The sequence below is a fragment of the Abramis brama genome, assembly GCF_963993115.1.
Source record: "Abramis brama genome assembly, chromosome: 4".
NCBI classification, from domain to species: domain Eukaryota; kingdom Metazoa; phylum Chordata; class Actinopteri; order Cypriniformes; family Leuciscidae; genus Abramis; species Abramis brama.
This window is the reverse complement of record NC_139966.1, coordinates 30,802,902-30,874,990: the sequence shown is the minus strand read 5'-3', so window position 1 is coordinate 30,874,990 and position 72,089 is coordinate 30,802,902. Positions and strand designations below refer to the sequence as shown.

At 39.3% G+C, this 72,089-nt stretch overlaps 2 protein-coding genes across 4 annotated transcripts; both read right to left on the bottom strand.

Annotated features, from left to right (window-relative positions):
• Positions 1-21,209: 21,209 nt before the first annotated feature.
• On the bottom strand, positions 21,210-37,342 carry LOC311081058 (uncharacterized protein). 2 transcript variants are annotated; one of them, XM_084111456.1, is made up of 3 exons: positions 37,276-37,342; positions 36,491-36,619; positions 21,210-22,540 (listed from the first exon to the last, which is right to left on the bottom strand). In XM_084111456.1, the coding sequence occupies exons 2-3, from the start codon at positions 36,573-36,575 to the stop codon at positions 21,531-21,533; spliced, it is 1,095 nt and encodes a 364-aa protein (XP_083967582.1). In that variant the 5' UTR covers positions 36,576-36,619; positions 37,276-37,342; the 3' UTR covers positions 21,210-21,530. The 2 variants fall into 2 exon arrangements, with proteins under 2 accessions (XP_083967582.1, XP_083967583.1); XM_084111457.1 differs by lacking the exon at positions 37,276-37,342 and adding an exon at positions 36,921-37,085.
• Positions 37,343-43,131: 5,789 nt separating this feature from the next.
• Positions 43,132-68,009, bottom strand: LOC311080503 (piggyBac transposable element-derived protein 3-like). Of its 2 annotated transcripts, XM_084110497.1 has the most exons (7): positions 67,942-67,994; positions 64,277-64,401; positions 53,626-53,681; positions 53,200-53,439; positions 52,772-52,899; positions 52,133-52,199; positions 50,626-52,030 (listed from the first exon to the last, which is right to left on the bottom strand). In XM_084110497.1, exons 5-7 carry the CDS (start codon positions 52,793-52,795, stop codon positions 51,531-51,533), a joined length of 591 nt encoding a protein of 196 aa, XP_083966623.1. In that variant the 5' UTR covers positions 52,796-52,899; positions 53,200-53,439; positions 53,626-53,681; positions 64,277-64,401; positions 67,942-67,994; the 3' UTR covers positions 50,626-51,530. The 2 variants fall into 2 exon arrangements, with proteins under 2 accessions (XP_083966622.1, XP_083966623.1); XM_084110496.1 differs by lacking the exons at positions 50,626-52,030; positions 52,133-52,199; positions 52,772-52,899; positions 53,200-53,439; positions 53,626-53,681 and adding an exon at positions 43,132-44,484 and having other exon boundaries at positions 67,942-68,009.
• Positions 68,010-72,089: the final 4,080 nt, after the last annotated feature.

Sequence of the window (72,089 nt, the reverse complement as noted above, 5' to 3'; positions counted from 1 at the left end):
TACTCTGTAAATACATTTTAAAAATGGACTCTTAGAAATTGCAAACAGGTTCAAATTAAATGATGACACCATCAACTAAAAGAAATAAATTTGTCTATTTTGTTACATTCCATTCAAGTAACCCCAAACATCACAATGAAATTGCACAGGCTTTTTACATGAATGGTAAAACAAAAAAGCAATTCTAAGGGGCAAAACTGTACAGTTACTGATAAGATTTACAATTTAGTCTTTGTTAAATTTGTGGGTTATAAAACATTACCTTAAGGGAAAACCAAACTCCTCTACTGCCTCTTCGAAAAATCTAAGTTGTTTCAGAGCGGTTATTGTCTGCAATGCGTAAATACATGATCTGGAAAAACAAATAATCACCCATTGTGGCAAACATTATCTTTTGAAAGAATATAAAATGTACAAAAGGATGCCAAATAATTTTCCTACAGTGACTGGTTTCCACTAGATTTATATGTTTATATATTTATAATAGAGGGATGTGACTGACAAATCACATTCTCTCATTCGATGATGGATAGTTTTACGAGAGACACCTAAAATTTTACTGATGGTTTTCTGGGGTAATCCAAGCTTCAGAAAGTGGATTGGTCTGTCTCTTGATAAATGGATTCTTAGATGTCCACATCCTTGTGGTCTTTCGATCTCCACTAAAGTTGCCACCTGCTGACCTTCATTGTGCTGCTGAATAAGTGAATCCAAGTCCATCAAACTTCTGACCAAGTCCTGTGAAATCCCAGTGTTTGCTGACATATGGCAGTAATCAAAGTCATTTCTTGACGGCAAACAAATTGCAAGTATTCAATGTCCAGAGGCAGGTGTTCCAGAGCACAAGTCACTCTGGAAAGTAGTCTTTGAAGGACGTTGCCTCACTGTGTCCTATAATGCATAAACATTTGGTCAATGCAATAAACCTTGTTCATAATGAAATATTAGTCTAATAATTGGTGAATACTGCACAGTATAGAATCTATATTCTTAGATTTTGAAAAAACTAAGTGTAGAGTAGATGGCTAATTATATGCCAACAATATTTTAAACTGTAGCATGCTACATCATGACATGACCATGTAATTTTGCAAGTTTAATTCAGTAAACATTCTTGGAAATAAATAAAGTTTTAATGAGACAGACAGACTCACATTTACACTCTCTCTCTGTCTCTCACACTCACACACACACACACACACACACACAAACACACAGTAGCGATACAGGAAACACTAAAGTTACATGTTTTCTTTTGGATATTATTACAATAATGCTGTGATTAGCATCACTCTGTTATGGTTTGTGGAGAGATGAACCCAATCGCAGACAGTATGCAATTAACACGGTTTTATTCAGACAAAACAGGGAAAACAAAACCCACGATGGGGCAAAACAAGGCTGGTGGGCAAAAACAAAGACTAACTACACTAGACTAAGACTTGACAGATAACTAGACAAATAACTAACAACAGCAACAAGATCAGGACTTTACAAGACAGAGTTCTTCACAAGGTACTCACGGGAAGGTCTACACACAGGTAATGTATCACAGGATACACACTGAGAATCACAATGAACCGGCACAAGACAGCAAACACAAGGGGATTAAATAGAGAGACTAATGATAAAACAACAGGTAAAGCAATAATGACAAAACGTGGATAACAAGGGGGCGGGGCAAGAGAACGAGACAACACAAGCACATTGCCCAAACAAAAGGCCATGTGCTTGCACACAAAACATGGGTCTGTCATGATCCTGCCTCAAGAATTAAAGAACGACAAGGACTAGATGGCAGAATCATGACACACTCACCTGTCTTGCCTCCTGATCGGCCATGTTGAAGACTGACTGTTGTTGGTGAGGTCTCAAGTTCGGTGTCTATTCCAGCCCTGTTTGTAAGCCAAAACATGATTGGTTGTAGCGAGAATGTGCTACGATTGGTCAGCTCAAATGTGGCCGTTATCTGATTGGCTTGAGTAAACGGTAGGTGGAGTCCACTTATTTGTGAATTTATCTCCATGTCGACGCTAATAGTGTTTCAAAATCCACAAATGCGTGAGGGGATTTACAAATGCACAGGAACCGATTCACAAATGCGTGAGGGGATTTACAAATGCACAGGAACCGATTCACAAATGCGTGAGGGGATTTACAAATGCACAGAAAGTGGTTCACAAATAAATGCCAGGTAGAGTTGTGTTTGTGACATAAAACACATTTGTAAATATTTTTTAATTTTATTTGCAAATCTCATTTTATTTATTTGTGAATTTGATATATTTTTGTGAATCTCTTTACATTTATTTGTGGATCATAATCTATTTATTTGGAATAATACAACAATTCTCACCCCATACTACTTCTACCCAACCTACTGTAGAATGTTGGCGATGTCGAGGACTTCACACACCAGGTACCTGTCCTTACTTCCCTTCTTCAGCTCAACTAATCCAGTCTTCAGGTCATCAGCCACACAGTAACAAACGGAATTTCTGTACTTCTAACAACTTTCCAAAAATTTTATTTAGATTTAATCACAGACAGTCCTCCACAAAATATACCTTCTCAACCAATCAATCTCAAGCCAAGCTCACCCAAGCAGCCTGGTCAACCTTCCAACAATTTAATGTCTTCTACAATTACAAAGAATTCTCAAACACCCCTAGATAAACCCAATTTCACCATTACATCTGGAAGTATATCATCTACTCCCACAAATCCTGCCAGTGTACCTCAACAGTTAATTGTGCCTGTCAGTGTTGGCTTGTGGAAGGGGAAAGCCCTTGTGGACACAGGTGCAAGCTATACCCTCATCCACGAGACTCTCTGGAAGAATATTGCTCAATCACCCCATGGTCTTCAACCCTGGACACTCTGACCTTTGTATCTAGCTAACGGTGAATCAGAGGTTCCTCTTGGATGGATGAATGTCTCAATTAACCTCCATGACAAAGTGTTCACCATACCAGCTGCAGTTCTAGCACCCAAAGCTCTGGCATATGCAGCAGTCCTGGGCCTGGATTGTATCTTCTTTAGTGGTTTATTAATGTAGATTAATTTATGCTATAATTCTGTGTTATCTCGCGGGCCGAGATATCTCCTCGCCACCGCGGGCGAAACATCCGCAATCTCCTTCCGCATATTTCTCTACACTGGTCTATCCAATAATTCTCGCCATAGAGAAATGGTCAATAAGGCAATGCCGCCCTCTTCACATGAAGGAAAGGGTCTTCCTTCTTCATCAGGCCACCGCAGCAGGCCCTAAGTAAGCCACGCCGCGGCCAGTCCACACTCTCAACGTCTGCCGGGTCAACTCAGTGAGTGCTCAGCTCAAACCTTCTCGTTTCTGTCCCTGGTTGAACTTTGCATCGCTTCAGTTGTTGAGTCACAAGCCAGTTATGCCATCTAGATACTAATTTTGATTGGGGGAATACACATTTTAAATCGTTTCTGTACAAATGATTTGCCGTCACATGTCAACAGTAGGTCGCACATTTCGTGCAGATTGCACACAGAATCATTAAGAACCTATCGTTAACACTGTCCTGCAATTTATCTACAAAAATCGCATAGAATCTTAAAGTTATAGCATAAATGTATTTTTATTTTTTAAGAAATTTAAACCCACAGCTTCACTATTGTTTTTTTTCTGATTCTGAACTAACAAAATCGGCAGGGAATGTGACCCATAGCCATAGAAATGACGAAAATAAACTGTCATGTTGAGGGTTCCTACACAGTTTAGAAAGTAATTTTGATTGAGAAATTTCCAGGTTAAAAAAAAAGAAAAAAGTTTGATACAAGCAGTGTGTTTCACGCCAAGAGTTTAGTGATCCTTAAGTGAAACACAATTAAATAAATTCAAGGTCCCCAAATTTATGCAAAGCTTTGTCTTTTACCATAAGCCGTCTCTTTTGAACTTCACTAAATGAATACGCGTGTGCCACTCAAACTAGCAATGGATAAATGAACAAACAATCATCTAAATCATACTGTACTTTGCTGTTTGATCATCCAACATCAAACAATGATTTCAGTTTCAATCTGATGTGTCAGAGGTGAATATACAAAAAAATAAATAAAAATAAACATTTTCAAATGTTTAATAATCGATCTCTCAGCCCCGCACAGTTTCTGCTGAGCTCTGGATTCCAATTGCACAGGTTAAAACCAAGGGTTCAGCCTCGTCCATTAAATTCTGTGCATTAACTTGGATACAGTTGATTTCCTGGCCTTACTGCACAAGGAAAAATCGATAGGACATTTCTGACCTCGTCCACCTTCCCACCTTGTTCTAAACGTGAACTGCTATCTTTGCTCGGCCACTTAAACTTCAGATGTGCATAATCCTGCAAGGATTTCATCTCTCACCTCCTTTTCCTCACGTCTTTGATTAACGCACAAGAAGACGAGCATCGGCCCGCCAAGCCCCACTCTCCTCCTCCCTTTGCTCAGCCACACACCGCAGGAGCTCAGTTTCTCCAGGTAAGTTTATCCACTGCCGCTGCAGTGATGTCTCTTCTGCTCCCGCAGGAGCTCAATTTTTCTGACAAATTTTTCTGGCAAATTTTTCTCCAATGTCGCAACAGTGATGTCTCCTCCGCTCCCACAGGAGCTCTGTTTCTCTGGCTAATTTTTCTCCACTGCCGCAGCAGTGATGTCTCTGCTCCCGCAGGAGCCGTTTCTCTGGCTATTTTCTCCACTGCTGCAGCAATGATGTCTCCTCTGCTCCCACAGGAGCTATGTTTCTCTAGCTAATCTTGTCTACTGCCACAGCAGTGATGTCTCCTATGCTCCCGCAGGAACTCTGTTTCTCTGGCTAATCCTCTCCACTGTCGCAGCAGTGATGTCTCCTCTGCTCCCACAGGAGCTCTGTTTCTCTAGCTAATTGTGTCTACTGCCATAGCAGTGATGTCTCCTATGCTCCCGCAGGAACTCTGTTTCTCTGGCTAATCCTCTCCACTGTCGCAGCAGTGATGTCTCCTCTGCTCCCACAGGAGCTATGTTTCTCTAGCTAATCTTGTCTACTGCCACAGCAGTGATGTCTCCTCTGCTCCCACAGGAGCTCTATTTCTCTGGCTAATTTTTTCTACTGCCGCAGCAGTGATGTCTCCTCTGCAATAGCTCTCTATTCAGAATTAATATTCCCGTAACTCACCTGTTAAAACCCCTACTCGATGCCTCTTTTTCTGTCTAGCCTCTTTCTCTGTCCAGCGAGCATTGGTCTCCCAGCGGACGTTGCACGCATCTATGTTTCCTCTTTCTCCGTCCAGCGAGGATTGGTCTCCCAGTGGACGTTGCATGCATGAGGGCAAACCTCCCTCCTGATGAAAGGGATTCAAAGATCTCAGCCCACCCGTCCCGACGCCAGACAACCCATAACACTAGACATTCTCACCAAATGTATTCACGCCCTCCGCACAGACTACCAGCCCCTCAATACCGCCCGCACACTCGACACTATGTTTATCCTTTTTTGTTTTCTTAGATGCTCGGAACTCGCTATCACTTCCAAATTTGACCCAAAAATCCAACCCACCATCTCAGATTTGTCAGTACTAGATGGTGAAACAATCTCATATTTGATTAAGCAAAGTAAGACCGACAAAACAAATCTAAGTTTTTAACCTCTCATCGCCAATCCAACCATACCAGTCCATACCTGAGAAGCTCTCAGGCTAAATCTCCTATGAACCCCCTGTTCATAGACAAATCCAATAAACCCGTGACATGCTTTTGGTTCCAGAAACACCTCAAATTGTTCTCCAACAGTCAGGCATTCCAGCAAAGAATTTCTCAAGTCACTCTTTCCGTATCGGGGCAACAACTTCAGCAGCCCAAAAAGGCCTCTCTTGGGAGATGGTCCTCAGATGCTTTCCAAAGCTATATCAGGACCAACCGGTTCCACATAAAAAAAAAACCCCTCATTGATTAAAACCCCCTGGGTTGTCCACCTGGGGTCTCTCTCATTCCGCCCAGCGTCCAGCAAGCATTTGGTCTCACAGCGGACGCAGTGAGAACTTTCCTGGTAGAGCACTTATGTTTTCTCTTCCGTCCAGCGAGCATTTGGTCTACCAGCGGACGCAGTGAGAAAACCTCCTGATTTCCTGCTGTCCGATCGAGGTACGCAATTCATGTCGTCTGTATTTAAGGAGGTCTGAGAAAAATGGAAGGTAACACCTAAACTGACTACTGCATACCATCCTCAGACCAATATGACTGAGAGAGTCAATCGCATCCTTAAATACATGATTGCTGCATACCTGGATGAAAATCACAACAAGTGGGATCAATATTTACCAGAGTTCAGATTTTCCATTAATTCTGCTGTCCAAGAGACCATAGGAATGACCCAAGCTGAACTGCAACTTGGAAGAAAGCTGCAGGGTCCAATGGACAAACTTCTCCACGGCACAAATCTCACTTCTGATGTGCCAGCATACAACATTGTTCATTGTCTAACCCAGCTTCAATCAAAAGCTATGGAAAACAGCAAAAAAGCTCATGTTCGACAAACAAGAAACTACAACAAACATAGACGGGAGCTAACATTTAAAGAACAAGACCGTGTGTGGATAAGGAACTTTCCACAATCTAACGCAAAGGCTAAATTCACTGCTAAACTAGCCGTGAAATGGAAAGGCCCTTATTGTGTAAGAAAACAACTGGGACCACTTAATTATTTTGTGGCACTGGAGACTACTGGGGAAGATGTCAGCATAACCCATGTCTGCAATATGAAACCGTGCTACCCGACAGCCGAAGAATTAGAGTCCCAAAGCAAAGAAAAACTCCTTAAGATATTCCAAGACACTGTTGATGAAGAAGAGGAGTTTCAAGGATTTTAACAACCATGGGTTGATTTTCCAGGGGAGGGGGAATGTGATGGTTTTGGGACGAACCGCACAGTTTAATTATGAAAAAAATGCAAGAGCCAATTGGGAGGAAGGTGTGGAGGATCATAAGCGGAAATAAATGAATAAATCCAGAAGTGAAAGGAGCAGAGATTCGCCGAACGGAGAATTGCCGATTTGCTTCCGAGATTGTCTGCTGAGCGTGTCTGTTCCTGCGTTTCCGATGCCACCTGCAGAGCATTGCTGGATCCACCCATGGGTATTTTCCCTCGAGGCATACTCAAGTTCAACTGACAAAGAGGGATTATTCGCCTTCGGATCTTCTCTCCGATGTCGATTGCAGAGCGTATTGATTCCTAAGCTGCCCACACACCTCAGGTACTCAATAACGACAAGCACTCCTCTGTCTGCAAACTCAAGCTTCCCTGTGTAGCTTTCCACCATTCTCACCACACACACACACACACACACACACACAAATATATTCACACATACTTGCCTCAAAAGCAAATTAGCTCAAAACAAATATTAAAAATCAAACATAACTTGTAAAAGTTAATTATGAATATTTGGATCAGTTAATAGAATAAATGTAATGTAGTAAAATTAATATTACAATCAATCAACCTGTTCATTCCGTGATTTGTGGTTAATAACTGTTTATTAATTCTAAGAAATGTTAATTTCTGGGTGAGGGAAATGTCTTTCTTCCTGTACAGTACTACTAAGAGCTTACAGTCAAAATCTAAATCATAAAATAAACTTTGTTGCAGGCAGAGAATCAGAACCAAATACATATTGTGCACAAATTTTAGTAACTAAATCACATACATGGGTAAATGGTAAGTGACATAATGAAACCGGGAGCAGGAAATGGAACTATGGAAAATATCCATTTAACTATGAAAAGAACCATCAGCTTATTATTTTCAGAGCACCTTATTAAATGGATACTTGCATGAAATTTGCTGTGAAAGCATTTCATGAAGTTCCTGTAGAAGGGTTTTGATGGTCCCCTGAGTCTCAATCGATTTCTTCTGTGTTGAATGAAGAAATGGTGATGAACTTGCATGGTTTGTTTGACACTGTTCGCATGGCTGGAGTGCAGATTGTGGCCTGCTGGCCCTGGGACGGAGAGAACGCTGTAACGAGTTAGCTCAAAGGGGAAATAATTAATAATAACTCATAACTTGTTATGATTAATTATGAATATTTGGGTCAGTTAATTGGATTAACTTGATGTAGCTTAATTAATATTACAATCAATTAATCAGTTCGTCCAACAAACTATTTTGATTATTAATTTATCCTAAGAAAAGCGTATCTTTCATGGCCACAGAAAAATAATTATTTCTTAGCATGTACAGCGCTTAGAGCATGTAACAGATCAAGATCGTAAAATAAACTTTGTTGCAAGCAGAGAATCAGAACCAAATACATATTGTGCACAAGTTTTATTAACTAAATCACAAACATAACTAAACTAAACAAACATGCATACATACATACATGCATAGGTAAAATAGTGAATGACAGAATGAAACCAGAAGCAGGAAATGGAACTATGGAAAAGATCTATCTATGAAAAGAACCATCAGCTTATCATTTTCAGAGCACCTCATTAAATGGATACTTGCATGGCCTCTGAAGTGGAAACAATTCTTGAAGTTCTTGGAAAAGGATGTTGATGGCTCCATGAGTGTCAAAAATTGAAGTTGCAATCGTTTTCTTCTCCGTTGGATGAACTTGCATGGTTAGTTCGACTCTGTTCTGGTTGAAAGTTCTCTCTCTCTCCATGAGCACATGGCTGGTTGTGAGTCAAGGCCTGCTGCCCTGGGGCCTGCTGAGGCCACGCAGGACAGCATAGCACCCTGAACATACAGAGAAGGCCAAGAGAGGGAAGGGCTTGTGTAGAGGCCATTTAAAGCCTGACAAAGGTCCCACCTTTCAGGGTTGGCTCAACCAATAAGAAAGGGGGGATTTCTAAGCGGGAGGACCTATAGGACCTATGGCCAAGGTCCTGACCACATGACCACATTTTTCACAGCAACATCTTATCTGATCGTCGCCCCGGCGACTGAAACCTTTCCTGCTCTCTTGTCTCTTTTGGATGGATGTTTCATTCCTAAGAGTGGGCTTTGAAGCTTATTTGTTAAATGTAACAAATAGTTATGTGTCTGATTGTCTCAGTTGTTACAACACGCAGAGCAACCAGTAGAAGGGAGGAATTCGGAAGAGTTTATGGTTGGAGTTGCGATGGACTTCTTCTGCATTGAATGAAGAAATTGTGCCAAATTCCTGATGCTGTCCTTGATTCTGTTCTGGTTGATAGAGTCCTCTCTCTCCTGAATGAGCACATGACTGGTTGTGAGTCAAAGCCAGCTGCCCTGTGGCCTGGTGAGGCCATGCAGGACAGTAACCCGAATGTAGCTAGAAGACCAAGAGAGGGAAGGGCTTGTGTAATGGCAATTTATGAGAAAGGTGCAACCTCTCAGGGTTGGCTCAACCAAAAAGAAAGGTGGAATTTCCAAGCGAGTAATTCCTCTATTGGGAGGATTTATGACTCTGTCTCAAGTGTGGTTAGATATGGGCCTTGCCGTTTGTGTCCATTCATACTCAGACAGATATAACAAATACACACTGCATTCTATGAGAAGGTTATGTAAACTACAGTGCGAGTCATTAACCCTCTAGGTGCCACGGTCGAGTTTACTCGACAAGATGCGGCACTGAATAAAACGGCCAATTTTGTCAAATAGGGTGTCAAATTTCGTTCGACCTCCCCTCAACTAGATGGCAGACATGTCATACTTCATCACCGACTCAAAAAAACGTCATGCTTCTATACCATATCTTCGAGCTAGAGCGCATTGAATCAGTGCGAACAAAAGTGGAGCTAGTGTGCGAGTGAGCCATTTTATCAGAGCAATATTGTCAACGTCAGCGAGTATTTGCATTAGATTATTATTATTATTATCTAATGGCATCAATAAAGCTTACCCGCAATGAAGTGTTGGGTCATCTATTCGCGGACCCTGATTCTGAATGGGAATATCTGCCTTCAGAAGATGACGGTGATTCTGAAAGTGAAACTATAGCCCTACACAAAGCACAAACGGTGAATCCTTTGCCCAATGTCAGTGGTGGGAACAATGTTTCCCGGGGTCGGAGTGTTCATCGCAAAGTTAGCAGGCGTGTTAGTGTTGTGGGGAACAAGGCGGGAGATTTTTACCGCGCTAGCCATGTAACTTTGTCTTCTGACCGTGTGCCTCTCCGCAATCGCGGCGACAGTATTGTGGTGGAGATTTTGTCTAATGCCACTGGGTATGTTAGACGAGGTCGAAGTATTCATAGGACAGTTAGGGGGCAACGTGGAGGCAGGGTGGTGAGTTGCAATGACAATGACAGTAGTCCGAGCTGTGCACACTCGGCGCGTGCGCGAGGCAGATCTGGCCGCGCCCGCGCTGCTCGTAGCAGGAGCAGTGGCGGTGTGAGTGACACGGGGCAGAGGGGCTATTATGCATAGTCTATCGCAAGCTGATGTGTGTCATATCAATAGCCTAATATATATGTGCCCCACATGGAATCAGAGTGCCTACTGTATGTAGTAAATGGAAAATCTCTACAGCAAAAGGCCAACCGCTACATGCATTGGGTTTGTTTCTACCATTTATTAGTAATGATTTACACAGTTTGTTTACTACTTACTATTTACCTGAGCATTCAGTATTGTGCAATATAGCATACAGAAGGTGAGGGACATTTTGAAATGTGCATGGGGAAAGAAGTGCTGCATTTTATCATTTAAACGTGATTTTTCATGAAAATTCTATAATCCAAGACGGCCGCCACCATATGACGTCATAATATGTAAATTAGATGGGAAAATGTAATCCCTACATAAACTTTGGGTCATCCTTAATATTTCTCTAATTTACAGAAAGTCTGTCTTTTATCACTTTTAAGATATAGCCTTTTGAAATTAAGATGTCAAAATTGAAAGTTTTAGGAAAAAACCTCTGGCGCCTAAAGGGTTAAATGAGGATTAATTAGATAGGAGACATGATATAGGTGCGGTTACAATCAACTAGTAGTTCTCTCATAAAGCATGCATCAAATAAATATAAATGCAAGAGACAGTATACAAGACATACAATTATCACACACGTCCTGTGATGCATTTTCAGGAAAAGTCTGTTTGCAGGAAATGCAGGAAAGTCTGTTTTAAGGGCTGTAGGTCTTTACTATGGCCTCAGTCTTGACCACATTTTTAACTGCAATAAAACCATCTTATCTGATCGTTGCCCTGACGACTGAGGCCTTTTCTGCTCTCTTGCCTCTTTTGGGGGGATATTTCATTCCTAAGAGTGGACTTTAAAGCTTATTTGTTAAATGTAATTTGTCTGATTGTCTCAGTCGTTACATTTTGCTTGTTTGTTTTCTTTTCTTTTTTGGTGGGAAACTGATAGTTTTGAACGGTTGATTTTTTTTTAAAGTGTTTTGATTATTGAAACCAAGTGTTTTTTTGTTTTGTTTTTTGTGATCTTTTATTGAGAAACAAACTCATTCCATTAACTAATAATTACTTTAAAAATACTACGCATCACATCAAAAGACTTTGTTTGACTTGTGTATTTGCATTTGATTCTCTGTGTGAATTTTTTTTTTCTGTTTTGATATTTGAATATTACAATTTGGTATTGAATCTTTTGTGTGTGATGTTTTTTTGTAAATGAATTTCATTACTTTTTCATTTTTATTACTCATTAATTTTGCGTAATTGGTGGTTTATTCTGGGTTATTTTATTAACATGAATTCTTTTTGTAGATTTAATACTGCCTGGCGCCTGAATTTGCAAAAGTTATTTTAAATAATTAATTTCCAATTAAATTCCTAAAGTTAAGGTCGCCACCATTACAATAATACAACTTACCAAAATTAAATGTAATGTAATCGCTCAATTAGTGTCTCAACTTCAGAATGAGGTCAATAAAACAGCTTGTGAACAATGTCACTTAACATTGCATTTACCTCAGGAATGTTATCCAGTGGTCACAGTTCACTAGTTAGAGGAGCTCATTTACTCATTTATATATGTATGTTTGAATTAATTTGCCATAAATACAAGCATTTATGAAAACTACCTTATGTGCAACTGAGCTGCATACAAACATTTCAGTTTTTTATATGAGTTTAATTATATCTGAAAATAAATAGCAGCTCTGTTGTTTTAACCTCTAATATTATAGTAATGTATCAAATGGTATAATTTGCAGAATAACTGATTAACGGTATATATTTTTTTCTGGAATCATACGCTATGTGAGTACAGCATGAAATATCTCGTCAATATTTTTGTACGTCTGAAATTACATATAATTAAAAAAAAGTATACACATTTAATTGCACTTTTTTCACACTTTTTTAGAGGATGTTAACATAAAATTTAAGTAAAAGTAAGTGAAGTATTTGGGGTCAGTTAGGGACCGTTTGGTATTTATGGAATGGGCCACCGGAGGAAAATAGGGGAGGGTCATGTATTTTTTTTCTTTGTTGAGGGGAGGGTCATCCAAAAAAAATTTAGTCTAGGGGGATGGTCACTCAACTTTTGTATTCATGAAAACAGCAAAATTGCAAAGTGGCTTGTTTGGTGCATATTTTCCATGTAGCTCTCTCAGTCTCGGCCCCCCATCGCTAGCAGATGGGTCTCACCCAACAAAAATCGCACCATCCCCAACACCCTTAATGCACAACACCTGACCATACCCCCACAATCACAGGTAGGCTTACTGTGAACAACGAGCTAGCTTTTGTGAACAACGAGCGCTTATTTCAAAATGGATCACAACAAACTGAGGACAAAAATAAGGACCGCTAGCTGGAAGCACAAAAACCTAAGAGTTTCACTCCAGACGTTGTCGGGTGAGGAAACATTAAAAAAAAATAGATTTTTTTATAGATAAATTTGACGATCCAAAATTATGGGGAGTCCAGAGAGTGTTGAAGGAGTTGCTGGTACCCTATGAAGACAAGCCATGTGGTGTACGGGACATGGATTTTGCCTTCGAACTGTTTGCGTCATTTTTCGAGAGACAAACAGTATCACAGAACAAAAGAGTAGGCCTAGTCCACAGAGCCTAGTCTACTGTACATAGTACAAAACATTTTAAGAGCCAGAGCTGTGGCTGATTCTGTGTTAACGTCCTACTCATCCAGGTTTGGTTAAAGTGAGAGAGATTGGAAGGGGACTGACAGGCTGAACCCCCAAAGGAATTGTAATATTTTATGTTTTCACTTTCATTTGTCGATTTCATGACACCAACATCCAGAAATGTTTATAGGGATGACGGATACAGCCTCAGTTTTCTGATATGATATGATCATAAGCAATGGGGTGAAGAATCAGTCATTTCTTTGAACAAATCCTTAAATGTATCCATGTATTTAAAGGGGTCATGTAATGGTACATGCACTTTTACAAGTTGATTGTACTGAAATGTGTGTTGGCAGTGCCTGTACACAACCATCATATAATGATAAAAATCCATCCAGTGTTTTTTTTTTAAATCTCCTTATATGTTTCCGTCACACGGACGGACGCCCCTCCCTAGATTGTTAATTAACAGCAGCGTTTCAACACAGACCCGCCCTGAGCGAGCTGTCATCATAGTCCGCCATTGTTGATACGCTGGAGCAGAATGGCATCTAAGCGATTGTGGTGTTCTGTTCTTGGGTGTAATAACGAACACAGCAGTCATTTTGATGTTCCTAAATTCGAACCGCTGAAGACGCAGTGGCTGAGTTTTGTTTTCGAAGGGAATATTCCCCATGATCAACGTCAATGCTTTCATGTTTGCGCAAATCATTTCTCACCAGACTGCTTTATAAAGGAGGGTCAGTATAAAGCTGGTTTTGCTAAGACGCTGCTCCTGAAAAAAGGATCGGTACCAACTATCCTGCTGCACCTCCAGAAGAAGTGGGTGTAACGTTTTATTAACCTTTATATTAATCTTTGCAAATCGCTTGCACGCTTCACGATGAATTCGGCTAAGGTTTATACTCAGGGTACGTTTTCTATGTACGACGTTCTCAATATAATTTATAATCCCACGTTTATAATGAACAACGCGTTATGGTTATTGTGTTATTACAAACTGTGTACGCAGGTGTTAAAGTTAACGTGGTAACACTACACTAAGCTTACTTTAATTGTCGAAATTCTTCGGGGCCGTCATCTTGTTCCGGGTCCGACTCCGGTTCAAATTGATACCGTTGGTTGCACAGATGTGTCCTCAGAGACTCCCGCTGCCATTATTTCTCCAAAATATACCCTCAACTGTTGTCAAGGCAACACTTCACCTGTGTTGTGTAAAAACGCCCCACAGAACAGAGGGGCGGGGTGAGCAAAGCTCATTATCATTTAAAGACACATGCACTTAAATGGCGTGCTGAAAACAGAGCTGTTTTTGACCAGGTAAAATGAGTGTTTTCTTACAATACTAATGAGAATTTTTAATTAAAGTATATTACAAACTTTTCATTTAGACCCTAAAGAATCATATTAACTTGTACAAAAATGGCATTATATGACCCATTTAAAACTCTTGTGGGATCACATTAATTTTCATTTTAAGATTATTAAAATGAGAGAGATAGTTGTGTGTATTTTATTTCACATCAAAACTTACATGTTCCTACAATATTAACATAAAACAGATACAGATTGTTTTCCCTCTCCTTTCATGCCCTGTCTGTTCGCGCCCTGCGATGTGTTGACACCTCTGCACAGTTTTTCCTCCGCATTTGTATTTAGTATAAAAGCAGCTCAGCAAATACAAAATGAAACACTTTTCTATGCATAATAACAACATCATTAAATTGTTTCTAGAAATTCAAACATGACAGAAATGAGTGACACTGTGTGCTATTAAATCAGTATATCGGTTTTATCTGTGTACCAAGTATCACAGCCTATTACAACGTAAGTGTTACACTGCATTTATACAATACTCAATATTGATATTGTTATTTTCTCCACTAGATACACCGGCTTACCCCAGATTTCCACCAACTGCAGAACGGCTGCGGATCGGCTCCGCTTCGTGTCGGCTCCGTGCTCCGCCGTCCTTCAATATCCACCAGGTCCAGATTTGTTGCGGAACGGCTGCGGCCATGACTGACAGCTGAAGTCACAAGGACTCACGAGATCTTGTGAATTCACATATGATCGCGCGATATAAGTGCTGAATTGCTGCAAAGCTCTCCAGCATCCGGCAAAAATAGAAGCTCTGCGTATCTGCTCCGGAGGGCTGCGGATCGCCGGAGTCGGAACGCAGCCGTTACGCAGTCAGTGAAAATACACACATTGACTTTAATGGAAACCTATTGACTCCAGAGCGGATCCGTAGCCATTCCGCAGTTGGTGGAAATCCGGGGTTATTGAATCAATGACCAATGAATATGATCGACGGGTTGCCACTGCTCTGTTAGTCTGTGCTGGAAAAATGCATGGAATGGCTACCATGAGAGCGAGACAACTCTTGCAAGATCTTGAGGAACGACTGGACAAGTGGGAGCCCAGCAAATCAGCTGCAGAGGTCTTTGTCTCCCAGAGGCTTGATCACCGCATAGAGAACCTGGAGGGCAGGGTTAAAGCTTTGACGGAGCAGATACAAGTAGCTTCCAGAATATGGACTCCAGAAAGGGTTGGTGATCAGTGGTTCTCAACCGGTGGGGCCTACAGGATGGGAGAAAAAAAAAATCTGAAAAAAAAAATAAACATTAATAAAATCATGAAAATTCCCCCCATGTTGAAATGCAAGTAGTTGGACTATTATAACACACAAACAAATCATCCTCCTGGCGACTTTTTTTTGTCAAAAGCGACTAGCAACAAATCTAGCGACTTTTACTGGTGTTATTGGAGACTTTTGTGGTGTTTGGAGACTCGAAAGCATGCATCACTCTGCAGTTACTGTGCTCAACGAGCAGCGGGTGCTGCCGTGAGCCCCTACCCCGTCCAAAAGCACTCACAGGCGGTCAGTCTCTCAGTAGCCTCACGCAGCAGTCAGAGCAGAGAGGAGAAACACACCACTCTGCGTCCAGGCTGCAAATGAATTGTGCATGTGCATGTCCGCCGCCGTTCCTGCCCTGGCTTACAGAGCGGGGTGTAAATGTAAATGTTTCTTCACTCACTCTCACACAGAAATAAATCACTGCATTTGACTCACATAGCTCCATTCACTCTAGTCTAGTCTCCTGCCAAGTTCGCTTGTGCCAGCTCTCGCTAGTCTATCTGTTATCAATCTCGATATTGATTTACTTAGGCCTATACTTCAAAACCCAGTCTTTTTAAAGACTAATCCCACAAACAGTCTTTTTAAAGATTATCCCCATCTCAGCCCTAGCCAGTAATTTTTTAACTGCTAGGCAGTGCACTTAGCTAACTACCCCTCTGCCTTTTTCACCGTGTTGCAACACCCACGTGACTAAGACAAACACACACACACACTCACCCACTCACTCACTGACAAAGGACTACAATCGTTAAGTCTTAAAATAAAATCTGCATTGCCTACAAAATCGTTATTTTGTTTGTTGTATTAAAGATCATGCCTAAGTCCCGACTGATTAGCCCCCGATACTATTCTCTCAACATAGCCACACACACGCACACATCGTTACATCATAGCCTAAAATTTATTGAAAACACAACTAATCCACATCCAAATTATTTCAAAACCAAACAAAAATGGAGAGATTTCTAGTGAGGACCAACGAGGCAAACGACGCACCACCAGCTACAAAAAAGCTTTGAAGGTACGATGAAGCATACCTGCAGTTTGGGTTTACAGTCACGGCTGATCTGAGACCCCTCAGTGTGTCGTGTGTGCCGAGGTGCTGGCAAACGACAGCATGAAGCCCTGCAAACTAAAAAGGCACCTCGAAACAAAGCATGCTGGCATTAAGGATAAACTGGCTGAATATTTTAAAAGAAAGCTTGATGGCCTAAGCAACAGGCAAACATTTCAGTGCACAGCACTGTGTCTAAACAGTGTTTGGAGGCATAGTATGTAGTGGCCAAAAGAATAGGTAAACTGGGTAAACCGCATACAATTGCCGAGACTCTCATTTTGCCGGCCACGCAAGACAGGTGCAGAATAATGATAGAAGACAGTGCAGCAGCCAAACTCCGTGCAGTACAACTGTCCAATGACACAGTCGCTAGGAGAATTTCATACATGTCTAATGATATCAGAGAGCAACTGATAGAGTTCATAAAAAAGAGTCCTTACTACGTGCTGCAGCTGGACGAATCCACTGATATTGCTGGGCAGGCACAGCTCCTCACCCTATGTCAGGTATCTGCAGGACTGCAATGAACCAGTTTTGGGGGGCCCCAGCTTGCTCTAAAACTCTAAAAAAATGTCTAAAAAACTAAAAAAAAAAAAGGTTTAGAACCCCTGATCTAAAGAATGAGATGAGCTTTCTGCAGGAGTCATTAGAGAATGTGAAAAAACTGAAAGTGAGTAGCCTACTTCTTCAGAGACATTTAAAGCAGAATAATCAGCACCATTTCATGATGCCTATTGAGTGTAATGTGTTGACGTTCACTACAGCTTAAATTTTTTATGGGTGTTTAAAATTATGTTCATGCAACATAATACCTGTTGTGGTATTAAGCATTTGTACTATTCTTCCATGTACAGGCAGCCGAGACACCGTACACCAGACAGTGTTTGAAACAAGCTGTGAAAAGGAAGGCAGACCAGATTGCGGAAGACAAACGCATTAAGAAGAGGGCACGAGGTGCGGGTCATATTTGTTTTTTTCCTAATAAATGTAAATCTTTATCATTATACTGTTTTATAGTAATCTATGGCTATTGACAACTAATAATGGAAGACTTGGCAACCAGGAGTTTTGTATTCTCTGCTATTTTCAGAGGACAAAACTACAGTTCATGGTCGTCGGCAAGAAAGCGTACTCTACACCCATCATAGAGTGAAGTCCCGGGATCTGCTGAAACTGGCAAACTACAGAAGGCTGAGACTAGGTCTGCCGTTGATTCTGTCATGGTTACAAAAGACGGAAGCAAATATGCAAGTAAAACTCTGTTTATTGATAATGAGAATAATGTCCGGTGATGAAGCTGGGTAGACTGGTGACACAGGGACTAGATGGTCAGCGATGGTGTCCGTGAAGTGAAGTGATGCAGACGTGACGATCCAAGTGAAGACGAAATCCAGATGAACAGAGAACAGGAACGGGAACACGAACAGGAACGCCGACAGGAACAGGATCACACACAGGAGACATCAAACAACGATCTGACAATGAGAGAAGAGTGCGGTGAAGTTTTAAAGGTGCGTGAATGAGCTGCAGCTGGAGTGATGAATGAGATCAGCTGGAGCGCTGATCAGTCGGGACGAGCGGTAACGCCCACTCACACACACCCATACACGCATAACAACAGAAACACGAGACAAGAAGGAAACAATGAATTTATCAACCGTGACAGTTTCGTGCTGTGTCCACAGTGCATAGCAGAGCAAGAGCAAGACGTCTGAAATCCCTTTAGAGCAGGAGACATGTAGGTGTCAATATACATTTCTAGTAGCCTGACGTCGTGAGTCTGCTCCATTGAGCTGTGATTATGGGGGGTGTTTAAACCGAACCAGGAAAGAAAATGCCTCTGCACTTAATTGGATAGACCTACAACCAATCAGAGCAACAGAGTAAGTGACGTATGTTTTTCATTCATGTTTCCGATCGACAAATGCCTTGATCGCGGTTCTCTGTTCCTCTTTTAAAATTAATGCGCTGTCGATATCTTCTATAACAGACGCGATGGCGGAATCTACACATGATGTTTTATAAACAAAGTTCGGGAGGAGCACGTTCAAATAATCAATCTAATCAACTTTTCATCAAACAATTACCATGTCTACCCTATCAGCATGAGAGGAAGTATATATTTATTCACTCTGTCAACTCACCTAACATTCCTTGACAGTTTTCAGCATCCCTCCACTCACTCTTGGCTTGTTCTTGCACAGCCTAGAATACGGGGGGAGTGCTTTGGGTTCGGGCCGAATACCGAGCCCGGAGCCTCTCCTCGGACAGCACGCCAAATATGCATTTATTCTTTCAGACTTATTTGTAAGTGTGAACTCGTAAAATCTAAATTCTCCAGCGGCAGTGATCTTTGTTGTAAACGAATTCAACCCAAGCGCTCTTTGGTGACGTGGATGATTACGTTACTGTTGCTCATCTGTCCATCATCGTATAAAGCCCGCACTGACAATATGATTGGTCCGAACAATTTTTGTTCTGGCATAATAGCTCCTCAACGGATCAAATCCAGACCGAACTTCCCGACCTAAAATTTCTGTGGGCGGGGCTAAGTTCGGCTGGCATCCAGGCTACATTTCTAGGGCTTTATTGTGAGCGCATGTGACTGTTTATAACTGTGTTTATGTGGGTTAGTGCATGTGTGGTTTGAGTACTGAAAGAATGTGTATTCATTTAAATTGTTGGTGTATGCCACTATTTTTCATTAAACTATGTAATGTTTAATTCTTTACAGCAAAATATGATAGTATATTTTTGTTTTAATGTTTTCTTCAGAAGGGTTTAGGACTCTGGTGCTCAAAGAAACCTCTGAAAACAGAGGAAAGAGATAACAAATGCACTCACCATCAGAGGAAACACGTTTCTCTTTCTAAAGAGCATCTGTTTGGAGTTGAGGCTGGGGAAAAGAGAAAGTTTGCTGTGGCCATCAGCATGGACGACAAGGCTTACCTTCGCCCTGGAACCTCAGGTTTGTTGCTATGTTGAAACAATATTATTAATGTGCACCATTGTAAATGTAACAACCCCCCGTGTGGGTGAATCACACAACTAATTTATATTTTCAGAGGGATTTCATGGGTCAAGGAGACAGTCGGTTCTCCAACCCACAGATGATCAGGTTGCAAAAAGGCTACCAGTTCACTCAATTAAGACAAGGTTAAGGAAAAACACTATACGATCACAATGTTTACTGTAATACGGTTATATGTGAAAACTATACGATCACCAGAAGTTTACTTTGATAAGAGTTAGATGTAAAACCACTATATGATCAACAGACATATGGAAGAATGCAGTCCATGCATGAATACTGCTGGTCTGCCGTTTCTTTGTTTTCTTGTGTTACATGTATGTGTGTATGCCATGATGTCTTCACAAGCGGCAACCTGGTGTAAAGCATCACCTCAGATTTCCATGAACAAGCCTCATGAGGGACGAGTCATTGGAGCGACTCTACGTGGGAAATGGACTCTACAGGAAACAGACTTCATAGCTATTCAGGCGCCATGGATTTTCAAGACTTCCACTCTTAAGCTACATGGTTTTCCGTGTAATCATGTAGTTTATACGACATTTTACCACCCTGCGTCGTATGTCAACAGTTATGGTTTTGAGAAGAACTATCACACTCATGTAAATCAAGGACACGACACAGAATAAGTTACATGTGCCTGTAACTTTCAAGTTACATGACAGGAAAATGGGCTTATGCTAACAAACAAAAGCTACATAATGGAATTTGTATATTATTGTGAGAGTTATTAGAACTCTCAAAGAGGGGACTTGAGTCTTCGACTAACAGTTTAGAAGTTATGAGCGATTTAGTACTTTTGATCACTATAGTGTCACCGCTGTGGCACTGTGCGTTTGAACCCCTTATTACTTCTTAATGGAAGGTTGACTTTTTGTAAAAAATGGTGAGACAAAGGATATTGCATCCGCCAAGTTCCCAAAAAAGTTTTCCTGCACTGCAAAGGTGTATTTTGGGATACTCAAGGTTGAGGGCATAGATCAATCAATTAATAGTATACATGCAGTAGTTCTGTTTCCACACCCGTTCAGCACTTTTTTACCCCCTCTATAACTACACATCTGCTAGGATCTCCTCAGCTATGGGATTGTGCACCTTTATTACTTGGGTTGTGTTTTTGAATCTGCTCAAGGAAACTTACTGATCAAGTACCCTGTGTTTTGGATAATTTAATTCAGTAAGTAATGGCTCTTCATTTCCAGTTCTGAAGGGCCAGTGTCCTGCAGACTTTAGTTCCAACCCTAATAAAACACAAAAAACTAAACTTTGAGTTTTTGGAGATGGTGGCCCTTTTTTAAGCTGCAATCTGCATTGTTTAAATCAGGGATGAGCAACTTTGGCCTTGAAACCAGCTTCCAGATTTTAAAAGATGAGCACCAACAGTAGTCATGATCAAGTTCAGATTGACAACATATGCTTACCTGTGCAATCACTCACTAAATGAAATAAACATTGCCATGTATTATTTAATTTCATCTTTAGTTTATGTCCTTTTATGTGCAATCTTTCATTCATATTTTGGCATTTCATAGTAAAACTAATATTTTGATTTTGAGGTGTCAATATTCAGAATGGAGTGACGTCGCCCTACAATTGAAATTGAATATAAGAATAAAAAAGCCTATAGTCAAAGAATAAAAAATATAAGAATGCAAATAAAACAAGTATTCAATAAGGTGGACGATCAGATTTGGCCAACATTCAGTTGCAGTGTGAACATAGATATACACAGATTTAACAGATACATATTTCTTTTTTGAAACTCATTCCACACTAATGACATTTAAACAGTTTCTCTCGAGTGAATCCTCATGTGGATATTAAGGTTTACTTTAATGCAGAAACTTTTCCCACATTGACCACATACAAATGGCTTCTCTCCTGTGTGACTTCTCATGTGGGTCCTTAGGTTTCCTTGTTGTGAGAAGCTCTTCCCACACAGTTTACAGGTGTAAGGCTTCTCTCCAGTGTGACTTCTTATGTGGGAATTAAGTGTTTCTTTACGATTGAAACTCTTTCCACACTGAGCACATACAAACGGCTTTTCTCCAGTGTGAATTTTCATGTGAGTCTTAAGACTATCTTTTCGTGAGAAGCTCTTCTCACACAGTTTGCAGGCGTAAGGCTTTTCTCCAGTGTGAGTTTTCATGTGGAAATCAAGGGATTGTTTATGTGTAAAACACTTTTCACACAGCTTGCAGGTGTAGGGCTTTTCTCCAGTGTGAATTTTCATGTGGTTTTTAAGGCTTTCTTTTCGAAGGAATTTTTTTCCACACTGTTGGCATGTGTAGGACTTCTCTCCAGTGTGAATTTTCATGTGGATTTTAAGGCTGTATTTTTCAGTGAAACTTTTTCCACACTGTTTGCACTTGTAAGGCTTCTCTCCAGTGTGAATTCTCGTGTGGACTTTAAGGCCTCGTTTTTCAGCGAAACTTTTTCCACACTGTTGGCAGGAGAAAGGCTTCTCGCCAGTGTGAATTCTCATGTGGACTTTAAGGTGTCCTCTTTGAGTGAAACTTTTTCCACATTGTTGGCAAGAGTAAGGCTTCTCTCCAGAGTGAATTCTCATGTGGACTTTAATGTAGTCATATTTACCAAAACTCTTTCCACACTGTTGGCAGTTGACATTACTTCTAGCTCCTGTCTTTTGAACTCTTTTTCGTGAGGAAGCCTTTTCGATCCCTGAGCAACTAAAATAATTTTCTCCATTTATGAAATCACAATGTTTCTCATACTGATCTTTTTCTTCCATTTCATTCAGTTCTTCACTCTCTTCTTTCAGCTGCATCAGGTCTAAGGCAAAAAAGAGAAATACAAGTTAACCTGAGTTTAATACAGGGGTTCCCAACCACATTCCTATTAGAAAAATGGTGTGCTCTCAACTGTCTCAAGAATTTCTGAATTCCTCCCTTTGGGCATTTGGGGGTTTATCTCACCTCAATTTTTGCTGATGGATATTTCTGAAGAACATTAGGAAGAGTTTAACTGCTTAACAGTTTCACAAACAAGGGACTCAAGAACAACATCACAAAACAGACAAAAAAAAATTGCGGATCATCCAGGTAACGACAAAATATTAAGAATCAAGGATATGACAACTTTTGAACGGGGTTAATTTTATAACCTCAGCAATTTTTTTGTCTTGTGAACTATGCAAACATTTAATGTAAAATGTCTTATTTAGGACATTACTAAATAAAAAATAACATGCATTTTGTATGATCCCTCTTATTTAGATTCTGCAAGGTGTATGTAAACCACCTGTGGCTGTGATCTACAAATGCATGATACTATTGAAGACCAATGTTTAATTATTTACATATCTAATTAACATACATATAACATGAAGAATATTATGCTGCTTCATGGAGTTCAGGAGAAAAAACACTCTCATCCTTGAATAACTTATGATGGTAAATTTACAACAGAGGGTGATTGTTAGGATTCAGATTGTTTTGTTTCTCTTTTCAGGTTTGATTGGTGATTGGGGCGTGGTCTGAGAACACCTGAATCCTGTCTTGGCTCCTATTTAAGCAACGCAGTGTGGCTAGTAGGGGCGCTACTAAGTTGTTGCTTGAACAGTTTGCCAGATCGGCGTGTCAGTTTTGAGAATGTTACTTTTACACAACCATGCACATTTCATACTGACTGATATTACTGATGACTGACGGTTTTATTATGTTATTTTGTTAATTTATATGTAATAAAATCTTTCTTTTCAGCTTATTCTTCTGTGTCGTCTTCCCTTAATGTCACATCGTTGAGACAGCTGTGACATATGGGGGCTTGTCCAATTTTTTGTTGTTTGATTTGGTTCGTTCATAAATTTTGTAGGTTTAATTAGTTCTGTGGGGTAGACCATTTGACGTAAGTTGTGACTGATGCGTCGATTTTGTTGTCAGCTTTGAAAAGGTAAGTTCTTGCGGTTTAAAATTGTGTTTAAACTCCCCAGCTAGGTTGTAGTAACGCTTTGCGTTGATTTTTGTTTTAGTTTATTCTTTTTGTGCGGCTCCTTGGTTGAATGCACTGCTGTGGTGGTGGCTCCGAACTGTTTGTTCTGTTCCACGCCATCGGTATTTGAGTGCTTCAAAGGGCTCGACTGTTGGAAGTGCACGGAAGACTATGGGGGCGATTTAGTTAGAGGGTGTTGTTAGGATTAGGTGGGGAGATGAGAATGTGCACAGTTTTGACCGTTAGAATTACCTAGGCTGAATTGTATTTTTGGGGTAGGCTAAATTCGTTATTTGAATAATTTCGTATGTAGATTTGACTGGATATATCTGATGCATTATAATGTTGATTGAGGAATATACCCTGGTAAGGTAAGAGAAATTCATGAAAGTGAAAGTGACACGTGGCGGCCAAGTATGGTAACCCATACTTGGAATTTGACCTCTGCATTTAACCCATCCAAGTTAATGCACACACATTAGGAGCAGAGTAGTGAGTAGTTAACACACACACACTGCAAACGTGGATACACACACCCAGCCTTTGTGTGGCGCCCGGGGAGCGATTAGGGGTTAGGTGCCTTGCTCAAGGGCACCTCAGTCATTTCCCACCGGTTCTGGAATCGAACCAGCAACCTTTGGGTTACCAGTCCAACTCCCTAACCACTAGGCCTAACCACAACCACTAGGCCATTCTGCACCTGTATTACTGACTAGTTGCACGCAATCTATACTACATTCAGAAAATATGTCAATGGTAAAGAGAAATTGCTCCAACATTGAACAAAGTACAGGTTATGCACCATTTATTTCTGAAGTTTTTGTCTCTCAGTCAAAAGTAGGTGAGGGTGTCCCCGTGAGAATTCTACGAGATACTGGATCAACGGAGTCATTTATTTTGGAATCTGTACTTTCATTTTCATCAAGTTCATATGCACTGATGGGCAGTAACGCGCTACTGTAATCCGATTACTTTTTTCAAGTAACGAGTGAAGTAAGGGATTACAATTGCAAAAACAGTAATTAGATTACCGTTACTTCCCCGTAAGCAGGCTGCGTTACTGCGTTATACTGCAAGACTGTTTTGCGACGTGAGCCGTGACTCCCTTAAGTGACAATGACATGAGCGCCGCAAAGTCAGTGGTAAACACTATGGCAAGCGATCGCGTTCAAAAGTCTTTAAACGAAATGCGTGAATTTTGACGCGTCAACACGCACCGTTTGTCCGTGTTCAGACGTCATGTTTATTCATGAACGATGTCATAATGGTAAACTGGTATGCACGTGCAAACATCAGACGTTATATTTGTTCATGAGGGATAATGCATTGGTACATTGCGAGTGATGTCAGTCTTATGTCATGATTTGTCATGCCTTTTTAAGTTGCTCGTTTAACGTTCTTTCCCAAGGTAGAAAAGTCAACAGCTCTTAGAATGGGTCTTTTATTTTAGCAAACTGCCAAAAAACCTTGTCAGACTGTGTGCAGCTGAACCAAGAAAAGCTTAAGATTGCATGGAGCTGATAAGCATGAATGGCAGAAGAAAAAGACTGCAATTAAAAAACAAAACAAGAGAAAATTATTTTAATGCAAGCAAAAAAAAACTGCACACATCAGCTGTGGAATAAAAGAAAAGAAATGCATGATCAACTAGATTAAGGCAAACTCCTGTCTTAATTTAAACCCTGTCCACCACCCCCAAAGGTTTCACAAAGTTATTCTTGCCACTGTAACTTATGGCTTCCTAAAGACAGGTTTATGGGTAAATAAATGAATAATAATAAAAAATATATACCAGGGCTCAACATTTAAGCCTTTTCATTTGTCCTTCGGTCGGTCATTCACTTGTCTGAGTAAAAACATTTGTTAGAACAGGAAAAAAATTTGATTTTTGTGTGTCTGTGTTGTAAATATAATTTATTCCGAATCAGAATTCTCATCAGTTCAGTCAGCTTTAACATATATAAATCAGCATATTTATATTTTAACCTTTATAAAGGGCATTTTTCCCTAATCGTTTGCTTCATCTTTCATTTAAAATTCTTAAATTTGATCAATAAATTACAATAGAATAATAAGATGCTAAAGGGCTGTTACCAATCAAATAAACTGCATTAAATAATGTAATGAGATTATTTAAAATATTTTTTGAATATACAAATAAGAAATATTATTTGTGCATAGAAATAATATTTATAAACTGCCAGTAGGAGGCAGCAGGCGACCATCTTAATGAGTGAGTCATTGATGCAGTGTGCATAAAGTTAAAATACTGAAACTAATAAAACAAGTTTAAAAAAAGAATGTTTCATTTGATTAAATTTTAGATGATGGAATATGCAGAAAGAATAGAATTAAGCAGAAAGGTCTATTGCTTTATAGCTTTATACAATGTCCCACCCACTCTGCATAATGAGCCATTCATTCAGGTGTGACACTGACTGAGCCAAGAATGAATGCAAGGACAAAAGATATATTTAGAAGAAGACTTATATTGACCATTTAAGATTTTGCTTACATCTATCTTGTAAATATGTTTTGCTATTTTATTAAAAAGGTTACAATTACAACAATAATTACAATTTCAACAATATTTCAAGTGTACTCTTTCTTTGTAAAAAAATGATTATAGGCCTACATTTGATCATATGTATTCATTAGTTTGAATATAGCCAACATTGGAACATCTAACATCTTAGTTTATGACTTTATTTTTGACAAAAATAGTATTTTATATATATATATATAGAGAGAGAGAGAGAGAGAGAGAGAGAGAGAGAGAACATATGAGCAGAAATTGCTAAACAAAAGCTTATTTGATGTGGCAATATATTCTACAGTAAAAACTGTACCCAAATCTAGTCAACAAAATGTTGTCTTTCATATTTCGCCTGACTGTAACGTTGTTTTTATGAAATATTAGGGCATATAAATGTTAATTTGCAGTTTAATACGTTGCTTATACAAAGACATTTTATTTCAACATATTTCAGTCGATTTTTACTCATCTCAGTATAGCAAAGCATTTTAGTTGATTAAAGCGGTTTATTCTTTCACACAGACACGCGATTCATATTTAGGCTAAACAGTCTTTACAAATATGTACCCTTCATTCATCTCACAGAAACGCGATTCATATTATAGAAACGCGATTCATCTTTTTGCGGTTTACATAGGCCTACACTAACGTTATTCCATAACGTTATTCCACATTAACACTTGAGAAAAGATAACTTAGCCTACCTCACTCCTCAGCGGGATCTATTGCTCCTCATATCAGCACTGTTCTGAGGAAACTTTTCTCCAGGATTATTAGGTAGGCTATATTATGCCTCACTCGAAGCGCGCTGTGTTTACAGCTTATGTGGGCGTTTCACAGGACTGAAATGGTTCTCAGAATTTGCGTTTGAATAGCGCGCGCTCTCCGGGGTGTGGTCACATTACATTTGAATGAGCTCTAATGAGCTCGACTGGAATCGCTCTCTTTTAATACAGATTTCACAAGATGAGAATATTTGTTTTTTATATAAATTACTTCATTTAAAAGAAGAGAATTCAAGCTTCATGCCTGTGCGTCTGTATGTCTGTTTGACTGAGTATTCGCTGAGTTACAGTTCATTTTTGGACGCGTTTCAGAATGGACTTCACTGACAGAGAAAAGGCAGAACTCGCATCACGTTTATTTTTCTTTATTTGGCAAAAAGCACAACACTTTGTTTTTATTGTGAGTATACACAAAAATAATACACATTTAACAGAATCGATTGATGTATGAAACTTGTTTGTAATATCAAAGTCAAGAGAGCAAAATTAATTTCTTTTGAACTGATAAGAAAAAAAGCGAGCTGGTATCGCCGGCGATACCGCCGACCCCAGGGGGTTAAAATGAGCTCCACTGTGCCAAATACCTCCAGTGGAACAACCGTTTGAGCATCTGTTAATAGATTGTGTCTGTCCGTTACCTCTAGGGATGCACCAATACCGATACCAGTATCGGTATCGGGCCGATACTGAGCTCAATGTACTCGTACTCGTAAAAATGCTCCGATACCAGGCCGCGTGTAAACAGTGTTTGTGTCCAGAAAAAGAAACACTGACAACAGAGGGTATAATGGGGATTAAAAAAAGAAGGCTGTCTATGAAGTAAATGTATCTTACTAGTGGAATATTAAACAAAATATAGTAACAGATTGCTTTGGTGCGCGAGCTGATAAGAGAAAAACGTGCAGTGGATTGAGCGCGCAGCGGGACAGACGCACGAGCTGGTCGAGCGCATCCCTTTAACCAGACGTCATTGGAAAGTTTGTAGTTCAGTCAGATGTAAATGGCAAAGTCAAACAAGACATAATGTAGCTTATCAATGTTAACTGATGAGAGAGAGAGAGAGAGAGAGAGCACTTCTGTTGAATGCTCTTGATTGCTGATCGTTCACTCAGCAAGTGTCATTTGGATTTAAACTAAATCGTATATGTACGTAAAACATGAACTGTTACCTGATTTATGTATAATGGGTTGTGGCTCCCTACATTGTTACAGGACACGTGAGCAAGTCAAGAAGTTCCATGAACGCAAACATCCAAAGCACGCGCCCCGCAAACCAGTGTCTCAGACAGCGCGCAAATAATGAATTGAATTGTCTTTCACGTCTTGCGCTTGTACGGACGAATTCACACAAGTTTATGCAAAAACACCCGTCTTGGCGAGTATCCCAGTAAACAAAGTCGGTTATATCTCGAGTGAACGTAGACAGTAGGCCTAGCTATATTCAAATGGGGTCCGTCGTCCGTGCGTTCGGTCTTAAAGAGGCAGAAGTTTAATACTTTTTTAATCAAACAATGAACAAATAAATTACTCACTGCTCTTGACTAAATAGGCTACCCTTTTCAACTTTACAAAAATATACATCTATATTAAATGTATACAGTTAAGAATATGCAATTGTTTTGTTTTTTTACCCAATCCTCAGCACTGAAACATTTCTGGAGCTGCTCTAAATATGTGCTGTAATATTAAATGAAAGATAAAATATGATCTGAGCAATAGAATGAACAGTGAAAGTAACAGAAGCTCATACAATGCATTTTAGCAGGCTTAATTAAGCATGAAAATAACTGAATGTGTATATATATACGTACGCATAATATAAATATATATGTATAAATATATATTTGATTAAAAAAGTAAGCCAACTAATATGATTCTTTTGGTTTATCTCTAATATATTTAAAAATTAGAAATGCAGTGAAAATACAGGCATCGGTTTTCGGTATCGGTATCGGCGAGTACAAAAATGGGAGTATCGTATCGGACTTGTTCTGGAAAAAGTGGTATCGGTGCATCCCTAGTTACCTCCTTCAGAGTCTGGAAATAAATATTTGTTGTCCGTAATGTGTCAGAGTACTCGCTATCCAGCAACTTATGTGATGCGTAAAATCACTACTCGATCTGTAGTTAAAGGAACACTCCACCGTTTTTTGAAATAGCGCGCGCTGTTCAAACGCAAATGACCGGGGCAATCCGTGCAAACTGTGAACGCCCCCATATCAGCTCGAGAAAACACATCAAGCTTATACAGATCATTGTACTTGTTTACACCGTCTCGCAGCGCTGTGAGGAATAATCATCATAATGGAAAATGTACCTCAGAAGTGCTGGTATTTCGAGGAGCAGATGCAGCTGAGCTGAGGAATACTGTAGTACGTTTTTTTCATTCTCAAGTGAATCGCGTTTCTGTGTGAATGAATGAACGGCAGAGATGCGCTGTTTACCACAGCTCGCACACTCGCGTTTCTGTGTGTGAATGAATGATCTGCTTTTAGCAAACTGTATTGCTATACTGAGATGAGTAAAAATCGACTGAAATATGTTGAAATAAAATGTATTTGTATAAGCAACGTATTAAACTGCAAATTAACATTTATATTCCTTATAATAAAAACGAAAGACCTATGTTACAGACATATGAAAGACAACATTTCATTGACTAGTTTTGGATGGATTATATATTTTTACTGTAAAATATCTAAGAATAGGACAGAGGCCGCACTATGCATAAACGTTTTTTATTCGTTGCACAAACGCGTTTCGGCGTGTGCCTTCTTCAGTGCACACGCCGAAACGCGTTTGTGCAACGAATAAAAAACGTTTATGCATAGTGCGGCCTCTGTCCTATTCTTATGTATTATATTTTTAGGCCAGCACTCTGAAAAGTGTATTATTAAAATTGAGTGAAGCCTGCTCCTATCCTCATTACTGTAAAATATCTGCCACCTCAAATAAGCTTTTGTTTGCCAATTTTTGCTAATATGTTAAATATAGTATGTTTTGTCAATGTAGGCTATATTCAAAGTAATGAATCCTTAACTTTGAAATATGTATGATAAAATGTATACTTTAGTTTTTACAAAGAAAGATTACACTTGAATTGTTGTTGTAATTGTAACCTTTTTAATAAAAAAAATATATATTTACAAGGTAGATGTAAACAAATGTTAAAAGGTAAATATAAGCCTTTTCTTTAAATAATTTTTATTGTGTTTTATTATTGACAAATTTGGGGAGAGGATACATATTCCAAAACTGAAAATACAGTATGAGAATTAACTGCACAATTACTAGACATGTTTTCCTTGGATATTATACAATTTGCAAGCACAATTTGTGGAAAAATAAAATTAAATTGAGATGCTTCCAACTGTGAACCAATGCTCTTGCATTCTTTCTTGTGGCTATAGGTGACACACATGAATGAATGGCTCATTATGTATGTGGGACCCATTGTCTCCTCAGGTGTGAATCACTAAATATGCATGATGGTGTTGAATCGTTGACGCCCTTTGTGCATATTGCCTTTCCAAACAAAAAGTGTTTTACAAGATTTAAATCAATGTATTGTGTTATGTGAATGATTAGGCAGGATGATTTTCACATCATTTTGAAGAAAAAAGTCTTATTGACACATATTTAGTATGTGTTTTGTGGCCTTATTTCAGAAACTTTAGTTTTTAGTTTTTTCAATAACCATGCATAAACATTATTCTCTCAAAAATACAAACATGTACATGCACGTTGCTCACATATTATGGTAGCCCTGTTTGTGCTAAATATAGTGTAATTACACCTTTGCCATTAATATGTTTATAAGCAACTGAAAAAAGCACAAATGTCAGGGCATGTCAGAACATCTCAAGGACCCCAAAAACCCCTTAGACCCCAGAGGGTTAAAACCTGGATGTCTTTTTTTTATTTAAACGAAGAAAAAACTGAGATCATTGTGTTTGGACCCAGCCGGGTTTGTGACTCCACTCCCGTAAACCTTGGGTCCCTGCAGCAATATATAAAGCCAGTAGTTACCAATTTAGGCATTAAAATTGACAGTGAATTTAAGCTGGACAAGCAGATAAACATGGTGGTTAAATCCTGTTTTTATCAATTGAGGCTTTTAGCTAAAATTAAACCTGTTTTATCTTTTAATATTTTTGAGCAAGTGATTCATGCTTTTATTTCGACCCGTTTGGACTACTGTAATGCACTTTACATTGGCGTGAACCAAACTTCCCTTTCACGCCTATAGTTAGTCCAAAATGCAGCTGCTCATCTGTTAACAGGAACCCGGAAACATGAACACATTACTCCTATTTTGGCCTCGCTCCACTGGCTCCCTGTATATTTTAGATAGAATACATTTTAAGATTTTAATGTTTGTTTTTAAGTCGCTAAATGGGTTGGCACCTCAGTACATTTCAGAGCTCCTGCACATTTACACCCCGTCAAGGTCACTGAGGTCTGGTTATCAGCTGCGGCTGAACGTGCCCAGGACCAGGCTGAAGACCAGAGGCAACCGCTCTTTTTCAGCAGTTGCTCCCAAATTGTGGAATGATTTACCGCCGCACATTAAAGTTGCACCCACCCTCCACACTTTTAAATCTCGTTTAAAAACATATTTTTATTCCCTGGCTTTTGGGAACCCGGGCACCATTTCGTGTAAGACGGCCAATGTTATTTATATGCTGCGTTGTCCTTGTGGCTTATATTACATTGGTAAGACTAGTAGACCTTTGAAGAATCGCATTTCTGAACATCGATGTGCAATTAGACACCATGATCCAAAAAGTCCAGTTGCACAGCATTTTGCAGCTTTCAGACATTCAGTTTCTACTCTTCAATACATAGGCATCGAGGTAGTTAAGTATCCACGTCGTGGAGGTGACATTGATAAATTGCTTTTACAGCGTGAGGCTTTTTGGATTTTCACATTAGACACGTTGTCCCCTAGAGGACTTAATGAAGATTTTGATATTCGTCCATTTCTTTGAATTGTTATATGTGTGTGTGTGTTTCTCTCTTTTTGTATATAATACATCAAAGGTTTTGGAGTGATTATTTTAATTTAATTATTTTGATGTATATTTTGCAGGTATCAAGAAAAGTGTTTTTCGAAGTCCATATTAATTATGATATTGTTGTATTTTGCATAGTTTTTTAGATATTTTTGTGTGTATTTTTTCTTTTCTTTTTTTCTTTTTTTTTCGTTTTGTAGTTGTTGTATTGGTTAGTAACATGATGTTTGGACATGTGATCACTTGGAGATATAAAAGGTTGCACATCTGTAGTCAATTTGTCTGATGAAGAGCCTGCGTGCTCGAAACGTTACATACGCTATGCGATAGTTGTCTTGAAAATAAATATTTTTGATAATTTTGGAGCTTAGGTGTTGCCGACTTTATACTTTATTTTTTATTTGCTGTTTTCTAGTCGAGCACCCTTTTGAGACTGATGTGCGTGCTTTTGTTTCATTCTTCTTGGCTTTTGATTCACCAATTAGAGCAGCTGTGGTCTTCGTTGTCGCTGTCATTGTTGATGTTATTTTATTTATTTTGGTTGTTTTTTGTTTTATATTTTTATCTTGGTAAAGCACTTTGGTAACCTTGTTGTTTGTTTAAATTGTGCTATATAAATAAAGTGGATTGGATTGGATTCTAGCCCACATGAGAGCCTGCCTACAATAGCCTCCAATCCAGACAGTCATCGTCGATACACGACGGACTGCCGATGATGAAATTTTTGATATCCCTAAGGTCATTCAGAGTGACCAGGGAACAAATTTTACGTCTAATATGTTCGCGGAGATATTAAAACAGTTGGGAATTCAACACCACCAGTCCAGCGCATACCATTCACTGAGTCAGGGAGCGCTGGAGCGTTTTCATCCAAGTCTCTTTTACGTGCATATTAAAATATGAGACTGGGAGAAAGGGGTTCTGTGGCTTCCGTTAGCTGCTAGGGAGGTCACTCAGTCTAGTTTGGGTTTCAGTCCAAACTAATTAGTTTTTGGACACAAGGTGTGCAGTCCGCTTGCTGTTGTGTGTAATCAGTTAAAGGGTAAACAGCTACCAAACAGTCTGCTGGAATATGTGGATGGATTTCTAGCTGGTCAAGCAGCATGAGAAAATTTGGAAAAAGCCCAGCTTAAGATGAAAAAACCCTTGTATCGTCATTCTGAACAGCGTGTGTTCCAATCTGGGGTTCAGGTTTTGGCATTGTTGCCATTGCCAGGTTCTCTGTTCTGCACTAGGTTTTTGGGGCCATATAATGTTGTGCGTGCACTGTCCGACATTAATTATGAAATTTCCACTCCAGACATGAGGAAAGAGACTCGTAAATTTATTGAAACCATATTTGTCCCGCGATTGTGAACAAAACAGGGTTAAATCAGCCGTAGTGGTTGGTTCAATGTCGGATTATTTTCCAATTGCACTGGTGAATGCATTAGTGAGAGTGCAGAAACTGCGTTGCAATGATAAGATCTTCATTCACGCGATCAACAGGCTGTCATCTGCTCAATGCTCATCACTGCAACCTTTTATGTGATGGGAATAGATCTAAATACTTTAAAAACTTCTCACGATTTATTACTCTCGATAACTGTGATAGTAAAAACAGATAATAGCTGTAATAGTAAAAGTTTTCGATAGAGTTCCACTTGTAATAATTTGCTATTTCATATGCAAGCATGTCAGCCAATCACAGCAGTGGGCGTTTACACTGAAGTCTCACAGCAGACACGCCCCTTCAAACAGAGCCTTCAAATCAGAGGCTAAAATCAGGCTAGGAAAAATGCCTTTTATTCAAAATTATGATAATTTTTTATCTAAAAAACATACTAACATTATAAGGGCACCCCAGGAAACATTATAAAATAATAAAATAATCCATGCTATGGGACCATTAAGCAGGTGTACTGAAAAAAAGTATAGCGTAGCAGTGCAGAGCAAGTGATATTTTTAGAATCTGGTGAAATCATAGTTTTGCCTAATAAAAAACTATGCAAAACCATAGACCTTTATCTACAAATAAAGTATAATAATGGGAACATTGATCTGGGAAAGAGTGTCATCGTGTTACTGTCGTAACCGAACACGACACGCTGTTTGAATGCTGAATGGAGAATGACTTAGGAGAGATGAGTTTCCATTAACTTTAACTTAACAACTTAAATATTAATTTTTACCCCACATTATGCTACCGAATGACTTTAGAAGTCTTGGAATATAGTGCACAAAAACTTTATGGTGCTTTTTTGTTTTTTATGCCTTTAGTGAGGCTTAACAATAACACAATAGTATGCTCAATATCAGACCTCACTGAGAAGCTGCATCCGTGGCGGGATGATTTTTGGTGTGGCAGACCACCACGGCAGAATGAATGTAGCGGAAACACTGGGGTTGATAACGTATTCGCTGATACCTTGTCACGTGCCCCTGTGACGGAGTAAGGAGATGGTGCTTTGGTCTCTATATGATGTGGTGGACGAGGAAAGAGTGCGCTTACCTATATTATGATTCATTAATATTAGTAGTATTATTATTATCATGGGTTGATTGTGTGTTTTTTAAAGGGGTGTGTGTTAGGATGCAGATTGTTTTGTGTGGGTTTGGTTGTTTTGTTTCTCTTTACAGGTTTGATTGGTAATCGGGGCGTGGTCTGAGAACACCTGAATCCTGTCTTGGCTCCTATTTAAGCAATGCAGTGTGGCTAGTTGTTGCTTGCGTGAGCAGTTTGCCAGATCGGCGCGTCAGTTTTGAGAATGGTACTTTTGTTTCACAACCATGCACTTGTCCTGACAACATTCTATAGTTACACATCCATTCACTGGCATTTCATACTGACTGATATTACTGATGACTGATGGTTTGATTGTTATTTTGTTAACGTATATCTAATAAATTCTTTATTTTGAGCTTATTCATCTGTGTCGTCTCCCCTTAATATCACATTGTTGAGCCAGCTGTGACAGTGATAGAAGATGTGAAAGTCACAACAGATGTTTTCTTTAGTGCTCAATCTGTGTCTTTGATTTTAATTGTTTGTGTAACTAACAAATATTTAAACAGTTTTAAGACATCTATTGTTAGTTTGTTATAAAATAACTAGCTGTTATATTTGCTCACCAAACAGGCTAGTGTTTTTGATACAACTTATTTGCTGATTGTAAATTAAGCATTTTTTGGCCCTCTGAATTTTAAGAGGACACTAGTTTGATACAGCGAGCACTTTTGAGATGAGAAGAAAAATTGGCTTGAGTCATCAAATATTTACTGCTATTATGTTCAGGTATGTTAATATATTTATTATGGTAATGTGTAAAATGTTTTGACCCTCTAGATTTTAGTTACTGTTGTTACTGCAACATGCTTTGCTAATGTTGCATAATTTAGTGATAGAAATAAATGATTTTCCTTGTTTCAGTTCAGAAGTAGATATTTGGCCCATTTTAACGATCTAAGCGCATGGTCTAAAGCGCACGGCGCAAGTGCACTTAGGGCATGTCCAAATAAATGATTTTCCTTGTTTCAGTTCAGAAGTAGATATTTGGCCCATTTTAACGATCTAAGCACATGGTCTAAAGCGCACGGCGCAAGTGCACTTAGGGCATGTCCAAATTCACTTTTACTAGTTTAACGATGGGAAAAATGGTAGGCGCGCATGGTCTAAAAGAGTTGACCCTATTCTCTTAATTAGTAATGGGTGTGTTTTGGGAGTAACGTGCAATAAACTAATCAGAGTCTCATTTCCCATTCCCTTTAAAAGCCAGTTGCGCTTGCGCCATGGCGGATTCGCTATTTACATGGCAGAATTTGCAAGCGTAAAGACTGAACGCTTCTCTAGCAAGGAAATGGATCTGCTCGTGCGCGAGGTTAAAGCGCGCAAGCAGACCACCTACGGGAAAAGCCAGATTCCACCATATATTTATGTACACAATAATAATCTCTTACATTGTAATCCTTTTATTTTTAATATTAGGAATGTTTGTGTGCTGCTGCACGTCCCTGTGTTTGTAATAAGATGAGTGTACGTGCGTTGTGCATCTGCCTATAGGCGCATATTAACACGATCTTTAAACACAAACAGTAATAAAAAAAATACTGCGCCATTGACTTTAGGCCAGGTTTCAGTTGGTCAATGGCTCAGTCTATTTCAGTTGCCTCAGAATAGCAATGCGCCAACAATGCACCTGAACACACAATGCACCTGAACTCGTTTTCAGACCAGCAACCCATGGGCGAACAGATGGGCGCAAATGCATTTGCTATTTAAACAACGTGGCACAGGATGTGAAAATGCTAACACTTGCGTCGCACCTGGTGCCACATTACGCTAGGTGTATGATAGGGCCCATTAGGTTTAATGTTACACACTAATATGACATTCTTCAAAAATATCATTAATTTCTGTAGAGCTGGACATTTTAATAAGGATCAAATGACTGAGTTCAGCTTTGAGAATGAAACCAACCTGTTTGTTCCTCAGTATCTTCTTGTTTCACTCTGAATGTTTCTTCAATCGTCATGTCTTCACTCTCCTCTTTAATAAACGCCATCTTTATAATAGTGTGTCACTATTTACAATAGTGTCTCAGTTTTTCTGTGTGTTTAGACAATAAGATGAGAATAATTAACAGAAAGGAATAATAAATCCAAACTAAATCTCTGGGTGCGTCTCAATCAGCTCTAGTTCAGTAGTTCAGTGTTAAGAGAGTCAGTCAGAGTGAGAGTTAATGGACTTAAATCACCTGATTAGACAAACAATAAAAAATGAAGTTAATACAAGATCACACACTAAACAGACTCTTATAATTAAGGCATTTAGGATTTACACGTGGTATTTACTGGTTTGTAGATTCTAGAGACATTAATACAAATTGGTTTGTTAAAGTTGTCATTACATGTTTATGTTCTCCTTGCATCAACACTGTTTTGATCAGCGTGCGGCGATTCGAATCACTGAATCATTTCGCTAAACATTTGATTCGATTGACTCGGGGTTTCAAAAGCTCCATTTCTCCATCTGCACTCGCCAGTGACCGAAATCGTTTTTACAATAAACTTACTTACGATAAAGGGGGCGAAATGAGACGCACCTTTTCTGTTACTGTGTGTGGATGAGCATTAATGTAGATAAATCATTCAAATGTTACTTTCAATAATAATTCATCATTTTTACAATGTTTGCAAAAACTGTAAAATTGCCTGGAAGGCTTGCATTGATTTAAATACTTTAAAACGTTTAAAATTACAAACCTTTCAGCCGAATCACAACAGAGGCTGGAGAGCGGCGCAGTCTTATGACGTCATATCGCCAAACTATAATAAAAGTCCTAATATGATCTTTAAAGAATCAGTAGAAATATAAATGTAATTCAATACAAAATAATTATTAATCTAGTTCAGTCTAATTAAAAATCAACAATTTCACAATCTCAAATAGCAACTCAAGTCTCAGATGTCAAGTGTCATTTGAGTTGCTGCCAATGTAGGGTGATTCAAATTTAATGAAGGAACAGACACAATTTACAAATTCTGAACTCCACAGAAAGCTCTGCAGTTTTCCACAAATAAAATCAATGTTCAATCGATTCATCAATGCTCAGTAAATTTTGTCACACATTTCAGTATCTGAAAATCAGAAAATTTCTGCACAAAAACTAAGGCCTGGTTACTAGAGCACAAATGCAATTTGGAACAAACATGCTCACTCTCACACACAAATAGACACAGCTGTGACTGCAACAGAGATTATTTTTTAGAATTTGGAATTTTTATTGAAATAAACGTGTGACTACAATTGTTAGAGACTCAGACAGGAGGATGTTAGAGGACTCAAAACAAGACATTTATTTCACGAGACGCAAGTACGTAACAATCATAAAATGGCAGAGATATGGCAAGTAAATAAGTCTTAACTGAAGAGTTATGGCAAGTGGGTGTGTATGACAGTTAAACAACGGTCTTTCAGAATGAGTGGGAGTTACTTTGATATTTAAATATATATATTTTCATAAAAAAATATTAAAAACTTGTTATAGAAGCACTTGGCTCTCATCCAGTGAATGGATCAGTTTGGAGAACTGTAGAGACAAGCACAGTCAGGTTGATATAATACATTTTATTCTTCAAATGGCAAAAACTGCAGAGACAAGCACAGTCAGGACATTTTATTCTTCAAATGGCAAAATTCCATGTTCACAAATGTACGTTCTCCTGTAAAAAACGCTGCTTTACATCATTCAAGAAAGAAAAGGAGCTTTATATTGAAATCCGATTTCTATGAAGGAAAAAGCAGGAAAACTTTGATCTACATCAAGGGTTTTCAAAGTGTGGGGCGCGCTTCCCCAGGGGGGCGCCAGAGCATGCCAGGGGAGGCGCGGAGAGTGGTAAAAATCATAGCCTAATAATTTGTTTAAATTAATACATTTAAAAAGTTAAATTGTTATTATTCTGACACTGCAGGTCTTGATACCCAATTCTGATTTGTTACCTTTATCCGATTTTTTTGACCGTCCGTTTCACGTTCTTTCAACTGTGACCCATATCCGATTCATGTGTTTACACTTGCCATACCATCTGAAACATCGCGCATGCTTAAAGGGTTAAATTCTCTTGCACAGATGGACAAACGCGAAATATGCTTGATGCTAGCTCTGCGATATAAGCAAAGTTCGCCAAACATCACCATGACTTGAGATGAGGTGGAGAAGGACAAAAAGTGCCATCATTGCAGCCTGCACATATGCTTCAGTTATTGTGTGCAAGTGAGATCTCAGGACTGGCGGGAGCATATTCTGTTTAAATATTGGCTTTAACGAGGAGCAGTGGGTCCAAAATGTTAGGATGAGCACCTTTGATATGTTGTGTCAACGTTTGTGCACATTCCTCTCCTACGACGACACGTTTCGTCGGGCCATTCCGTCCCTTTGCAGATGCGCGTCGGGGTTGCTCTCATCATTAAACCGCGGAGATGGCCTAATGCCTCAGAAAATCCGATCTACCTGTTTACATGACAGTCGCATTGGCACATATCTGATTTATATCTGATTTATTTCCACATATGAATGAGGCCTGAAACCGATCTCGAAATATCCGAATGCATGCGTTTTTTTTCTATGGTCATAGAACACATCTGATATGTGTCAAATATGAGCAAAAAATCTGAATTGGGTCACATTTCACTGACAGTGTAAACGAGGCCTAACTGCACTTTTCATGCCATTGGGTAAGTTGTGTCAAAAGGGAGGCCCACTGTCTTAGACTTTGAAAACCCCTGATCTACATTAAGCTTCTCTAGTGTGCAACTATGTTATTAACATTAAGTGACATGGCATCTGACACACACAACAACCTCGGATTGTTACTGTAGGTATACAGTAAGTAGGTATGTCTTTAAGGGATTATAAGTTTTCATGAAATAAAATAAAAATTCCCTATGGAGAACATTATGATGTATGATGTCATAAAGGGCAGAATTCCTTGTATGGGCACTTCTCCTGGAAGAGCACATCAACCAGAGCAAGAGCAACGCCCATCAACATGCTTCATTCAGGTTACGGTCCGTACGCCGTCGGCAGTGCTGACATTTTACTTCTAGACCATGAAATCAACAATGTCACCAAAGAATTGGGTTTTTGGTTGTGAGGGAAAGATAACCTTGTTCACCTTCCCAAAGAACCCAGCGTTAGGGGAACAGTTGGTTTGTTTCCGGCATTTCAGTGACAAAGGTTTATAAACTAGTTCAACGCTTATTTTGCAGATCATTTGAAACTAAAAGATGAAGCAGTTCCAGTGTGTTATCCAGGGATAAAAAAAAACTCTTTAGCTCCACCCACAGCATGCCTCCAGGAGTCCAGCTTTTTCGAAAAGAATCGGTACAGCGTATGTCTTTTATAAATCTGATAAAACTAAAGACTCTTTGGAGATATGAAGGATGCAGTACTACTCTATAGACCTTATGTGCCAGAGAAACGAGGGCGCCGCCATCTTTAGAATATTGTCTTTTAACTTCCGTTTTTGCGGTCGCTCTGTATATTTCTATGGCATTGCTGTCCAGGAGTAATTAGCTTTTGAAGTGGATTTACTTAATGTAAAGTTATTGAAAGTTATCATGAGGACTGTAATGTTTAAAGCAGGTGACTTATCAAATGTCAGTGGACCGGGAAGATTTTAAAACAAGCCGTTCATTAATAAACACGAAAAATCACTGTGAAAATACAGACCGGAAGACAAAAGACAATGGGCGCAGCGCTGAAAAGGGGCTACATAAGGTCTATAGGTACTCAAGATTAACATGAGAACATGGCAGAAACTGTGTTTGTTATATCTCATTTAAGGAGTTGCAAGAAGGTAGTGCTGACTCAGGGCTTCTGCAGGAGCTGCAGACAGTGACGGACCTCGCCCTTCGTGTGATTAAAGTCACTGCGCCAGATGATGTCAACACTAGTAGTCCAGGAATGCCATCACTGGCTGAACCTGGCGGATACTCGGGAGGCCGACAAGTGTTGTTTTTTTGACTCTATCTCCCAGGCCGGCCTTTTCTGCGACAAGGTTAGGAACTTTGCCCAGCAGTTCTCAGCTGCACAAAAGCAGACGGAGGCGATCAAACCGGCCTGCTGCTTCCAGCCTTCCACTGGGTGCAGTCCCCCTGCGGCTGCCTCCGCTCCCACTCATCCTCAACAGCAGCCTCCACCCAGGCCACAGCATGAGAGCCGGTTGGATGAAAGCCAGTCCAAACCAGACGGTATGCGCAAGAACAAGCGGCCCTGAAACGGGTGACCCCAGAGATGGAGGGAGCAGCTCTTCAGGAGATGGTGACCGCATCACTCCCTCCCCAGAGGAGAACCAGGTGGAGAATCCTGTGTTCAGTTTTATTTGTTTCAAATTCTCAATAAAAGAGCAGTTTCCTCTATCTCTGGGTCTCAAGAGGGCGCGGTTGGTGGTGCGCGTTGCTATGCCTTACCACCCTCAGGTCCCTCTCCTATCGCCAGCAAGCAGCAGCATGCGTTTTGAGGACCCGAGGAAGCCTCCTCATATACCCTCTGCCCAACCGTGGAACCAGGTAAGTGTTGCACTGCACACTCAGACCCCGAGTTGGGTCCCTGCATTCCGCCTCACTGCCCCACTGCAGGAACGTCTGGTTCCTCTGGTCCCACTTTTATGGTCTCTGGGGGCCTAGCTAGCGCTCCCAGCCCGTCTCACTTGCTCGTTCAGACCATCAGACTGGCTATGCGATTCACTTTGTCTGACATCCCCCCGAGTTCAACTGCATTGGCACATCAACTGCATCGAGATACTAGCAGTACGTCTTGCGCTGAGCCACCTCAAATCGCCTCTACGAGGCAAGCACGTACTGGTCCATATGAACAGCACTGCGAAAGTGAGACAGAGAAAGGGAGATAAAAATAAGGTACAAATGGCGCTCTCTAAAAAAAGAAAAGTGGATGGCAAAAATAGAGCATTTCATTGGACAGACTCATTTCTGTTCATACTTCCCATTGGGAGCACTAAACCATATGTGTCTCATATGTTCAGAAAGCATGGCACTTATTAAAAGTGGCAATGTGAAATGCCATTATGAGGCAAAACATAAAGGTTATGAACAAACATACCTACTCAAATCTGAAGTGAGATCACAGAAAATAAGTGGTCTCAAATTGGTTGAGACTGTTGAATCAAGGTGTGAAACAGAAAAGGGGAAATTTTAAACTCCCTTTATTTTATTTTTCTGAAGTTAAGCACTTTATTTGAACATTCACAATGTTCACATTTTATTTATTTTCTCTTATTTTGAAATGCAGCCCTTGATTCGACAGTCAGGTATTGATTACATGCAGATGCTGATACAACTACTAGGCTACTTAAATATATATCACACTAAATAGTTAGACATTATGATCTTCCAGACCTTTAATAAAAAAAAAATTCTCTAACTGGACCTCTTTAAATTTTAGTTGGATACCCCTGCTCTATAACTATACAGACATCTGCTGAGTTCCCCTCAGCTATGGGATTGTGCACCTTTATTACTTGGCTTGCGTTTTTGAATCTGCTCAAGGAATCTCACTGATCAAGTACCCTGTCTTTTGAGATCACAGAAAATAAGTGGTCTCAAATTGGTTGAGACTGTTGAGTCAAGATGTGAAACAGAAAAGGGGAAATTTTAAACTCCCTTTATTTTATTTTTCTGAAGTTAAGCACTTTATTTGAACATTCACAATGTTCACATTTTATTTATTTTCTCTTATTTTGAAATGCAGCCCTTGATTCGACAGTCAGGTATTGATTACATGCAGATGCTGATACAACTACTTGGCTACTTAAATATATATCACACTAAATAGTTAGACATTATGATCTTCCAGACCTTTGATCAATTTTTTTTCTCTAACTGGACCTCTTTAAATTTTAGTTGGATACCCCTGCTCTATAACTATACAGACATCTGCTGAGTTCTCCTCAGCTATGGGATTGTGCACCTTTATTACTTGGCTTGCGTTTTTGAATCTGCTCAAGGAATCTCCCTGATCAAGTACCCTGTCTTTTGGATAATCTGATACAGTAAGTCATGGCTCTTCATTTCCAGTTTTGAATGGCCAGTGTCTAGCAGACTTTAGTTCCAACCCTAATAAAACACACCTGTCTCAAATTAAATAAATAAAACAGCAAAATTCCCCTTCTTTTAGTGATTCTGTTTGTTTACAGCAAGTGTCTTCTCTAATGGTCAATTATCACTTAATTATTTCATTAACTTCAACACTGCTCAGTGTTACTTTTTAACACTCTTGAGTGTGGATTATATAAACACTGTGCAGTGTTAATTTATCACTGGGTATTCTGCTGTTTACAACCCCTGTCCCACCAGGGACAAATGTGTCATCAACCACACAAACACAAAAAACTAAACTTTGTGTTTGTGGAGATGGTGGCCCTTTTTTAAGATGCAATCTGCATTGTGTAAATCAGGGATGAGAAACTTTGTCCCTGAAACCAGCATCCAGATTTTAAAAGATGAGCCCCAACAGTAGTCATGATCAAGTTCAGATTGACAACATATGCTTACCTGTGCAATCACTCACTAAATGAAATGATAAACATTGCAATGCATTGTATAATTTATCTTTAGTTTATTTCCTTTTATGTGCAACCTTTCATTCATATTTTGGCATTTCAAAGTAAAACTAAGATTTTGATTTTGAGGTGTCAATATTCAAGAATGGAGTGACGTCGCCCTACAATTGAAATTGTTTAATACTTGACTATAGAAAAGAGAAAGAAAATAAAAAGCCTAAAGTCAAAGTATAAAGAATATAATAATGCAAATAAAACAAGTATTCAATAAGGTGGACGATCAGATTTGGCCAACTTTCAGTTGCAGTGTGAACATAGATATACACAGATTTAACAGATACATATTTCTTTTTTGAAACTCATTCCACACTAATGACATTTAAACAGTTTCTCTCGAGTGAATCCTCATGTGGATATTAAGGTTTACTTTAATGCAGAAACATTTCCCACATTGACCACATACGAATGGCTTCTCTCCTGTGTGACGACGTCTCATGTGGGTCCTTAGGTTTCCTTGTTGTGAGAAGCACTTCCCACACAGTTTACAGGTGTAAGGCTTCTCTCCAGTGTGACTTCTTATGTGGGAATTAAGTGTTTCTTTACGATTGAAATTCTTTCCACACTGAGCACATACAAACGGCTTTTCTCCAGTGTGAATTCTCATGTGAGTCTTAAGACTATCTTTTCGTGAGAAGCTCTTCTCACACAGTTTGCAGGCGTAAGGCTTTTCTCCAGTGTGAGTTTTCATGTGGAAATCAAGGGTTTGTTTATGTGTAAAACACTTTTCACACAGTTTGCAGGTGTGAGGCTTCTCTCTAGTGTGAATTTTCATGTGCTTTTTAAGGCATCCCTTTCGAAGGAATTCTTTGCCACACTGTTGGCATGTGTAGGACTTCTCTCCAGTGTGAATTTTCATGTGGAGTTTAAGGGTTCCTTTTTTAGTGAAACTTTTTCCACACTGTTTGCACTTGTAATGACTCTCTGTAGTGTGAATTCTCGTGTGGACTTTAAGGTTTTGGTTTTCAGTGAAACCTTTTCCACACCGTTTGCACTTGTAAGGCTCTTCTCTAGTGTGAATTCTCATGTGGACTTTAAGGCTTCCTTTTTGAGTGAAACGTTTTCCACACTGTTGGCAGGAGTAAGGCTTCTCTCCAGAGTGAATTCTCATGTGGACTTTAATATATCCATGTTTACTAAAACTCTTTCCACACTGAGGGCATTTGAAATTACTTTTAGCTCCTGTCTTTTGACCTCTTTTTAGTGAGGAAGCCTTTTCGATCCGTGAGCAACTTAAAGATTTTTCTCCATTTATGAAATCACAATGTTTCTCATACTGATCTTTTTCTTCCATTTCATTCAGTTCTTCACTCTCTTCTTTCAGCTGCATCAGGTCTAAGGCAAAAAAAGAGAAATACAAGTTAACCTGAGTTTAATACAGGGGTTCCCAACCACATTCCTATTAGAAAAGTGTCCTCTCAACTGTTCAGTTTTGCAGAAAAACTTAAAGAATTTCTGAATTCCCCCCCTTTGGGCAATAGGGGGTTTAACTCACCTTAATTTTTGTTCACTCATTTTAATTTATGTTTTCACAATGGGGTGTATTTTTTCTCCCATCACCATGTCCCTTTAGGGGCTCCATAGTATTAAGAATCAGGGGTACTTAAACTTTTGAACGGGGTTAATTTTATAAATTCAGCTTTTTTTTATTTACTGTGGCACACACAGAAACACAATGCAAAGACTGAGACGGAGTCTGATATGCTACTCTCATCCTTCCCTGAGGACGGTAGGCCTACTGTAACGACTGAGTGCGAAACCAAACACAAATGAATCTTCCAGGTGATTTGTTCAAACGTAACTCCACACAGAACTCAACATTCCAGACCCCAAATCACCCATCCCGGCTCCAGCCAGGCTACACTAAGAACTTTTATGGCCAAACTAAAGGAAGAACTTGTCAATGTGAGATAGCTTGGAAAAGAACGATTGGCTCAGAGATGCACAGCTCAGTGCCCGATCAAGATAACAGCAGAAGCTGCTCGAGCCCACAACAGAGGTACTAAACAGACCATCTTTTTCTTAGGACCTCTGAGTGACCTCAGGGTGTAAAATCTTTTCAAACCACAGAACTGAGATTTTACACATAACAATACATAAAATCATCCCAGAACAGTTTTCGATGGACTTATAATCAAACATCATGCAACTAAATAATTCGATGTTGTTTCTACCACTTATATGCATGTTTAATAAGCTTAGATCCCATATAATGGTCATTTAATGGTTATAACTGTTAGATGTTTGAATGAAAGTGTGTTGTGTTTCATATCAGTATGATCGTATGCTCTTGATTCAAAAGATGGCTTGATTGAAATATGTGTAAAATGTTTCATATTCTTATAATAGTAATGATGTCTAAACTGGGGCCTCTGTTCTCTCTGCTAGTAAGGAGATCCCAGATAAGCAATGATTTATGGTAAGAAGTGAAGAGAACGCCACCTCCTAAATAAAGCCAGTGTCTAATTGGTCAAATCTCTTAAGGAGGTTGGACGAACTTCTGAGTTTAAAATCTTAGACCCGTAACAAAGTTTTGTCTCTCTCTGAAGAAAAAGTAACCATATAGACAAATAACCCAAATCAAGATCAGAAGAATGGGTTCAACAGCTTCATTCAAGCCATCAAACTACTCTCCTCTCAATTTTCTTTCTTTTCTGTTTTTCTGTTTCCGTTGTGAGTCTCGGTTCTAAGTTAAGTTTTGCGGCAAGATTTCAGTCCACGTTTCTTCTGCAAAGCCAGCTTCAACAAAGACTTTCATTCATCCGCCAACACACCACGTGATTGGCCGCCCCAGACATCTATTCAAGCACAATGACATCAACAACCCAGGAAACCCCCTTTTATGCAGACAAAAAGGGAATCCCTACGTAACACAAGCAAGTAACCTCCAGACTAAAAGCTGAACTGGTGTATTGTATTGATTTAATAACCCGCCTAAGAAGGGTTAAATTAATGATTGATGGTTCTTCAGGTCATGTCTTATAAGTGCATAGAATCTTGAGATTTCATCATCACACTCTTAAACTCACTCTTTTCTCACTCTCCTTTCTGCAACTCGTATGAATGTGTGTGTGCGTGTGTTTGTATTAGTTTTAGTCTATGTGTTAGAATAATCAATAAAGTCTTGTTTGTATTTTAGAGAAGTGTTACTTGTGTTATGTGCTTACGAATTTAATGTCTTAAACTGCTGATCTAAGTTACCCTGCTAACTATAGTGTTTCACTATAGTTTGGAAATTTATATCTGCTGCAGAGCGGATAGTTACGGCCGGTTCAAATGAACCCTGAACGAGTCATTTGCTCGGTCGTAATAAGTGATTCTTTCAAATTCCCTATAAATTGATTAATAATTCTTTTGAGCTAAATTAAATTGTCAGAATCACTCTATTAACGCTACAGTACTCCTCTCATAGTTCTTGGAGACTTCAACATCCACCTAGAAAAACCTCAGGCTGCTGATTTCCACACTCTGCTTGCCTCATTCGACCTCAAACGAGTATCTACTGCGGCTACTCACAAATCAGGTAATAAATTGGACCTTATTTACACGCTACTGCTCGACTGACCATACACTGGTCACTCCGCTGCACACCTCAGATCACTTCCTCCTCACTCTCAACCTCAACTTGCCTCAGAACACAACACACACTCCTCCACAGGTCACTTTTCAGCGAAACCTACGCTCACTCTCACCCTCTCGCCTATCCTCTCTGGTCTCATCCACACTTCCTCCACCTGATCAGCTTTCAACACTAGATACTAACAGTGCAACTGATAATCTTTTCTCCACTTTAACATCCTGCTTGGACAACTTCTGCCCCCTTTCCTCCAGGCCAGCCCACGCCACACCCTCTGCCCCCTGGTTATCTGATGTTCTCCGTGAACATCGTTCTAAACTCAGGGGTGCAGAGAGGAAGTGTCTCAAATCGAAAGATCCTACTGACCTTGGTCTTTATCAGTCCCTCCTCTTTTCTTTTTCTGCTAATATCTCTACTGCTAAAATGACTTACTATCACAACAAAATTAACAATTCTCCTGACTCTCGCATGCTTTTCAAAACCTTCTCCTCTCTTCTCAACCCTCCTTCATCAACACTTACAGCTGACGATTTTGCTACATTCTTTATAAATAAAACAACCACCAGCCAATTTACCAATCCACAAACTGACACACACACTTTACCAGCTAACACACCCTTTCTACCCTCCGTCTCTCTACTTTCAGAGGCAGAAGTCTCCAATCTCCTCCTTTTCAATCGCCCTACCACCTGTCCGCTTGATCCTATTCCCACTAACCTACTTCAAGCCATTTCATCCTCGGTTGTACCCACACTCACACACATCATAAACACCTCTCTTCACACTGGTACCTTTCCCACAGCATTTAAGCAGGCTCGTTTAATTTTGAACCATAGCTGAAGTATATACATCCTTTCTACCACCTGTCAACCACTTGGTTAGATAGGGGTCATCCTCTGATTTGTACTTCAGAACCTGTTCAACCACATTCATGGCCCCTAAAAGGTAAGCCCTGCCTAGCCAACATCTTCACAGCACCAATGATTTTGAGAAGACATCCCCTTGCTTCCTCTTGCTGTTTCACACTCACACTAGATAGCTGAACCTGTACTGATCGATCTTCATAGATGTGCGTTGTCATGGCTGTCTTATGACTATCATATCTCTCATGCACAGTAAATCGCTCAAGGGCTTTTTTCCAATTTTTAAACCCAGATGAAATGAATGCTGAATCAGCATTCTTGGCAAGAGGTGATGTCTCAGAGTTAAAGGCTTTGGAGCAGTAAAAGCACAATACACCCTCAACATCAGGACTCACATGGAGCCATGGAAATTTCTGGTACCACTGAGTTGAAAACTCAGAGTATATTTGGGCAAGGACTGTTTAGCAATTAATTTTGGATCTGGTTGATTTGGCTTACTGAACTGATGGCGAGTAACAGCCACGTCTGAGTTCTCTGCTCCTCTCTCTACCATTTCATCCTTATCCTCTCTGACCTCTCCCTCACTCTGTTCTTCTTGTCTGACTGCTTCTGGTCTGCCTGCTTCTGGTCTGCCTGCTTCTGGTCTGTCTGCTTCTGGTCTGTCTGCTTCTTGTCTGCCCGCTTCTGATCTGCCCGCTTCTGGTCTGCCTGCTTCTGGTCTGCCTTCTTCTGGTCTGCCTTCTTCTGGTCTGCCTTCTTCTTGTCTGTCTGCTTATGGTCTGCCGCCTTCTTGTCTGCCTGCTTCTTGTCTGCCCGCTTTGTGTCTGCCTGCTTCGTGTCTGCCTGCTTCTTGTCTGCCCGCTTTGTGTCTGTCTTTTCCTCCCTCTTCATCTCTGTCTTCCTCACTCCTGGCCACATCCTCACATACACCCTAATCAAAACGTTTGAAATGAAATTGTGAATTTGAACACACCAGACACACGCGTGCACCTGGGATGGAAATACCCACCACCCACAAACACACACACATGGCCTCTCTTCCTTCATAGACCTCTTTCACAAACTGTAATCAATTCCCTGCCTTCTTCATCATAGTTACTTTATACATTGCATGCCACATACATAACCAAATTTAGCTAGCTGCTGAACAATATCCCAATTAGCAATTAGCATTAGTCCAAAAACAAAATATAATACCGAAAACACTTGACATGTCAACAAAACAGAACATCTTCCCAAACACATATCAAGCTTATTTAAAAACTTCGAAAGTTTTTAGATAAGTTCCCTTCAGATAAGTTCCCGCCTCCTCAGCACTAGCTGACCGATAAATCTAACACACCAAGAGAGGCGGGACTTAAGGCAGAACAGCCAATCATCAGCTGGTCACACTCAAAGCCGGTGTGATGTTTAAGAGCGAGGGGGAGAGGAGGCAGCCACAGCGAGCGCAGACACAGAGCGGCCAGAGAAACGGAGGAGCGATTGTGCAAAACTGCGGAAAAACTGCAGAAAAAGTGTGGGTGTTGATCCCTCTCACCGGGTGCGTCTCTTAACTGCACATAACGCACCCAGGCACCGTCTTTGTTCTTGTTCGGGAACCTGTGGACTTGATGTCCTGACAAGCCATAATTCACAATGATTTACCTTGACGATGATTAATTGAAATACAATAATCACCGAAAACACACTGAATCACGACCGCTCCTACTGAATACCAACACACTCTGCACTGAGCAAACGCAGAGCCCGGCAAACGACTCCCTCTCGTGGCGTAATATGACGTAATGATGAAAAAAGAAGCATTTCTACATTTTCTACAAAATTTGTGTCCTTATGTCTTGCAAAACTATTTTAAATCCGGCATTAACTTCTCATATGGTATTTTCATATAATGTATGTTATATATTAATAAATAAAAATAAAAAAAACTGCAATATGCCCTTTAAATCAGTCTACAGTTTACAGAAAACATTTGTTTATTTACCATGGCTTAACTACAAATATTTAAACAGTTTTAAGACATCTATTGTTAATTTGTTATAAAATAACTAGCTGTTATATTTGCTCACCAAACCTTGTAAAAAATACAAATGTACAAATGTTTTGTTTGTATTTTGTTAACTTATTTGCTAGTTGTAAATTAAGCATTTTTTGGCCCTCTGAATTTTAAGAGGATCTAAATATTATTATCGTCCATGTGCATCATCGCACAAAAGGAGAAAAAATAGCATTCATTGCATTTCTTTCTAAATAAACATTTAGGTAACACTTTACAATAAGGTTCATATTAGTTAATGTATTAACTAACATGAACTAACCATAAGAAATACATTTGTTACTGTATCTGTTCATCTTTAACACTAGCTAATAAAATACAGCTGTTCATTGTTTGTTCATGTTAGTTCACAGTGCATTAACTAATGTTAACAAGATTTTAATAATGTATTAGTAAATGTTGAAATTAACATTAACAAAGATTAATAAATGCTGTATAAGTGCAGTTCATTATTAGTTTGTGCCAATTAATGTAGTTAACTATTGCTAACTAATTAACCTTATTGTTAAGTGTTACCAACATTTATAGTTGAATCTCCCACTGCCACCCAAATATTTCCTATTAAGTATTATGTCAGTGTTAAATATTGATGCCTCCAGGTTTTCAATCAAACTGCCTGGAAAACTTCTAGGACAGTTAAGGTTTTTTTTTTTTTTTTTGCAGGACACTAGTTGTATAGTGAGCTCTTCTGAGAGGAGTTGAAAAAAAAGAATGGCTTATGGTTTGAGTCATCAAATATTGCTATTATGTTTAGGTATGTTAACCCCTTGACGCCTGAATTTATTTACAATTATATAAAAAAATGTATTATGTGTGATTCAGGCTCCAAGCTGATGCTAAATTAAGTTGAGATTGTTAATTTGTCTATAGCATATAGAATAGATATAAATTTAGGTATGATGCAAATTAGCGACAACAGGCATTTATGGTAAAAAATTTTTTTACAAAATGGTCAAATTATTAAAACACATTTTCCCATCTCAGGTATGTAGATTTTATTCATGTCACAAAGTTGTTAGAACTTCTAAACTTTAATTGACAAATTAATGAATCTTGACAACAGCAAGAAACAAAACACTCTCCTACTCCCTAACATTGACAGTAGTTTTATACATTCCATGTTACACTCTGTTTAACTCTTTCCTTGTTTTTCCAGTGCATAGTGAACAAAAGAACACACTATAATATGTAAATCAACAGCTCTGGAGAGAGGGTGGATGATTTAAAGTGTTTCCTAATGTCCAAGTTCAGATTGCCTAATGTGCTTATTGTGAGATTGATTTGTTTAGCAGATACATGAAACAGTTAGTGTATGCATGAGTCACTCCTTTATTGGCCTGCTTTTAGATTTCAAAGTTCTCAGGATACAAACAATTACTGAACTTTTCATCTGTCATGTGAAAGTGGAAAGTGACCATGTCACTTGAAGTGTCTTTGCATGAAACAGTCTTACTTGTGGAATTCACGAAAGCAGTCCTTGTTTTTGTTGAGGCACAGGTGAACGGTGCACTTTGCACATTTGATTACAGTCTGGCCCTTGCAATGTGGGAGTTTGCAGCGTTGTCGCTCACTTTCAACCACTGGCCAGTGACCCACAGCATCTGAACGGACTTGGTCGGCATAACCGTAGCTGGACCTCGATGTTTCTTCTTCTCAAACTTCTTCTTTCAACATCCAATGAAGGCCGCCCCTTCTTCTTCTTTGACAGATCCTTGCCTTACATGCAGAGTGCCTGTGCAACAGATGTTCTGAAAGCAAGCAAATCCTTCTGCTTTTTTCTTGGGACTGTCAGTGACTCACAATCCCGCCAATACAACAACCAGCTGTTGACAATGACCATGTCCACATGTCCAAGTGAAAAAAGAGTCTATGGTAGTACTTTTTTTTACCTTATGTGGATGCGGTAATATGCAATCAGTGCATCAAGAGCATCAACGCTGCCCATGAACTTGTTGTACAGGCTGATGATGCTTGGGCATTCCACAGTCACTTTCTGTTTCAGATTTTTATCCCATCTTTCAATGTTGGAAACAGGCTGTGCACTGGCAAAAGTGCTTGCAACGATCACCCCTCTGTTGTCAAACCATTTGACTGCTCTTATTTCCACATTGTCAACAACAACCTGTTGCTCTTCAAATGTGCCTCTTCCCTTCTTCTTCATTTCTGTGTCTGCACTGAAACTGCACCCTCGCAGGCGACACTGCCATACAGTCCCAAGAGCTGGTATCCCATTGTTTGCAAGAGCAACAAACAAATCCAAGGAGGAAAACCAGTTGTCAAAGTACACCAGATGATTGACATCACCATGGATAACTTGTGCAAGCTTTAGCACAATGTTTCCACTTGCCCCAATGTCTGGTAGTCCTGGTACAGGCTCAATTTTCCCTGCAAAGATGTCAAATTAATGCACCAGGCCTTTTGTGTCACAAAGCACAAAGATCTTGTATCCATATTTGTATGGCTTATTGGGGATATATTGCTTGAGACCTTTTTCTTTTCCTTTGAATGGCACCATTTGTTCATCAATAGACAACATTTGGTCTTGAGGGAGAGCCTGAAATTTGGGGAGGAGTGAATCAATAAGTGACCTGACTTTGAAAAGTCTATCACTGTTGTTGGGTGCCATGTTGTCATTGAAATGAATAAAATGTTTTATTTCTTCCCATCTGTCTCGGGACATCACATCAGCAACATGCGGTACTCGACATGCACTGGACCAGTACATTCTTGACCTCGGTAAATGGAAAACACTCATGTACACTACAGTGCCAATAAACTGCTCCAGTTCATTCTGATCCAATTTGAGGGCACCATTTGGATTTTGTTGTGTGCAATAAAGATTGCTTTGTTCCACAATAGTATCCAAAAGATCAGAATCAAAAAACTCTCTGAAATATTGAATGGGCAATCTGATTGCATCAGCATCTGGAAGAGCACCTTGCCAAATTGGAATGTCTTTTGCAGACTTATTTTGCTTCACTGTCTTCCATACTACCTTTTGTCTTTTTCTTTTTGTAGTGGTAGCTGATTTCCCTTTTGCAGCAGTAGCACTGGTGCTAGGATGTACATCAGAGTCTTCATCATTGTTGCTGTTGTCAGTACTCTCACCATCGCTGCTTTCATCACCTGGTGTAGGAGTGTAGTCTTCATCACTATCCCCACTGTCACTGAGACAGCTGTCGTCACTTTCGACTGATGGAATCCTGAAGTCCACCTGGTCGCTTCCCATAGAACGTTGTTGCATTCATTATGTTCTGTGTTAAAACAAAGGACAGGAATTGCTTTTATATCCTAACATGCTATTTTTGTAATGATTATAGAAATAATCTGCCTAAATAAAATGCATGCGAGTGCTGAAAGCCATCTAAATACAGCATTATTATAGGTAGCCATTATAGCCGAATCCAGCCGTTATGGACGAATGTCACGAATTCGCTACAAACAGAAATCTACAAAGTACGTAAAAAATATTCGTCACATGAAGTCTATTTGAATAACATAGCTATAGAAGCAATCAATAAGCTGGTACATATTTTTATCTTGGCACAACTTACCTCATTTTGGGCAATTTCTCCACATTTGCAGCCTTGATATGTCGATTTTGCTAACCAAAATATTAGCTTCTGTGAACCGGATGTACTTCCCACTCCGAATGGTCCTACGAGAAGGGTTGCCAGGTCCCAGAAATATTTCCAGCCCAATGACAACTCAAAACCCGCCCAAATGGAATGAAAACTAGCCCAATTTTCCAGTGTCCAGTCAGATTAGACGACGGCTGGATTCCCACAAAGGGCCTTAAAATAAATTTATATATGTATAAGTTTAATTTTAAAGTTTTGGCCTTTTGTCTTACCCAAATTCTTAAAATCACACACTGTGTTTTTTATTATACACAATCTCATACAATAAAGGTCAAATACGAACATGTCCTCTCTGATATTTTCTGACCCTCCTAGTCAGAAGTACTAACTTGTACATACTTTTTCTCTTCTCAGCACTTCTCTCTGATGCTTTTCTCTCCAGATCTGAGGTTGTTCTGTTTACACACAAGCATCAATATATAAAATTAACACACTGTTAAACTAAATTAACATACACTGGCTTTTATCAATATTATTACCAAAATGCTTACTGGGTGAACTTGAACACTTGTCCCTTTGTTTTTGTTGTTGTTTGTCTTCTCTTTTTCCAGAACTTTCATAACATTTTCTTCTTAGATGGTCTAACTGTGCATTTTGATTACAGCTTTGAACAGAACTATATACAATCTCAGGGCTGTTTTATTTTAGAAATTTGTGCTCTCTTCCCCACCCTTCTCAGGTGGTGCTGAATAGATTTCAGCAGTAAAGAGAGAAAGCATCCGTGGTGATGGTTTAAATTCATGGCAGCATATGTTTCTTCTTTGCATGTAAGCTCGAATCCTCATTATATTTAGCAAAGAATTCTCACCGTGGTGAGCTCTTACTTCATATTTGCAATACTTGCAGAACGCTTTTCTATCATCATTTGGACCACTTCGAATCCACTCCTTTAATCCTTTCTCTGTCTCCCATTCTTTGCGATACTTCTTTACATACTTTCACCATTTACCTGACATTTTAGAATGCTGCTTGTTCATCCACGGACAACCGAACCGACGCTTCTACAACGCTCTCATGTCAGTGACGTGATGATGCTTGATTTGTGATGTTGAGTCAAAAGCACATGTGACGCGCTTACTCGTGTCTCGCGAGCAGCAGCGGTTGTTGCCAAGTATTCATTCCCGGGATCAACACCCACTAATAAAAGGTTCCCTTTTCATTTTATCTTTGTCTACATTTTTCGATTTTTCCTGCGACTCCTTTTTTAAAATAGCCCAATTGTGCGGGAAAACCGCTACCCTGGCAACCATGCCAGTGCGTGCAAAAGGTTCCTAGGTTTGTATCGAATGTGCACAAACAGGCATTGGGGGAATACACACGCTATCTCGCCTGCAGTCTGAATGGAAGGGGTTTGATGTGAATTCGCGACAGTTGGCGTTAAGGGGTTAATATATTTATTATGGTAATGTGTAAAATGTTTTGACCCTCTGGATTTTAGTTACTGTAACATCCATGTTTTGTTAATGTTGCATAATTTAGTGATAGGCATAGGTTAAATTGGGCCGGAGCGCAGCTCCGCCTCCTCGGGTCCACAACACACCATGCCAGAGCTCAGCTCCGTCTCCTTTGGCACCAAATATTGTTATTCCACTTGAATTATTTTTCATCTCCTGGTAAATATGGCATATGAGAATAATTAGCAAGACTACACAGAGACACCCAGGCTACATGGAATTATCAGACGTCATAATGCATTAATCCCTGCGTTCTCTGGTAAAGCACCCCGCCCACCAGCGACGTTACCAATACCATGGAAACCCACGAACGTCTAGCAAAATCAGAGTTTTAAATTCAACCGCCCAATGGGCTCATTGTGCTGTCTTTATCTAGAATACGTGAGTATTTGGTTTAATTTACCTCAGATAAATAAGATACGTAATTATTGTGAGGGAAAAATAGAGAGAGGTGGATTATGGCAAAAAATAATAATAACAACAATAAATAGCCTATACTGTATAAAAAATGGAATGACATACATTTTTTTGTTTTTTGCTTATAAGTTACACCATATACTTTTAGTATATATTTTTTATTATTAAAAGTGCTATAATAATAATAATAATAATTATTATTATTATTATTAGTAGTAGTAGTAGTATTTCTATATCCCGTCAAAATGAACTTTGCTTATAATAATAATAATAATAATAATAATAATTAAGAAAAAAAATAAACGTTATTTCACACCAAGTGCAAAAGACCGCGAAAGAACCAGATCCAGGGTATATAAGCAAGGGATACGTGCCCATCGCGCGCACAGCCACGTAACCCTTTGGATGAGAGGTCATCGCCGGACTGAGAGTTTTACTGAGGTAAAGTATTTTTTGTATAAATATATAATAAAAGTATACAATTTACAGCCTGTATTTTAAACGTACACATCTGTTCTCATAAACAATGTCTTTCTGCCTTTTTTTGTGGCTTTTTTCCCATATGGTACACTTTTCAGCGCCGCTATTACCGTTATATCTGCCTGACGTCATTCACACAATATGGAGCGATTTGCTAGGATTGAGAAAACCTATTTCGTTTCAGATTCATGTTGGTAAAGTTAACGTTAGTTTTTTTTAAGTAAGTTTACAATTATTAATAATATTTTACTCTAATATTTGGCTGCGTTAAAGTGCGGGAGTTCGCTCTCTCAGGAGCGCGTGAACTCCTCTCTCACCGTCACACACTCTGAGCGCGAGCGCGTGAACTCCTCTAGCGCTCTGAGCGCGAGCGCTCTCTCTATTTACATTGAGAGAGTGAGTGAGAGACAGAAATGACTAAGCATACAGTAGGCCTAGCCTACCCGTGTGAGATTATAATATTAATAATAATTGCACTTTTTATATAATAAAAAAATACAATAAAGGTACTATATCTATACAACCAGGGAAAAAATATTAATCATATTCAAGTAAAATTATTTTCAATAATGAAAATATGTTGTATTGTGACTTAATATTCCTTTTATTTGTTAGTTTCTTTTGTACATTTTCAGATGTTTTGATATGTTCATAAATAACAGCTTTTATTGATTTTATGGTGAATGGCATGAAAATAATTATTTTCTCTCTTTTTTAGTGTCAATTTTCATCTGATCGTTGTAAGTGATCAATCTAGCAGTCTTCTGCATGATTTGCCTTTAAAAAAAATGATTAGTCAAATGATCATTGATGAACAATCAATACAACAACAAAATATTTTCTAATGTGACTAATGTAGCCTCACTCGCACTGTTTAGTTTTTCATTTGATATGTCTGCTAAGGCCATAGCAGCCAACTCTCACGCATTCACGCTCTCATGTGACGCCACACATCAATTTTCTCACGAACAGTAAAATCGCAAAGCAAAGAGGACACGGAGACCGACAGACAAGACAGAGCAAGATACTTATGTTATAAAAAATAATCTCATCTCTCAGATTCTGTCAATTTTATTTCGAAATTCAAGCAATAAATACCGTTTTGGCGCTTGTAAATGTGACGTGACAGATCCCTATAGCGTCACGTGAACGGATGATCTCTAGCTAATGAACAATGTTAAATACAGTTGTTATAATAATAATAAAAAAACGCATTATATGTCTGGGCTGATTAGGTGAGTTTTTTTTTTTTTTTGTCTTGAGAAAAATGCCTATCTTGTGTAGCCTACCTAATATTTATCCAAATGAGTCAATATCGAATCAAATCACAAGCACTGAACTGATTTGAAATCATAAAATTTGTATCAAGCAATAAAAAAAGTAGCTTATCAGATATTGTACCATTATAAATTGTTGTTACCTAATACAATTCTGCTTAGTTACTAAAATGTTTTTTTTTTACACCAATTTGATATTTAAAAATAAAATATTTAAAAAGTATATAATTATCTAACATCTGACTAATTCAAAATTAACCTCAAAACATTAAATGCTAAATGGTGGTTATATATAGGCCTATCTCGCCTTACAAAAAAATGGTCAGAAGGTCGTCTCACAGTGACTGAACAGCCTGAGGCGTCTTACAATTCTACGTTGTTACAATGTAATCTGACATTACGCGTGTCTGCTTCATTAGAGCCTATTGTGAGGAAAAGGCTTACCGTGGTTTAATGTACCTAAACAACGATCAGTGATCACCAAATTTCTCTCTCATATTGCTCCCGAGAGAGAAATTTGGTGATTATTGATACATTATTCAAACGTTTTTAGGTACATTAAACCACGCTAAGCTTTTTCACGTTATGCGTTTTAGAATGTCCCACTTTAAAAAAAAGATTAAACAAAATCTGATTGTGTTCATTCAGATGCTGAATAAACATTGATCTATAACATGAAGCGGACCCTGGAAGATTTTTTGGGGGGTAAGTTAATGCTGCAATTGTTTGTCATATCAAAAGAATGATAGAGATTGAAGATGTAAGCCTGTGCAGTGTCAGTAATTTTGATGTTTGGAACTATGCACTTAGTAGAAAAGCCCTAAAGAAAAGCACAACCAGCAACCCAGCTCTCAGTAATGGCAGTGGTAGCAGCAGCAGCCCAGCATCAGCCCTGAGCAGTGGTAGCAGCAGCAGCCTAGCGTCAGCCCTGAGCAGCAGCCCAGCGTCAGCCCTGAGCAGTGGAACCAAGAACCAAGATGGCGCCGCACTATGGCGACTCGGTTTTGCTCTCTGTTTGTTTGGTCTATTTGTTGTTTTGTTTGTTTATGAAATCTTGCGACGGTCTCATTCAATATGACAGAGCCGAACTCATCCACATTCGGGACAACTTGCCGGTTTCAGAGTCATTTGTGCCGGATCCATTCTCTGGTTTCCCTTGGAAACACCCAAAACACCGGCTGAGGAAGAGAGGTAAGCGTGGAGGAGCTTTGGTTCGGTTAAGATACCGGGGGCACAGGCTTGCCCTCCCGAGCCTCACTCTCTCCAACGTTCGCTCGTTATCAAACAAGAAGGACGAACTTACTGCCCTCATTCTTTCCCAACGGGATCTAAGAGACTGCTCTGCCATTTGCCTGACAGAAACTTGGTTGCACGAGTATATCCCTGACTCTGCGTTACAACTGGATGGCTTCACCTTTCATCGGGCAGATCGCACCAGCGAATCCCTTAAGCAGCGTGGCGGCGGTGTTTGTATTTATATTAACCGAAACTGGTGTGTGTATACCAAAACTCTATCACACAACTGTTCGCCGGACTTGGAATATCTCACAGTTAAATGCATCCCCTTTTACTCACCGAGAGAAATCTCCTCCGTCATACTATGTGTTGTTTACATTCCACCGAGCGCTGCGATGACGTCAGCGACACAGGAACTGGCTGATCACATCTTCGCCATGGAAAACTCCAACCCGGATTCTGTAATCCTGTTGCTGGGTGACTTTAACCATGTATCTATGAAGAAAGCTCTTCCAAGATACAAGCCTCAGATTCATACTCCTACCAGGCTGGATAAAACTTTGGACCAGTGTTACTCTCCCATTCCAGAAGCATATCAAGCTCTAATCAGAGCCCCGATTGGTGAGTCTGATCACAACACTGTATTACTTGTCCCTAAATACCGCCAGAAACTTAAAACAACTAAACCAGTGAAAAAGAGGGTCAGGTGGTACTCTCCTCCGGCCATAGACATGTTACAAGACTGTTTTGATGTCACAGACTGGAGTGTTTTTGTGCATGATGATATTGACACTTTCACTGATACTGTAATGTCTTATATAAACTTTTGTGAGTCTGTGTGTATTCCCATCAAAACTGTCATCAGTTACAGTAACAACAAGCCTTGGCTTAACAAGGATGTAAGGCGTTTATGTAGGGAAAAAAACGCTGCATTCAGATGTGATGATAAAGCACTATACAGACTCCTCAAATACCAACTCAAAAAGGCTATTAAAACAGCTAAAGCCACTTACAGAGTGAAACTTGAAAATAAGCTCCAAGTCCATGACATTAAGGGTGTCTGGCAGGGTCTGCAGACAATTACCAACTATAAGATCAAGCATCACGTCTCAGACTGCGACCCCTCCCTCCCTGAGAAGCTAAATGATTTTTACTGCAGATTTGAGCCCAGAGTAACCCAGATTAATTCTCTGAGCCTTCCTCTAACGGGTATGGTCGATCACCCCTCCCCCCCCTTTACAATCTCAGAGCATGATGTTAGGAGGCTGCTGCACCATCAAAATATCAGGAAAGCTGCGGGGCCTGATGGTATAACACCAGCTACGCTGAGGAACTGCGCAGACCAGCTTACTCCAATATTCACTTACATCTTTAACTGGTCTCTCTCCTCCTCAACTGTACCTATCTGTTTTAAATCAGCTATGGTTATTCCAGTGCCTAAGAAGAATAACATCACCTGCCTAAATGACTACAGGCCAATTGTGCTCACATCGACTGTAATGAAGGTATTTGAGCGCTTGGTCTGCAGGAAACTAGCGCATATCACACTGGACTGTCATCAGTTTGCCTATAGGGCAAATAGGGGTGTAGATGACGCAGTGTCATTGAGCGTTCATTTTATTCTCCAACATCTGAGTCAAAAAATACATATGCTCGCATCCTGTTCCTTGATTTTTGTTCAGCCTTCAACACCATTATCCCTATCAGGCTGTATAATTCTCTTTTAGTGATGGGTGTTGATGTTGTTCTCTGTCAATGGATTTTGAACTTTTTATCCTGTAGGAAACAATTTGTTAAAATTAATAATCATGTGTCATCAACGAGGACTCTTAATACCGGCGCCCCACAAGGGTGTGTCCTGTCCCCGTTTTTATTTTCACTTTACACTAATAATTGCACATCCAATCAAACATCAGTCAAACTGTTAAAATTTGCAGACGATACCACCATATTAGGCCTTATCTCTGATGGTGATGAGACTGACTATCGGGCAGAGGTTGAGCGGCTGGTGAAGTGGTGCGAGGCCAATAACTTAATCCTCAATACAACTAAAACAAAAGAAATGATTGTAGACTTTAGAAGGAAGACTGTTCAACACCTTTCCCTCTCCATCAATGATCAGGTTGTTGAGAGGGTCCCGTCCTTCCGTTTCTTGGGCACCACCATTCACCAGTCGCTCTCATGGGACCTGAACATCAGTCTCATTGTAAACAAAGCCCATCAGAGACTTTATTTCCTCCGTCAGTTACGGAAATTTGGGGTCAGCCAGAAATGCATGACTCACTTCTACCGAGCCGCCATAGAAGGCGTGCTAACATTCTCTATCCTGTCCTGGTATGGTAATGCAACCAGTCAAGGCAAGCAACAGCTTGAGAAAGTAGTGAGCAGAGCATCTAAGATCATAGGCTGTAGTATGCCCTCCATAGCTTCACATTTCAACACTAGAATCATTAAGAAGGCAAGAAACATCACCATTGACTCCTCCCACCCAGCAAATTATTTATTTAATATTTTGCCATCAGGCAAGAGGTATAGAAGCATTACCAGTAGAACATCACGCTTCAGAGACAGTACCTATCCCCAGGCCATACGTCACCTAAATATGGTCTGAGGCTAGGATACCGAATGCTTTTATATCAGTTTACTCCCAGAATGTTTTATATGTGGTTCTGTTTTCAAGCACCCTTCATCTGGTCATTCTGCTAACTTATCTCATGTGCAATATGAGGCTTTTATGTCCGTGTATTTGTTGTTGTTGTGAAGTATGTGTGGAACATGTTGTAATGTCAGTGTATTATGTCAATTAAGCTGTATGTGAGCATACCAAGACAAATTCCTATCAACTTAGTTGAAATGGCTTAATAAATTTGAATTGAATTGAATTGAATTGGTAGCAGCAGCAGCCTAGCTTCAGCCCTGAGCAGTGGTAGCAGCAGCAGCCTAGCTTCAGCCCTGAGCAGTGGTAGCAGCAGCAGCCTAGCTTCAGCCCTGAGCAGTGGTAGCAGCAGCAGCCTAGCTTCAGCCCTGAGCAGTGGTAGCAGCAGCAGCCCAGCGTCAGCCCTGAGCAGTGGTAGCAGCAGCAGCCTAGCTTCAGCCCTGAGCAGTGGTAGCAGCAGCAGCCTAGCTTCAGCCCTGAGCAGTGGTAGCAGCAGCAGCCCAGCATCAGCCCTGAGCAGTGGTAGCAGCAGCAGCCCAGCATCAGCCCTGAGCAGTGGTAGCAGCAGCAGCCTAGCTTCAGCCCTGAGCAGTGGTAGCAGCAGCAGCCTAGCTTCAGCCCTGAGCAGTGGTAGCAGCAGCAGCCCAGCGTCAGCCCTGAGCAGTGGTAGCAGCAGCAGCCTAGCTTCAGCCCTGAGCAGTGGTAGCAGCAGCAGCCCAGCGTCAGCCCTGAGCAGTGGTAGCAGCAGCAGCCTAGCTTCAGCCCTGAGCAGTGGTAGCAGCAGCAGCCTAGCTTCAGCCCCTCAGTTTGCCAATTTGTTGGACTCTGGCCCAATATGAACACTTCAAAACCAAATACTCTTTTATATTCCTATCTAATAATGCACTGGGATGTGAAATATGCAGAGATGCAGGGTCACCAGGTGTGCTAAGATCTGGTTCAAACAAATACACTTTTTCATCAGAGTGGCAATATGGCAGAGTTAAACCTTATGGGGATACTAAAGACAAGCAGATGAGATCGTTACGGAAAAAAATATGCGAGCACGTATCGTCGCATAGCCACAAATTAGCAGAGTCAATCTGTGAAAAAAAAGAAGAAAATACATTAGATGCCAGCTTCCTAAAAGCACAACAAGAACAGCTGTGCACCACTGAGAAGGTGTTTAGGACGGCATATCACATTGCCAAAAGAAATCGCCCATACACAGATCACCCTTCGCTCATCGACCTACAGCGCATGAATGGTCTTAATATGGGGAGAGTTTTGCACACTAATGTCACATGCACAGAGATTGTTCATTTCATCTCAATAGAAATGAAACATGCCCTGATGACCAGCATCAGGAATACAAGGCCCAAAGTGTCCATCCTGATAGATGAGAGCACAACACTTAGCAAAAAATCTTGTTTAGTTGTATACATTCGCGCATCGATTCAAAATTCAGACCCACTCACTTTTTTCTTAGAGGTTATTGAGCTAGAACAGACTACTGCAGATGGCATCACTGATGCATTGCTCAAGTGTCTCATGGACAATGGGTTAGATGATGAGTTTCTGAAGCAGTGCTTTCTTGGCTTCTGCTCAGATGGGGCATCGGTGATGCTGGGTAGAAAAGCAGGGGTGTATGCAAAGCTAAAGGCCAGATATCCAGCAGTGGTTGGCTGGCACTGCCTTAATCACAGACTAGAGCTGTCAGTTGGGGATGCCGTAAGGAGCTGTGTAGAAACCAACCACTTTACCAGTTTCCTGGATAAGCTGTACTGTCTTTATAGTCAGTCTCCAAAGAATTTGAGGGAACTGGATGAGGCTGCATCAGTAGTGGGCACACAGTTGAGAAAAACAGGTCGTGTGTTAAATGTGAGATGGGTTGCCTCTTCCTACAGGACAGTTGAGGCTGTCTGGAATATGTATGGTGCTTTGCACCAGCACTTTATTAGTGCTGGTAAAGATACATCCAGGACCTCGGCTGAAAGGTGCATGTATGACGGGCTTGCAGCTAAATTATCCTCAGAGGGTTTTGTTGTCAATTTGGGACTAATGTTGGATGCTCTAGAAGAGCTTAAAGACTTGTCTGAAGCATTACAAAACAGAGAAATTCGTCTCTCAGAAGGTTTAAAAAAAGTTAAACGGCAGGCATGTTTTCTTAGCAATGATGGAGACACCAGGCCCTCATTACCAGATTGCCTGTCAGGCTGTTCAAGATGGTGTTTTTAAGGGGGTTCCATTGAAAACTGGTGGAAGACAAATAAAAATCAATCACGGAAAGTTTTTTCATGCACTCAGTTGTAGCATGCAGTCCAGGATGGTCCCAGAGCATGAGCGGGAGCTTTTTGATCAAATAAATGTGTTGTCACCTGATACCTGGCCCTCTCCAGTGCCACTGCTGTATGGAGAACAAGAATTGAGGCAGCTGTGTGATAGTCTGGCAATGAACTACTGTAGTGTCAAACAAGGTTTCAGGGACTACAAGCAAAACCCAAACATGGCAATTAAAGAGGGTCTTCTGAAATTAAAACCCAAGTAGATACACTGGCTGTGAGCACAGCTGAATGTGAAAGGGGATTTTCAGCGATGAATATTATTGTTTCACCACTGAGAAATCAGCTGAAGATTGTCAATGTGTCCTCTTTGATGTTCGTAAAGTTAGTGGGTCCACCACTAGAGTTGTGGAACCCAACTAAGTTTGTTAGGAAGTGGGTGATGACACGGAGGTCAGCAGACCATGCTGCCTGTAGACAAAGGCAGCATAAACCAGAGGAGCCTGCCTTTACTCCTATTTGGAAGCTGATGAATGCATGAATTGTAGTATGTGAATAAGTAAATGTGATGTATTTAAAGTGTAAACTGTTATGTCTGCACACGTCACACGTCTGCACAAGTGTTGTTCGGGTTGTTTCATAATGCATTGAGTTGAGTAATTACCTCCCCAGTTGTGATTAAATCAAATGTAACATAAACTGCCAAAGAAATTGGCCCTGATTCTCTTAAATCAATATAATTTTCTTGTTTAAAAAGATGTTTACATATTTGTCAACCAATATTTTCAAACATGTTCAATTTCATACGTTTTCCGAGGGTGAAATCCGTTGCCTGCTTGTTAACATTAAAGGTAAAAAAAAATAAAAAAAATTGTAAAGTATTTATCTTTGTTTGAATAACTACTCAACCTTACCTTACACATTAATACTGGAAAAACAGCCCCTTTGGTGTAAAAACACATTAAGTCATTTTATGGCGCGATTTTTAATGATGACCATGCACCGTAAATAAGGGCTCCCCCTCCCTACAAAAGCCAATTTAACCACTGGTGATAGGCATAAATGGTTTTCCTTGTTCCAGTTCAGATATTGGGTTTAATGTTACACACTAATATGACATTCTTAAAAAATATCATTTTTTTCTGTAGTGTCTGTAGACATTTTAATAAGGATCAAATGACTGAGTTAAGCTTTGAGAATGAAACCAACCTGTTTGTTCCTCAGTATCTTCTTGTTTCACACTGAATGTTTCTTCAATCCTGATGTCTTCACTCTCCTCTTTAATAAACGGCATCTTTATAATAGTGTGTCACTATTTACAATAGTGTCTTTTTCTGTGTGTTTGGACGATAAGATGAGAATAATTAACAGAAAGGAAAAATAAATCCAAACTAAATCTCTGGATGCGTCTCAATCAGCTCTCGTTCAGTAGTTCAGTGTTAAGAGAGTCAGTCAGAGTGAGAGTTAATGGACTTAAATCACCTGATTAGACAAACAATAAAAAATAACTTAATTAAAAATGATGTTAATAAAAGCCACTAACACACACTATACAGATACTTAATATTAAGGCATTTAGTATTTACATGTGGTATTTGCTGGCTTGTAGATTCTAGAGACTTTCATACAAATTGGTTTGTTAAAGTTGTCATTACATGTTTTTGTTCTCCTTGCATCAACACTTTTTTGACCATAGACATAATAAATATATAGACTCCCCACTGGCTGCTGGATCGTATGTCAACGGCGCAGCCATATTTGCCGGGCAACTTGTCATAACTCTCATAAGTAGACTGAAGAAAAGGTGCCTGACTATTTTGAGGTTTTACAAACTGTCGTACAATCCAGACCAGATCTCTGGGAATTAGCTTTCACAGGTCAGACTGAACAGTTGTTTTGATGTATTTGTTCATTATAACATTATGATGACAGCTAGTTGGCCACCAAAGTCAAACTATTAATAGCTAGCAATAACGCTATTAGACTTTATAAGCGATAATATAATGTTCACACAATTCTAATGAAGCCTGAGCTTATTTTATTGTTTATATTATGAACTAATGTAAATGGCAAGTCTTCAGTACAATCCAGTGATCAGATGACTGATAGGACAGAATTACAGATAGAGCTAAACCGACTCATCTCTCCAAAGAGTGAGGTGTTTTGATTTATTGTCGTCTAATCATGGCTCATTTATTTATTTCCCCCGTTTTGGCCAGTGGAACCAGGACAACACAAACCTCAAGGAAGGCTGGAAAAAGACTGTTCTCTGCATTTCCAAAGCCCCTTTCTAACAGAGATTCCGGAAAATACACAGATAAAGTGACCCGGGATTTGACCCGGGTTCGTTTGATTTTGGTTCATTCACGCTGCCAGTGATTTTCCGGAATCAGAGAGTGCGTTCACACGCAACACATAAAAATCCCGTAAAGACACGTGACATCGATGTGAGAAACCACGCTTGGGCTTTTTTTTCTCTGAATTGATCATAAACTTGTACATTACGTACCGTTTCACAGCTGGCGAACGATCACGGCTTCTGAGCGTCATCACTACGACACGGCATTATTACGGCTTTTGTTCACACAGTGCACATTCCGGGACTGAACACGGCAATGTTACTAGGTCCCCAACCCGGCATCGATGCCGGCATCAATCCCGGGTTGTGTTTGTGTTCACACAGAAGGCGTTCTGGCAATTTGCCGGGATCATCGCGCTGTGTGAAAGGGGCTCAAGAGACTTCTGCTGCCTATTATTACTATACCACTTATACTTGTATATTATTGTACTATTCACAACTCACTATTTTATTTACTATTTTTATTTTACTGACTATATTATTTTACAATTTAAGCTATACTATTTTATTCAGTTATATTACTTCTAGGCCTATATCATACTTAAAGGGATAGTTCACCCGAAAATGAAAATTAGCCCATGATTTACTCACCCTCAAGTCATCCTAGGTGTATATGACTTTCTTCTATCATACGAATACAGTCGGAGTTATATAAAAAAATGTCCTGGCTCTTCCAAGCTTTATAATGGCAGTGAATGGCTGTTTCTGTTCATCTATCCATGATTAAAGTGCTCCACACGGCTCCGGGGGGTTAATAAAGGCCTTCTGAAGCGAAGCCATGCGATAGTGTAAGAAAAATATTAATTTAATATACTCAATTGTATTTTAAGGCTAACAATAGTAATAATAATAATAATTTGCAAACTATTACATCTGACCTTATATTACACTTATATCTCATGAAATTTATACTGTATTGTAGTTGTACTATTCTTTATTTATATATCACTATAGTGCTGCACGCGCTAAAGTGACAGCGCATGTTTCGTGGTCAAAATGAACACAAATTGACATGAAAATGTAGTGATCCCATTAAATACTACTATTTTTCACAGTCATCTTTTTACTTTAAGACCTGGGTAAAGCAAGGAAAACAACATTTACTTCAACAATGCGATCAACGACACTCGTCTCATTCGTGGAGGTGGAGAAACAAGTTCTTTGTGACATGCAAGATTTATTGTATACAGATTTAATTATATGCAAAAGAAAAAGTATGAGTCTGCTGTTTTTGTCAATTTTAAGTTTTAATTTAAAATGTTCACGATTTTAATATAAGTAGCCTACATGGTTAAATATGTTACCAATTGCTTGAGCAACTTAATATATAATCTATATATAGAAGTGATGCATTGAATAATACGTTGTTTAAATTGTGTTTAAACTTGAATACGTCTATTAAAGAGTGCATGTGTACAAAGAGAATCGCACTGGTGACAAAACTTTTTTTAAATAAAAGTTGCTGATAACTTCTAGATTTGAAATACAAATAGTGAGTAAATGTGTTTGTGGTACAGCCGTGGATCAGTTGCGCACTGCAAACGCAGCATAAGTGAAAGCATTATAGCGCGTGCTGCTCCTGCACCGCATATGCACTGCAAACGGAGTATGTGTGAAACGGGCGTAGTTGTATAACACTGACATATTACTGACATTAAAAATCAGTAAAACGCTTATAGATACATGTACAGGGCTATGAAAAAAACACACAGACTGAGAATCTGCTTATTTCCAAGAGCTGTGACCTCCATTACTCCCGCTGCATTCACACATTTTTAAATTTTCATTCAAAATGAAGAGACAATTTTATTTATTTTTCCCTGTAGCCTATTATAAAATGTATATAAAGACATTATTGTTTAGGTATGAATGATAAAACAAAAAACAGTGTATTAAACTGCAAGAATAAGGTTAGGAGAAAAACTAGAAATAAATTATATAATTAATATATATAAATATAATTGGAGACAAAACCTTTCTCGTACTGCACGCAGGTCATAAACCATTGAAATCGGTTGAGAAATCTAAACGTTATTGTGCTTTTTGTCCAGAAAAGCCGCAGCTCCCCGTTTACTTGTAGTTGTTTATAGAGCGGTCTTGCCCTGATCAATATGGCGGACTCGTTGGCGTATCGCAGCAACGGTCCAAAGCGGCCGATGGGAGTCTATGTATTTATTATATCTATGGTTTTGATCAGCGTGCGGCGATTCGAATCACTGAATCATTTCGCTAAACATTTGATTCGATTGACTCGGGGATTCAAAAGCTCCATTTCTCCATCACCACCCGCCAGTGACCAAAATCGTTTTTACAATAAACTTATTGATGATATAGGGAGCGAAATGAGACGCACCTCTTCTGTTACTGATGTGTGGATGAACATTAATGTATATAAATCATTCAAATGTTACTTTTAATAATAATGAATCATTTTTAAATCGCTTGCAAAAAGTATAAAATTGTCTGGACAACTAGCATTGATTTAAATACTTTAAAACGTTTACAAATTACAAACCTTTGTTCAGCCGAATCACAACAGAGGCAGGAGCGCGGCGCGGTCTTATGACGTCATATCTCCAAACTAAAATAAAAGTCCTGTAATCCTAAAGCGCGAATGGAGAATTCTTGGTGAAATAACTATTTAAATTATTGTTGTCCATGATGTGGTGGGAAAATTTAAAACTACTAATAAAAGACAGCGAGATCTTGGCCAATATTAAAATACAAAAATGTATTACAAATAGTGTAGGAGTTCATAATGAATGTTATACAAGTGTCAACATTGAAGTGCATATAAGAGTAAAAAAATATGATCTTCAAAGAACCAGTATAAATATAAATGCAATTCAATATAAAAAAAATATTAATAGAGTTCAGTCTAATTAAAAATCTGCTGGGTACCGCACATAAAACACGTTAAAGCAAAACTGTCAAAGACCATAGCAATATTGAATAAATCAAGATATATTCTGGATATCAAATCAATGCATATTCTGTATAATACACTTATACTACCATATTTGAGTTACTGTGTGGAAATCTGGGAAACCAGCTTACAAAACCAGCCTACAGTCATTATGCACATTACAAATGAGAGCAATCAGAATCACTATAATGTTGGATATCAGGAACAGACCAATTTATTATTCTTAAAGTCACATATATTGAAGTTCATTGATATGGTTAAATTGAAGACAGCACAAGTAATGTTCAAAGCAAGAAATAATCGACTTCTGCGAAATTTACAAAAATGTTAATGGAAAGGCAGGGTGGGTAGAAGAAACTTGAGAGAAGAATTAAACTTTAAATTGAGAAGTGAGAAACTACTGTAGATACTGTCAACATTAAATATTAATTGCACACATTTAATTGCACTTGTTTCACACTTTTTAGAGGATGTTTACATAAAAGTTAAGTAAAAGTAAGTGAAGTATTTGGGGTCAGTTAAACCCTGCATTTTAACTCTCCTTAAATAAAAAAACATGGTTCCTCACATATAAATGGGATGAGATTTTGTCACACTTTAAGTATCTGAAAATTTCCCCACAAAAATTAATGCCTGGTTCTAGAGCACAAATGCAATATGAAACAAACATGCTCGCTCACTCACGGTCCTGTGAAAACAAAGACCCGAAAAATGCTGTTTGCCGAAGTTATGCTTTTTTGATCACCCCCATTAGGAGAACTGACACTAAAAATGTGTAAATTTCAGGGATATTTGTTGGAACCCATTTAACCAGTTTTCCTTTCATTTCTCTTTCTTGCAAGTCAGAGTAATTTCTCCAATGACTTCTGTGAGGAACAATTTAAAACAATTGACCTCACTGGTGGATTTTGCACACCACACAGTTGATCGTCAAAATTGAGTGGGCTAGGAGGATTAAAAAGGTTGGTTACCTTCCATGATGACGAGTTTACCTCATATGCCTTATTTGACATGGGTAAAACATGGACTGGTGTTGTGGATGAAGTCTATTCACCTTCACTGCTGTCAAGAGCTTCAAGGTTTGGGGGAAGGTCCTCATCGCTGTCACTCTCTGCCTGATTGTACGATTGCACTCCATGTTAAATCATGGAGTGACACAAGGTGGGAGAGCAGAGTGTGTCTGACCCCGTTTCTTAAGTGGAGGCCCAAGCTCTTGCTGAAGAATTGGGGTCTTATCACTTTTTGATTTGTTCTGTTGTGTGGTGTGACATTCTGACACTTGTCAACCAGGGCTGCGTTTCCCAAAAGCATCATAAGCCTAAGTAGATTGTAAAAATGATCCTACAACTGATCTTAATATTACGGTCTGTTTCCCAAAGCATCATAACTTAAGTAGCACTTGAAAATCATTGTAGATCTACGAGTGCTCTGGAGTAATCGTAAATCCCCAAGTACATCGTAAGAAGACAGAGTTATGAGGTCACCTGCAGGACAGTCGGCAGATTACACCTTTAACTTTATTCAAGTGCAATGTGATTATAATATAAGGTTTTGATTGTACTTTATTGTACACTTTATTACTTGATTTTTGGTTAAATTAATATATAAATGAAATAATTAAAAAGAGCAGTAAACAAAATAGAAATAATTTTATCTAATAATTTAAATTTTAATTAAATGAATGAACAAAAATAAAAAGATGTAATCTGCTTCAAAGAGTGGGTAAAATAGGGATGAACTAAAAAAACTTGCTGATGTGCACGAAAACCAGCCATGTTTTGGGCATTTCTTGATTGGCCATCATGTAGTCCCATGCCATCTTCGTCTTCCTCCTCCACCACCTCTTCATCTTCCTCCCTGTTTAGTAAGGACACTCTCATTTGTCCTGACTACAACTACAAACATTCTCAAACTGCTGAGGTGTTGTGGCTGCAGTCTGGACAACAGAAGATGGAGGCTGAGGCCTGGGAAGGTTGTTTGGAGGACTATTAGATGGTAGGTGCTGAGAGATGGCAGATGAAACTGATAGTACTTCTGAGCATGAAGGATTCTGACTCAGACTCAGGTTGAGTTACCCCTACTCCTCCATGGATGTCAATACCACCACAAATGTCATCTGAAGCACTTGTGCCAAGTAGTGACAAGGCCTTTTCTTCCTCTGCTGTGAGAATGGGGGAATCATTGGGCTCACCACCTGTTTTATTAAATTGTGTCCTCTGCAGAGCCCTTTTCCTTTTAGCAAGGCTGGCAAAGTCCTGCAACTTCTTCCTGACCTCCTTCCCTGATCTTTTAATGCCCATAGTTGCAGTCAGTTTTCTAGCAAAATCCTCCCAGATTTTTATGACTGCCCATAATATATTTGTATAGCTCCACCTCCTCTAAAAAGACATTAATCTCCTCTTTTGGAGAAATGTCTTTTCTTTGTTTTTTTTTGGTTCAGCCATTTTGCTGGTGTCTCCACCCGTAGGTTTGTGCTTTTATAGATTTTTGGCCTCGTAGAAAATGCACATCAGATGAAAACAATTTGGTTAAACATTTTAAAATACTAGCGTGTGCTAGAGTTACGAGCCATTCAGCATTTGACAAACAGATAGCAACTCTTAATGAATGCCTTTATTGTCATTGCATTTAAATACAACGAGATTATAGAGCCACTCTAGTAAGGTGCATCATTATAACACATATACAGTATATAAAAACTCATTTCACAACATATTCATTGCAAACATACACACACACACACACACACACACACCGAGTACATCTCAAGCACACCCTAACCATAACACAAAACATAAAAAACACAATTTACACAATTTCACAATTCTCCTACTAAGTGGCTAATAAATATTCTAATATGATAAAGTGCTGAGTAACTGTGCAAACTGCATCATTAACCCTCTGGGGTCTGGGCTGTTTTTGGGGCCCTTGAGAAGTTCTGACATGCCCTGACATTTGTGCTTTTTTCAGTTGCTTATAAACATATTAATGGCAAAGGTGTAAATTCACTCTATAAAGCACAAACAGGGCTACAATAATATGTGAGCCACGTGTATGTACGTTTTCATTTTTGAGAGAATAATGTTTATGCATGGATATTGAAAAAACTAAAAACTAACATTTCTGAAATAAGGCCACAAAACACATAGTAAATATGTGTCAATAAGACTTTTGACTAATGGATGTCCTCGCCTAGAATTTTTTCTTCAAAATTATGTGAAAATAGTCTTGCTTTATCGTTCACATAAAACCATACATTGATTTAAATTGATGTAAAACAGGTTTTGCTTGGAAAGCCAATATGCGAGGGGGGCGTGAACGAGGAGTGGTTTACACCTGAGAAATACAATGTCCCACCCACTCTGCATAATGATGAGCCATTCACTCAGGTGTGACACTGACTGAGCCACAATGCAAGGACAAAAGATATATTTAGAAGAAGACTTATATTGACCATTTAAGATTTTGCTTACATCTATCTTGTAAATATGTTTAGCTATTTTATTAAAAAGGTTACAATTACAACAATAATTACAATTTCAACAATATTTCAAGTGTACTCTTTCTTTGTAAAAAAAAAATGATTATAGGCCTACATTTTATCTATGTATTCATTAGTTTGAATTTAGTCAACATTGGAACAGCTAACATCTTAGTTGATGACTTATTTTTGACAAAAATAGTAATTTATATATAGAAATTGCTAAACAAAAGCTTATTTGACGTGGCAGTATATT

Excerpts from the sequence above, each read along its gene's own strand:
- LOC311081058 (XM_084111456.1), bottom strand. The coding sequence starts at position 36,575 with ATGGCGTTTATTAAAGAGGAGAGTGAAGACATGACGATTGAAGAAACA. Across the intron at positions 22,541-36,490 it reads AGATACTGAGGAACAAACAG|ACCTGATGCAGCTGAAAGAA; the intron begins GTTGGTTTCATT and ends TTTTTGCCTTAG.
- LOC311080503 (XM_084110496.1), bottom strand. The coding sequence starts at position 64,361 with ATGCCGTTTATTAAAGAGGAGAGTGAAGACATCAGGATTGAAGAAACA. Across the intron at positions 44,485-64,276 it reads AGATACTGAGGAACAAACAG|ACCTGATGCAGCTGAAAGAA; the intron begins GTTGGTTTCATT and ends TTTTTGCCTTAG.